Below are 72089 nucleotides of genomic sequence, written 5' to 3' on the forward strand. Positions count from 1 at the left end.
GGGACATATTGGAGTGCCAACAAAAGAAGCTCGTACATGTGTTACTGTACTTTTACATTTAGACATTGGTCCTTTTTGGTGTTAATCAAGATGCTATATCAGGGAAATGCCTTTACCAGAGTGCAGGTGCGTCCTGTGGCAGTCATGCTTGGTTAGCTTTGAACTACTGTGCCCAATGCTCATTTTTATAGACACGACAAATAAAAACACATTCTTAAACATATTCTCCCCAAGACATACTAAAGTATTTAGGGGGAATTTCCCAGGGCAGCTCTGAGAAACCGCATGATTCAATACAATTCTTGAAAAGCGTGTTAAATCTATTACAAACACAAACCATGAATATGGTGTGTCAATAACATTGTTTGTGATGAGTAGCAGTGAATGACTCAAAATATTAAATAATATAATTAATACAACTGCTAACAAGGTCTATCATAAAAATGAAAATACCTGATTCCTTGATCCGAAACGTGATGAACAAAACGGAGCGATTTCTCCTACACAAATAATATTTTTGGAAAAACTGAACATTTGCTAAATAACTGAGAGTCTCCTCATTGAAAACACCCGAAGTTCTTCAAAGGTAAATTATTTTATTTGAATGCTTTTCTTGTTTTTGTGAAAATGTTGCCTGCTGAATGCTAGGCTTAATGCTATGCTAGCTATCAATACTCTTACACAAATGCTTGTGTAGCTATGGTTGAAAAGCATATTTTGAAAATCTGAGATGACAGTGTTGTTAACAAAAGGCTAAGCTTGTGAGTGAATATATTTCTTTCATTTCATTTGCGATTTTCATGAATAGTTAACGTTGCGTTATGGTAATGAGCTTGAGGCGATGATTACGCTCCCGGATATGGGATTGCTCGACGCAAGAAGTTAATAAAGGAGAAGTGTATCTAATGTTCCTTGTATAATAGTTGTATTTTGATCATCATTTATTATGAGTATTTCTGTAAATTCATGTGGCTCTCTGCAATATCACTGCATGTTTTGGAACTACTGAACGTAACACGCCAATGTAAAATAAGATTTTTGGATATAAATATTAACTTTACCGAACAAAACATACATGTATTGTGTAACATGAAGTACTATGAGTGTCATGTGATGAAGATCATCACAGGATAGTGGTTAATTTGATCTCTATTTGTGCTTTTTGTGACTCCTCTCTTTGGAGGAAAAATGGCTGGGTTTTTCTGTTGGTGGTGACCTAACATAATCGTTTGTGGAGCTTTCGCTGTAAAGCATTTTTTAACACTGTGGCTGGATTAACAAGAATTGTATCCTTAAAATGGTAACTAATACTTGTATGTTTGAGAAATTTGATTTATGAGATTTATGAGATTTCTGTTGATTTGTATTTGGCGCCCTGCAATTTCATTGGCTGTTGGCAAGGGATTCCGCAAGCGTTAATCTCTACTCTCCAGGACTCAGAGGGACACACAGACTCTTTATTTATTTTACCTTTATTTAATTAGGCAAGTCAGTTAAGAACAAATTCTTATTTTCAATTACGGCCTAGGAACAGTGGGTTAACCTCACTAGGGTATGTGGGATGCTAGCGTCCCACCTCGTCAACAGTCAACTAATATGCATACATTAGCATCAGGGCCAGAGTAGCAGGAAGTTTACTCTGGGCACGCTTTTCATCCGAACGTGAAAATGGTGCCCCCTATCCCAAACAGGTTTTAAGCTTCATTTTGGTGTATTGCACTTGTGATTGTATGAAAGTTAAATATTTACAGTAATTTAATATAAATTTGGTGGTCTGCAATTTCACCAGATGTGGTCGAGGTGGGACGCTACTGATCTGAAAGAAGTTAACCGAATGACCTCAGAGTGAAGAATGCCAATCTGAAGGGTGATACTTTCGGTCATGGAGCGAATCGGACAGCTATTGAGTAGGTGGTTACTCTCTCCACAATAGAGGCACAGGGTTTCACGTAACCTCCGGTGTCTCTCGGCAGGCGTAAGACGGGCGCGGCCGAGTTGCATGGGCTCTGGACTATTGGACAGTGGTGGACGAGAGAAGGGCATGGAAGACTCACAGGCCATGGGCGACTGTATTGGTCTGCGGTCCACCAGTAGGTTGCCAATGGATATGGACATCTGGATTTATTGGTTTAGGTCCGTTAAGTCTCCTCTGCAGGCCAGTTCGGTCTGTAACTCCCAATTACAACCCCTCCGGTAGACTGTAAGGAGAGTTGGTTCACCCCATCCACTGCCGGCAGCCATGGTACGGAACTCAAGGGCATACTCAGTGGTGGAGCGATGGCCCTGTCGCAGCTCACATAACAGGTACCCGGTTTGACGACCTGAAACTGAATTGTCGAACACCTCCTTGAAGAGCGCATGGAGGACAGATCAGAACTATGAGCAGCCCACAGGGCTGTGACCCAATCCAGGGCTATGCCTGTGAGTAGGGAGATGACAAAGTCCACCTTGTCTTTGTCAGAGGTGAAGTCAGCGCGGTGATGGTCAATGTACAGGTTACACTGCATGAGAAATCCTTGACATTTCCCTGGAGATCCACCGTATTGATTAGGCATGGATATGGGGGAGATGAACGAGAGGAGGCTGTGGAACATGATATTGGTGAAGCAGGAATGGACTGGCGAAGGAGGTCGCAGAGTTCATAGATTCGTTCCTCTTGTCGGGCAAGACATAGCTGTAGCTCCGCTAAATCCATCTGCCGTTTTTAGTGAGGTATTCTGTAATGTACACGAGGGGAGACAGAGAGCTGGTTTCAAGCACTGGGCGCAGCAGGTGTTTATTGCAAAGGGCCTCAGGAGGAAGCAGGTAGCTGGGTCCAGGGGCAGGCAGAAGGTTATACACAGGGGGTCCAAATGGGGAACAGTACAGGCAGGGAAAAGGCTAGTAATGTAGTCCGGGAGATCAGGCAACAAGTAGGTAACAGGAAATCCGATAAAGTACAGGCATGGAATAGGCAAAAGGCGCCGTTAGTGAGGCAGGCAAAAACTATCATACACGGGAGGAGTAAATCACGGGAAAAACAAACCTCCAAAAGAAGTGTCACAAAACAAACAATACCTCACAGTGATGGGGTGCCCAGAACTGAACTAAATAGTGTGTGAACAGGTGATTAGAATTCAGATGATTGGGATCTGGAGAGTGAGCTGCGTTCAGGGGATCTTCGTGTTTGAGGGTCTGAGTTGGAATCAGGCATTACACAACCTCACAAGTTCCAAACTGTGGACCTTCTTATTAAGTCCTTCACTCACCTCTACAGTTCGACCCCTCCTTACATCTCTCTACGTCAATGCTAACCCACCCTCTGGTTCTTTCTCTTTATAAACATTGTCTGTCTGTCCTTAGAGGCCCTCTGAGCCCTGGAGAGTAAAGAAGAGCATTTCCCACCAGTTTAGTTTCATCACAAACCATGGCTCCCTGCATCTCTGCAGCTGCTGCTGGCAGCTGTTGTCTGTGTCTCTGGATTTGTAAAACATTTATGATGAATACATTGGATCAGATGAGCTAAAGGGAAAGCGTTTGAGTGGATTGGTCATATTCATGGTGGTAATATTTACTACTCCCAGTCATAAGAGGATAGATTCACCATCTCCAGAGAAGACTCCAGAAGTAAGCTGTACCTACATATGAAAATCCTGAAGAGTGAGGCCATAGCACCACTTTTCCATTCAGCACACACAGCATCAATACCCTCAGATGAATGTTTTAGAAAGACAATGTTCACACAAATGTCAGTCATGGAAATGCATTTGACAAAATGTACATACATACTGTATAATTGAAAAAAAAACTGCATTTATAGAGTAGACTACTAAAGAATGCAAGCACATATCCATATAATCATGTGTCCCAAAGTGAATGTTTTTCAAATAATTTAAGAGTTCCATCTCTGATAAATGTAGTGTCATTAACTGACAGCTTTAATAAGGACAGTACTCTTGTTTTCAGTGTTATTCCTGATCTCTTCATACATGCACTTCTTTCCCTATGCAAATTTCTGAGTTCCCACCTCTACCCCTACCTCTGTCTTATATAAAGCAACCCGTCTATGCATGTTAGTCCCAGTACGCCCCTCTAAGTACTGGACAATAGAGCAGCTCCCACGAGTTCAGCTTCTAGCCATGATCCCTGCATCTCTGCTGCTGCTGCCTCCTGTGAGTCTCTCTTGATTTGGGGGGGGGGGGGGGGGGGGGGGGGGGGCGCGTGGGGACTCTACACGTATTTGGATAGGCAGAAATATAAATAATTCTAATGTATATTTAAGGTTGTTTGTGAACAATGTTACTATATTGGTGTATTTTATTCTTACAGGTATTTACTGTGATATCACATTAACCCAACCTGGTTCTATGGTTGTAAGTCCAGGAGAGTCTGTCACCATCCCCTGTAAGGTTGCTGGTTATTCTGTTACTAGCACTTGCACCAACTGGATTCGCCATTCTGAAGGAAAAGCTATGGAGTGGATTGGATACCTGTGTAGTAGTAGTAGCAGTGGCACAACAGACTCATTAAAGAGCAAAATCAGCTTCACTGTTGACTCCTCCAGCAGCACAGTGTTTCTACAAGGGAAGAATTTCCAGACTGAAGACACAGCTGTGTATTACTGTGCTCGCTACCCCCACAGTGATACAAACCACCGCCAGAGCTGTGCAAAAACCTATTCTCTGGGGACATACTTTATAGTACATGGAAACTGAAGAGCAGAGATGTGACCTTCAGTTCCAATTTCACACTATAGGGGGCAGGCTTAGTTAATAAGGATTTGCCCTGTATTGAAAAGCTTTCCACAATGTTATTTAAAAATATATATTTTTCAAACGTTGATTCAAAGAACGTGGTTTCTCTCTGGTACTCTTCAGTAACATATAGTACAGAAACATTGATCCACTCACATAACTATTCAACATTTTGACATCGCATATCTTCACCATGTCATTGTTGTAAATGAGAATGTGTTCATCAACTTACCCAGTAAATTAAAGGATAATTATATAGAAAGTATTTAAACGGTGAACTTGGGGTATTTATCAAAGCCTCTTGTGATTGGTCCTCCCAGTGAGGTTGAGCTCATGCAAATTCTCTAGTCCTCCAACTTTATTAACGTCTCTGTTGAAGGTTGTTTCTGCTGAGGACTGTATTAACTAACTTTAGAGAACTACACATATCACCACGTTTCCTTCCACAGTAATACTCTTACTGACAGTATATCTAACAGGTTGAACAATTTGACATAAGGTTTTCATTTCAACGCCGACATCTCTGCTTTCTATTTCCACAGGTGTTCATGGTCAGACACTGACTGAGTCTGGACCAGTAGTTTAAAAGCCTGGGGAATCACACAAACTGACCTGTACAGCATCTGGGTTCACATTCAGTAGCTATGGAATAAACTGAATCATACAGACTTCTGGGGGAGTTGAGTGGATTGCTTATGTAGACACAGCTAGCACGGCAATCAATATTTTACTCCCAATCAGTCCAGGGAAGCCGTACAAAAAAAACATTTGTAGTAGAAAGAATGTACTTACACAAGTACATGCACACACATCATCTGGCTGTGATAAGGAAATGAGACCCACATAGATGTTCATATACAGTATCATCTCACAGTGACACAGAGATAACACACCTGTTAGATATGTTGTTATAGTGTTGTTGATGCACAATAGATATCCCATTATCTTCATTTTACTGATGTCTCAATATTTTAGTTAATTGATGGAGGATCTTCAATGTGTTGAATTAATATGTAATATTGAATCATTCTTCTAGAAGTTTTCTAATAAAAACATGAATGTAGTTGCTGCTTACATTTTTAACCATTTGTCATTCGTCCTTATCTACTTTTTGTTTGCCGATGTATGTACCCGAAGAGTTTTATGACCTGGTGGATTAACTAAATGATTTACTTTCACGTGGTATAAACACAAATATAATCTAAAGAGGGTCTGTGTCACGCCCTGGTCTTAGTATTTTGTGTTTTCTTTATTATTTTGGTCAGGCCAGGGTGTGACATGGGTTTATCCTGTGGTGTGTTTAGTCTTGTTTTTTTTGTAGGTATTGGGATTGTGGTATAGTGGGGTTTTCTAGAAAAGTCTATGGTTGCCTGAAGTGGTTCTCAATCAGAGGCAGGTGTTTATCCTTGTCTCTGATTGGGAACCATATTTAGGCAGCCATATTGTTTGAGTATTTTTTCGTGGGTGATTGTTCCTGTCTCTGTGTTTGTTTTCACCAGATAGGCTGTTTAGGTTTTCGCGGTACGTTTCTTGTATTGTTTGTGTTCTTTCTTTATTAAACATGTATCAAAATTACCACGCTGCATTTTGGTCTGATCCTTGCTACACCTCCTCGTCAGAAGAAAACCGTAACAGTCTGTGAGCTTTCACATTGTAAAGGTTGTGTCCATTAATAGTGGTGATGGTCCTGAAGTGTCTTATATACCCTCCTATATACTGTCTCCCCCACCATCTCCATGTCAATGCAAACCCTCCCTCTGATTATTTCCCTAATTAACAGTGTGTCTGACTTCCTGAAAAAAGCAGCGCCCAACAGTCAACACAAACCTTGTCCCCTCCATATCTGCTCCTAATGCTGCTAGCAGCTGCCTTCTGTGAGAATCTGTTCATACAGAATGGTAATTTCTATGTTTGGATGAAAACTGACAATGATGTTCATTGACGTGTGTTTCTCTATACAGGTGTCTACTGCGATATTGAACTCATCCAGTCTAGTCCAGTGGTCATAAAACCAGGAGTCTTTCAGCATCTCCTGCAAATTCTCTGAGTTTTCCATATCCTCTCACTGTCCTCACTGGATACGACAAGCTGCAAGGAAGAGCAATGCAGGATATATTTTATACATGCAGTACTTCGACTGTAGACTCATGGAAGATCAATTCTAGATATGACAGCTCTAGCAGTACCGTGATTCTACAAGTGAAAAACTTCCAGACTGAAGACACAGCTGTGGATTATTGTGTTCGGTGGACAAAGTGATAAAATCTGAACCTCAGTGATTTATTGTATAATAAGTACTCATTAAATTAAATAGAAAATAGACTTCTCAATATCAAATTGGTAAATTAATATACAGTAAGCCCTACAGTACTTATGACTGGTGGTGCTGGAAATTAATACCTGAATTATTTGCCAATTATACTCATTCTAGCCTGATAAGACTCTAGACCTTGATGGTATTCTAATTGATGTCTATTAAACATTCAATGAACTCCATTCATATAATAACGGTGACCTCACCAGTACAGAACAATAAGGTCTAAGCTCTGTATTATCAAAAGACACAAAGAACAAATAATATGTTATAAAAATATATACAACAAAAAACCTGGAGACCTTTAACATGGTTGTGACTAGATGGTGTACAGCTTCAACCAGAAGTGACTTTTCATAGCAGGTTAGGAGAGCACTTTTCCTAACCGTAACCTAATTCTCCTAACATGTTAGTTCGTTTCCCTAACCTGCTACGAAAAGTAACTTCTAGTTGTAGCTCTATACCACATAAACTCATGAACACTCCTGGGTCATGATACAGAAAATATTGGCACAATGTAAAGTTCATTTTATCACACTCCTGCCTAACATTATCTCCAAGTATAAGTCTGACTTTTGACATGGACAACACAGAGTATATATAGCTTGCACAGTTATTAAATAAATACATTTTAATTTACTAATATTCCCATTGCTTTCATATACTGTATACAGCCTCTCCCTATGCAAATTTCATCTAGCCCCTCTTCCTTTCTCTATCTCTCCCTCCTCCTTATATAAAAACCTCTCTGTATCTGAGCGTCCTAGTACAACCTTCTGAGTCCTGGAGAGTAGAGAAGAGCAGCTCCCACCAGTTCAGCTTCAACACAAACCATGTACCCTGCATCTCTGTTGCTGCTGCTGGCAGCTGCCTCCTGTGAGTTCCTGACTGTCGTTTGATCAGTATAACCTGTGTTGCTGTGATAGGGATGTGACTCATTGATCAATCTGACCTGTCGTTCCTCTCCCTCAGGTGTCCATGGTCAGATCGTACTCACACAGGCTGAGTCAGTCCAGGGGACTCCTGCAGGATCCCTCAAACTCACATGTGCCTGTAGTGGATTCACTCTAAGCAGCACTAATATGTTTTGGATCCGCCAGGCACCTGGAAAAGGACTTGAATGGATCATTTACTATTATTCTGACAGTGACAAGAGCAATGCCCCTGTAGTACAGGGTCGATTCACTGCATCAAAGGACAGCAGTAATTTCTATCTCCACATGAGCCAGTTGAAGCCAGAGGACTCTGCAGTGTATTACTGTGCTAGAGACTCACTATGGTTAAACTAATGAGAATAGCTGTACAAAAACCATCTGGTAGAGAAAGGAAGGACAGACACACAGACACACAGACACATGTATGGTATGACCAGTAGACCATGACAAGGGGAAACATGAGGAACAATTCTAATGATGTATTAAATAATAACACAATGATACACCTGTTAAATACATGGTGCTAGTGTTGTTGATGCACCAACAGGGGCCCCTCTCTCTCCATATGAATAAAATAAAGACCAGTACTGATGAAGGCCCTTGTTATGGGATTTACGAATAATAACTAAATGAGGTATACGTCACTATAACTGGCAACTATTCTACCCTGTCTTTCTTGTAGTGTTAAATAATGTGTGTTCATTAGGAAGGGGTTATATGGCATGTACCGAGGAAGAAAGGAATGTATGTGGGGTGTTACGGATACAGGTATCCTGTGGGTGTGTGTGTGTATGTATCCTGTGTTCTTTTCTCTCCTTCTCCCCTCACAGGTGAAAATCATCACTCCACAATCAATCATCAATCAGAAGACACACCTCCTCCTGTTTTCTACCCAATCACACTTCCTCTCCCTTGGTTTAAAAACCCTGTCAGTTGTTTGCTCTAGAGCTCAATCTCTCTGTAAATACTATATCTCTGTAGATCGCGCTGTTTCACCCTCTACTACTATGTCTCTCTATCGCTCTTTATGTATTGAGCTCTCTGAGCACCTCCATATCACTGTCATCACCTGTGAGTATTGTATTGGTTATGGTGTTTGTTTATTGGTGGGAAAAGGGGGAACCAAGACAAGTCGCCCATGGGCATACACTACCCACAGGTAAACTTTTAACACTAGTTAGAACTGGGCGGACCACCCACTGTATTTTTGGTTAGTTAGCTGTTGAAATAGGCTAGTCTAGGTTAGGGGTGTTTTAGATGCTTGTTTTTTTCCTTGGGTCCAGCTCAGCCCCTTTTCCTGCTCCCCCCCCCATTAACGTGTTTTCTAATAAACCATGTGTTTGACGGTAATTTAGTTATTTAGTTCTCACTTCACTTTAATTTGCATGAGTTATGTTACGGGTCTCGTTACCATCTCCCCTAGACTGTCGGGCCAAAAGGGATTTATAACATGGGGTAGAAAGAGAACGGAGAGGAGCATTAACCTGTTGGAACCGACCTGGATGTAAATCTTTAGAGGACAGGGAGAGCCCCTCCAGAGCTCTAGTATCTGGGGGAGCCTGGAACTATCAGCTGAGTGGTTATAAACTGTGGTGAGACTCATGAGAAAATCCATATGTAGGTGTGTGTGTGCGTAGGTTAGGATGGTATTAAAGGAATGTATGTGAACTTGAGAGCTCTCGCAAATAAAATCGGGATCTGATCAATTGTGAGCTGGGAATTCTGTTTGTCTGTTTTATTGAAGACCAGAACTTTACAACCTCTGGGTATCAGACAGATAAAGATAAATTCCAGTTATGAACATTGATAACAAATTACTTAACAGTTCTGCGAAATTGTATTACAAAAAAGGAAAGTGGATGTTGATTAATACTTTACAGTTTATCAAAATATTTCATTCATCTCAGATATGAACTAATACTTGAATGTAGTGTTTCAAATCTGCCCCTTTACATTCAAAAAGATAACCGATAGAGGGTCTCTGAGTTCTCAGATGGCAAAGGTTGTGTCCAGTTATAGATACAATACATCACCCCCCCCCCCCGTCCTGTTTCTACTTAACCAGTGTTTGTCTGTCAGTCCTTAGAGGCCCTCTGAGTCCTGGAGAGTAGAGAAGAGCACCTCACGCCATTTCAGCTTCAACACAAACCATGTTCCTGTCACGGTCGTCGTATTAGACGAATGAACACTAACAAAAAAGAATCCTGACGCTATATAACCGAGTAGTATAGACAAGAACCCGCAAAATGGCTACCTAAATATGGTCCCCAATCAGAGACAACGATAAACAGCTGCCTCTGATTGGGAACCAATTCAGGCCACCAAAGAATACAATTACCTAGACTTACAAAAACTCCTAGATATACAAAACCCCCTAGACAATACAAAACCCAACATACCCACCCTCGTCACACCCTGGCCTAACTAAAATAATAAAGAAAACAAAGATAACTATGGTCAGGGTGTGACAGTTCCTTGCATCTACAGTGCCTTGCGAAAGTATTTGGCCCCCTTGAACTTTGTGAACTTTTGCCACATTTCAGGCTTCAAACATAAAGATATAAAACTGTATTTTTTTGTGTAGAATCAACAAGTGGGACACAATCATGAAGTGGAATGACATTTATTGGATATTTCAAACTTTTTTAACAAATCAAACTCAATTGGGCGTGCAAAATTATTCAGCCCCCTTAAGTTAATACTTTGTAGCGCCACCTTTTGCTGCGATTACAGCTGTAAGTCGCTTGGGGTATGTCTCTATCAGTTTTGCACATCGAGAGACTGAAATTTTTTCCCATTCCTCCTTGCAAAACAGCTCGAGCTCAGTGAGGTTGGATGGAGAGCATTTGTGAACAGCAGTTTTCAGTTCTTTCTACAGATTCTCGATTGGATTCAGGTCTGGACTTTGACTTGGCCATTCTATTATTTAACCATTCCATTGTAGATTTTGCTTTGTTTTGGATCATTGTCTTGTTGGAAGACAAATCTCCGTCCCAGTCTCAGGTCTTTTGCAGACTCCATCAGGTTTTCTTCCAGAATGGTCCTGTATTTGGCTCCATCCATCTTCCCATCAATTTTAACCATCTTCCCTGTCCCTGCTGAAGAAAAGCAGGCCCAAACCATGATGCTGCCACCACCATGTTTGACAGTGGGGATGGTGCGTTCAGCTGTGTTGCTTTTACGCCAAACATAACGTTTTGCATTGTTGCCAAAAAGTTCAATTTTGGTTTCATCTGACCAGAGCACCTTCTTCCACATGTTTGGTGTGTCTCCCAGGTGGCTTGTGGCAAAATTTAAACGACACTTTTTTATGGATATCTTTAAGAAATGGCTTTCTTCTTGCCACTATTCCATAAAGGCCAGATTTGTGCAATATACGACTGATTGTTGTCCTATGGACAGAGTCTCCCACCTCAGCTGTAGATCTCTGCAGTTCATCCAGAGTGATCATGGGCCTCTTGGCTGCATCTCTGATCAGTCTTCTCCTTGTATGAGCTGAAAGTTTAGAGGGACGGCCAGGTCTTGGTAGATTTGCAGTGGTCTGATACTCCTTCCATTTCAATATTATCGCTTGCACAGTGCTCCTTGGGATGTTTAAAGCTTGGGAAATCTTTTTGTATCCAAATCCGGCTTTAAACTTCTTCACAACAGTATCTCGGACCTGCCTGGTGTGTTCCTTGTTCTTCATGATGCTCTCTGCGCTTTTAACGGACCTCTGAGACTATCACAGTGCAGGTGCATTTATACGGAGACTTGATTACACACAGGTCGATTGTATTTATCATTAGTCATTTAGGTCAACATTGGATCATTCAGAGATCCTCACTGAACTTCTGGAGAGTTTGCTGCACTGAAAGTAAAGGGGCTGAATAATTTTGCACGCCCAATTTTTCAGTTTTTGATTTGTTAAAAAAGTTTGAAATATCCAATAAATGTCGTTCCACTTCATGATTGTGTCCCACTTGTTGATTCTACACAAAAAAATACAGTTTTATATCTTTATGTTTGAAGCCTGAAATGTGGCCAAAGGTCGCAAAGTTCAAGGGGGCCGAATACTTTCGCAAAGGCACTGTATGCTGCAGCTGGCAGCTGTATACTGTGAGTCTGTAGTTGGGGGATAATAACAAAGAAATCTGTCTGTAGTATAAAATTGGCTTCAACGTAACTAGCTACTAGACTGTACAGTGGGGAGAACAAGTATTTGATACACTTCCGATTTTGCAGGTTTTCCAACTTACAAAGCATGTAGAGGTCTGTCATTTTTATCATAGGTACACTTCAACTGTGAGAGACAGAACAAAAATCCAGAAAGTCACATTGTATGATTTTTAAGTAATTAATTTGGATTTTATTCCATGACGTAAGTATTTTGATACATCAGAAAAACCAGGAGAATTTATGGATACTTAGAAAAAAACCAGGAGAACGTATGGAGCAGGGCTTGTGTGGGATATCGCAAGAGAGTCTGTCTTGACGATGGGGAATTGGAAACGGACGGGTGTATAAACCTATAACCCGGGCCCTTTATCTGTAAGAAAGGAATAGTACAATTGTTTAATTATACCATGTTTTAAAAGGTCTGTACTAAACATTCTGAATTAAATAAATGTTTTTAAAATGGTATCTCACCCTTTAACGAACGGGATTCGGTCGTTTTCTGTCTTGCGGGAAAAAGCTTTTCTGAGAAAATGGGTCTGTGCGTTTCAGAACAATGAACAAAGTTTCTTACAATTATATTATACGAATACAGTCCTACAACAGCCTGTTATAAATATTTAAAAGGTTATTAAAGTGCAGTACTGTGTGTGGTAATGATGTACAACTGTAGTCCAACTATGTTTATGCACAAAACATTTGCATGTTTAAATATTGCGCAGAATTTAAAATAATAATAATTATAAACATGTTTTAAAAGGTTAGTACTAAATATTGAATTAAATAAAGGGATTTAAAAGCAGTAGCTCACCTTTTAATGAAAGGAATATGTATTTTCGCTCTATCAACAAAAAAGGCTTTCAGGAAAGACGTGCGTGCTGGCGTGTATGTGTGTGTTCAAAAACAAATGGGTGTGTGTTCAACAATACCATGGCATTTTGCACTTAACACACAAGCCTTTCAAAGCCAATTTTATTGATCCGCAGAAGATGTGGGGGCTCAAATGTCAACCCACAGCCGGAATATAGCATGTCTCGAACGACCCCTGGGGTTAAAAACATTGTTATATCTAATCAGCACCCATGCTAACGGTCCCCCCCACCCCGGTCTGTAAATTTACATTGGACACCCCCCAACCTGTTTCCCCCTGAGGTGCTATGAAGCATAAAGGCTATACAGCCAGACAGAATATTTCGAGACACCCTCCTGTTTTAAATAATTGTTGGTCTCTAAACATTCAGGGTACTACCGGTCTATTTTGCATACAGGATGGTGGACTGAAAAAACGTCACCCCGACCTGTAAACTCATTCCCTACTATCTCTTGTTCATGACAGAGGACCTGGTGAAAAAGACAGTATTCTAGCATTCTGTATGGACGACTTTAACGCAACTCCAAACCACTGCCTAGAACAGAGGAAGAACGAACAGCTAAAAGATAATCTGTGACTCCATCCCAATGGAGCTTTTTGAAGGTCAGTTAGTGATAATAATATATTCAATTTGGATGCTTTAGGTATTTTGTCTGGGAATCGTTTGGATATTACAATTTGATATTGTTCTAATATTAAACAGACGTTATACAGTATGTGTTTTTAAGTATATTTTTTTTACAGATATTCACAATTATTTATTAGTTATGTATTTAGACCCAAAATGCATGTACTTTTTTAAGTTAAAGTGTATATATTTCATATAAATACATGTTAATATTATCTAACGTCTGTAGGATAACCAACATTGCGTTAACTGCTCCCGGGGAAAAATGCTTTGGATCCTCCAACGTCAGCTGTTATAACTATCCCTGATGAGGATTCAGAGGAGCAACTGGAGGACACAGATTTTTACGAGATATCGATAGTGGGGAGAACAAGTATTTGATACACTGCCGATTTTGCAGGTTTTCCTACTTGCAAAGCATGTAGAGGTCTGTAATTTTTATTATATGTACACTTCAACTGTGAGAGACGGAATCTAAAAAAATCCAGAAAATCACATTGTATGATTTTTAAGTAATTAATTTGAATTTTAGTGCATGACATAAGTATTTGATACATCAGAAAAGCAGAACTTAATATTTGGTACAGAACGTTTGTTTGCAATTACAGAGATCACACGTTTCCTGTAGTTCTTGACCAGGTTTGCACACACTGCAGCAGGGATTTTGGCCACTCTTCCATACAAACCTTCTCCAGATCCTTCAGGTTTCGAGGCTGTCGCTAGGAAATACGGACTTTCAGCTTCCTCCAAAGATTTTCTACTGGGTTCAGGTCTGGAGACTGGCTAGGCCACTCCAGGACCTTGAGATGCTTCTTACGGAGCCACTCCTTAGTTGCCATGGCTGTGTGTTTCGGGTCGTTGTCATGCTGGAAGACCCAGCCACGGCCCATCTTCAATGCTCTTACTGAGGGAAGGAGGTTGTTGGCCGAGATCTCGCGATACATGGCCCCATCCATCCTCTCCTCAATACGGTGCAGTCGTCCTGTCCCCTTTGCAGAAAAGCATCCCCAAAGAACACCTCCACCTCCATTCTTCACGGTTGGGATGGTGTTCTTGGGGTTGTACTCATCCTTCTTCCTCCAAACACGGCGAGTGGAGTTTAGAACAAAAAGCTATATTTTTTTTGTCTCATCAGACCACATGACCTTCTCCTATTCCTCCTCTGGATCATCCAGATGGTCATTGGCAAACTTCAGACGGGCCTGGACATGCGCTGGCTTGAGCAGGGGGACCTTGCGTGCGCTGCAGGATTTTAATCCATGACGGCGTAGTGTGTTACTAATGGTTTTCTTTGAGACTGTGGTCCCAGCTCTCTTCAGGTCATTGAACAGGTCCTGCCGTGTAGTTCTAGGCTGATCCCTCACCTTCCTCATGATCATTGATGCCCGACGAGGTGAGATCTTGCATGGAGCCCCAGACCGAGGGTGATTGACCATCTTGAACTTCTTCCATTTTCTAATAATTACGCCAACAGTTGTTGCCTTCTCACCAAGTTGCTTGCCTATTGCCCTGTAACCCATCCCAGCCTTGTGCAGGTCTACAATTGTATCCCTGATGTCCTTACACAGCTCCCTGGTCTTGGCCATTGTGGAGAGGTTGGAGTCTGTTTGAGTGTGTGAACAGGTGTCTTTTATACAGGTAACATGTTCAAACAGGTGCAGTTAATACAGGTAATGAGTGGTGAACAGAAGGACTTCTTAAAGAAAAACTAACAGGTCTGTGAGAGCCGGAATTCTTACTGGTTGGTAGGTGATCAAATACTTATGTCATGCAATAAAATGCAAATGAATTACTTAAAAATCATACAATGTGATTTTCTGGATTTTTGTTTTAGATTCCATCTCTCACAGTTGAAGTGTACCTATGATTAAAAATTACAGACCTCTACATGCTTTGTAAGTCGGAAACACTGCCGATTTTTCAGGTTAATACTTGTTCTCCCCACTGTGTATGTCAACTGTATGTATTTTCTATGATAAAATGTATTACCGACACCAAAGGCCCTACACCACGAGAGGACATGGTTGAGACGGAAGGGGCACCCCGGAACATAATGTGTAAAACCAATTCATTTGGATAATTTTAATTTCGGAGGTCGTTGATTTGCGGTTGTCTGAAAATGGACAGACAACATGATAAGGACAACTCTGAGATAGAAACAATACACAGTCAAGATATTCTAAAACTGGAGGACAACTATTTATTTAATATCTATATGTCAATTGTATGTATTTTTTATTATAAAATGTGTATATATTTTGTATAAATATAGTTGAATACTATTGTAGAAAAGCCCAAGGACATTGGTGGAAACGTCCATTAATTCAAGGCCTCATACTCAGCTGTGCCAGGGGATGCCTTATTTAGGTCGGGTGGAAATGTACAACAGATCTCATCCCATAAAATGAGGAAACAGCCATAGCCAGATCTCGCTGCTTTCTCATCCTTAACTCCGACTAATCCAGAAGTTCTGTGCGTCCATAAATCCACGTAAGTCCATCGCATAGGGTACCCTTCATCTGAACTTTCCGTTGCGATCGGCAGGGGTGGGCAATCAGTTATTGGTTTATAGTTATTACCGCGGAGGGCGACTTGGAGCGCAAGCTTCAAATCTAACGTGTAATGTGATTTGGTCAATGATCAAGACGCTACGGATCATCACAGGCCAATTATACCAAAGTTATATGGTCAATATGTCATGAAATTACATGTACACATGAAGACACCTGAAAGGGTGAAATATGAAACGGCATTGTTTGCGGAACTGACCGATTTTAACATCAAACTAATGGGTATTATAGATGGAATAGCCAACCGATCACTGTATGTATTATTCTTCTTATGATAAATAGTCACAAGCATAAATGACTCAAGGATGCTACCTATTGACTTCTTAATAAACCGGCATGTTGAATTCCCTAAGTATGCTAATAACGATTGTTATGATTTGATCTTTGTTATTATGAATTTGCTTGGATACCTGTTATTCTGTTTCCTTTGTTATGCAGCACAGATTACTCAGTAAATATACCACGTTATGGGTAAAGGAATTCCTGCCTCAGTCTCATCCATTCCTCTGGAACCTGTTCGCCTTTGTCAGTCATACTACCTGTCCAGCTACCAGCACAGATTCCAATAATCTTTAAATTATTTAAAACGTCCATTGGATACTCAGCTGAGACAGGGAATAATTGATATGGGGGCATCCAACATTAACGGGTGTAACTATTGACGATGCAAAAAGGGGGTTTTAAGAAATACATTTGTTTGACAGATTTGTATTATTATAAAAAATAATAATATTATTATCAGAATCTTTAGTACTACTTTCTTACATGCAAGACATACCGAGAACCAGGCAGTGATGAAAACATTTTAAACGAGCTCTAATTCAAACATGCAAAGATATATATTTGATACAATTACCCCGTTAAACGGTTGTTACAATATCACTTCTAATTGTGTACATTTCAAGGTTTCACAAACATACAACAACTATCTAATTCATGTTTCCCGGACTAACACACTGTAGAGTTTCCTATTTACTAAAGAACAATCACTCAGACAAAACACATAAAAGTTGTAATATAATATGTATACATGTCATTCCATACTGAAAACAGATACATTCTGAAAGATTTTTGGGGGTTGATGTGATAACACATGTTTTTATTCATCTCTCAATTTAGGATAATACTGTTTATTTATACTTTACTTAAATTGTATTATTTATCGTGTCTCATACCATGCTAATACACAACCAAGCAATGCAAACAGCTGTGGAATTAACCCACAACCGGTGTGTGTCTTTTTGGGATCAATACTTGATCAAGAATACCAATAGGCTTGATCTGATCCTCTTCCCTATTACGACATCATATAATGGACAGTAATATGCAAAACCATAAAACTCTGACTAGAAAACAATGACACTTGCAATGTATTAATATAAACATGACTACTTGCAACCAGCCAGCAATGACTGGAGCCTTTGGATGCTCGGTGTATGTACACAGTGGGGATTTTGAAAGAGGGAGATTAGAACCCCAAAGTAATAGTGGTAAAAAAGATCATAAAGGTAATTTCATATTCCGCTTTTATGGGGTTAAAAACTTTATGGAAACCACTATTCACACTATGTGGATTGTAAACATGTACAGACATAGAGAGCCATCACATCAAGAGGGATGAATGTACAGCAGTAGTCTTCTGCAACAAGCAATACGTGTTAAATATGTTTACATACAACCATGACTGAATGGTTTCACAAACTAATTTTAAAAGTTTTGTAAGTAAGTTGTAACAGGCCTCATTCAACAGTCTAGAGATTAACCTAGACACCAAAAACAGCAATGTTTAGAGAAGCTTGGAGATTTTCCCCATGTAAGAGGCAAAGAGGTGATTTACCTAACTTTGTACAGACCAAAGGATTTTCCAGAGTTGGCAATCCCTAACTCTGGGTATGATAACTCTGACGCGTAAGTCTAATGATTATTGTAGATGTTAACAGAGGGAGTTTACAGTAGGTAAAAGAGCTGCATAAAGGCAAAGAGTGCAACAAATTGACCTACGTGACCTCAAAGACGGTCAGCCTACTTTATAATAGAGAATGCAGGGATGTGTACTTAACATGTACCCATTATAAAACGAAATGATCTACGGTCAAATGCATCTAAAGTTTTTAATGAAGTGGCAGCTGCATTCATATATATTATTTCAACATAGCTTGAATAATCTGCTTTGTACTATTGAGCAAGAGGCCTGACCTATTTCTATGTAAGAAGCCACATTTTTTTATATAAAGCTTCTTAACCTTTTGCGTGTAGGGGGCAGTATTTTCATTTTTGGCTAAAATACGTACCCATTTGAAACTGCCTATTTCTCAGCCCTAGAAACTAGAATATGCATATCATTGTCAGATTAGGATAGAAAACACTCTAAAGTTTCCAAAACTGTCCAAATATTTACTGTGAGAATAACAGAACTGATATTGCAGGTGAAAACCCGAGGAAAATCCAATCAGGAAGTGCCTCTTATTTTGAAACCTCTCTGTTCCTATGCATGCCTATCCTCCATTTAAAGGGATATCAACCAGATTCATTTTTCTATGGCTTCCCTAAGGTGTCAACAGTCTTTAGACATAGTTTCAGGCTTTTATTTTGAAAAATGAGCGTGAAAGATCACATTGCGTAAGTGGAAAGGTGGGGGCTCTCAGAGTGATTTTAAGCTACAGAGTAAAGCGGCCATTGTTTCTCCCGGAGTTATTGAAAAACCTACACACCCGGTTGATATATTATCGACTATGTATTTTAAAAACAACCTGAGGATTGATTATAAAAAACGTTTGACATGTTTCTGTGGACATTATGGATATTATTTGGAATATACGTCTGCGTTGTCGTGACCGCTGTTTCCTGTGGATTTCTGAACATAACGCGACAAACAAACGTCGGTATTTTGGGAATAAAAATAATCTTTATGGAACAAAAGGAACATTTGTTGTGTAACTGGGAGTCTCGTGAGTGAAAACATCCGAAGATCAAAGGTAAACGATTCATTTGATTGCTTTTCTGATTTTCATGACCTAGCTACTTAATGCTTAGTGTACATTATGTTATGCCATGCTATCGATAAACTTACACAAATGCTTGGATTGCTTTTGCTGTAAAGCATCATTTCAAAACCTGAGATGACAGGTGGATTAACAAACGGCTAAGCTGTGTTTTGCAATGCTGCACTTGTGATTTCATGAATATTAATATTTTTTTGTAATATTATTTGACTCTGGCGCTATGCTATTCAGCGTTTGCTGATGACAATTATCCCGCTGCCGGGATGGGTAGCGACAGCAAGTTAAATAATGAGTTACCATTTCCCGAATTCACTCAATATCAGAATATATCGTTATCATCTCCGTCATCCATTATTTATGATTTCATCATATCTCAGTCTCATTATGAACGTCGTAAAATCCTATAAATCTTCAAGAACCAACCATAGCATAAATAAGGAATCAGCGATATACAAATTGGCTTAATTATTTATTTCCTAACTAACTAAATAATCACACAGAATTACATAAACACACAAACAGGATAGGTTATACATTGATTACTACACAATGCAATGAAATGTCCCTAGTGGACTAACCTGATATGAAGGCTTGGTAGACAATGGAAAGGGGTGGAGAAAGAGCGGGAAAAACAGAGTGGGAGAGACAGAGTGGGCTTATTGTACATACATGTGGAAAATAAGCCCATTGTAAATATGGATATTTAGCACCCTAACAACCGCTCATTCGGATTTGGAAATGCAACATATTTACGATCATATATATTTGTTGTCTCTCTATTGACATCACCGGTCTGTCTGGGAAGAAATTATAAGGAAGCCTCTAGTTTGTCCACCAGAGATCAAAGTATTTCGTAGTTGTAGCTTATTCAGCGGGCTCTGTTCGTTAGAGTAGAGTGGTGAGAGGAAATAATTCTTTGCCTCTCTTCTTCGGTCGAGTTTACTAGACTATTTTACATATACAGCTGCAGACTGTGAATGTGTAGTCTTACAGTTTTAAAACCCTTTATAATGTATTCAGCTGGAACCACTTCACACACTGGCAACACCCTGGCATGTTTTGGTCTAATGTACATTTTCTTAAACATTTGTAACATATTCAGCTGGCGCTGCATGTAACTGGTCTGGTGGAGTCTAACTATTATTGACCTCCGGTTCAACACCGTCTGCCCGCTTGGTTTGATATGTTAATTATTCACAAGGCTTTTAAGCACTTGCCTTGGAGGGCTGTGTTAGGCACTTTGCCACGAGGCCTGTGCTCATGTGGGCATGGTTACTGACTGGGTAAAACTTTACATGAAAAACAATTCTTTAATTTAGAAGGCTAAGATCACATTTCATTTTCTCACAAATAGTTTCATATTTAATCATATAAGTTCCCCAACATTTGGTTGTGAACCTGACGACTGGGAAATATACACATTCAGAGATATGTTATGTTTACAGTTTGGCTCATTCATCCCCCTCTTCTCCCCTGTAACTATTCACCAGGTCGTTGCTGCAAATGAGAAGGTGTTCTCAGTCAACTTACCTGGTAAAATAACGGATAAATAAATACAAATTTAAATACATGTTCTTATAATGTCCTTACTTACCTCACTAATTGGTAACAAATTCAACAGAATTTTTCTTTAACTTCTCTAGGGTATGGGGCAGCATTTTCACGTTTGGATGAAAAGCATACCCAAATTAAACTGCCAGCTACTCATTTGCAGAAAATAAGATATGCATATTATTAGTAGATTTGGATAGAAAACACTCTGAAGTTCATAAAACTGTTTGAATCATGTCTGTGACTATAACAGAACGTATTTAGCAGGCGAAAACCCGAGGACAAACTATTCAGATTTTTTTTTGAGGTCACTCTCTTTTCAATTAGATTTCATTGGTAAACTAGATTTCTAAAAGACTTGCTTGCCATTCCTACGGCTTCCACTGGATGTCAACAGTTCTGAGAAATTGGTTGAGGTTATTCCTTTGTGTAATGAAGAAATACGGCCATCTTGAAGTCGAGTCACTCTAGGTGTCCTGTTTGATCGAAGCGCGTGAGCAGAAGGCATGCTACGGTTGGTTTTAATCCTGTATTGAACACAGATCATCCCGTCTTCAATTGTATTGATTATTAATGTTAAAAATACATAAAGTTGTATTACAAAAGTATTTTGAAATGTTTTGGCAAAGTTTACAGGTAACCTTTGAGATATTTTGTCGTCACTTTTGGGCAAGTTGGAACCTGTGTTTTTCTGGATCAAACGCGCCAAATAAATGGACATTTTGGATATATATCGACGAAATGAATCGAACAAAAGGACCATTTGTGATGTTTATGGGCCATATTGGAGTGGCAACGACAGAAGCCTGTCAAAGGTAAGGCATGAATTATATATTTTATTTCTGCGTTTTGTGTCGTGCCTGCAAGGTTGGAATATGCTTATCTCTCTTGGTTTACAATGGTGCTATCCTCAGAAAATAGCATCGTATGCTTTCGCTGATAAGCCTATTTGAATTCTGACATGTTGGCTGGATTCACAACCAGTGTAGCTTTAATTTGGTATCTTTCATGTGTGATTTAATGAAAGTTTGATTTTATAGTAATTATCATAGTAATTAATTTGAATATGGCGCTCTGCATTTTCTCAGGCTTTTTGCCAGGTGAGACAGTAACGTCCTGCCTAAACTCCGATTTTTTTAATATAAATATGAACTTTAACGAACAAAACATACATATATTGTGTAACATGAAGTCCTATGAGTGTCATCTGATGAAGATCATCAAAGGTTAGTGATTAATTTGATCTCTTTTTCTGCTTTTTGTTACTGCTCTCTTTGGCTGGAATTTTTTTTCTGTGACTTAGCTTAGGGGGGGGGGGGGACGCAGGAAACATGTTTATGTTGAAGTTAGACTGGTGTCACGATCGTCGTAGTGAGGAGACCAAGGCGCAGCATGATGATAATACATCTTCCTTTTAATAATGAAGAATACTGAGCAAACTATACAACAATAACAAAACGACAGTGAACGCTATAAGACACCAGTGCTGACATGCAACATCACATAGACAATAACCCACAAAACCAAAATGGAAATTGGCAACCTAAATAGGATCCCCAATCAGAGACAACGATAAACAACTGTCTCTGATTGGGAACCAATTCAGGCCACCATAGAACTACATTACCTAGACAGTACCAAAACCCCATAGATATACAAAAAATAAGAGACAAGACAAAAACACCCATTCCACCCTCGTCACACTCTGTCCTAACCAAAATAATAAACAAAACAAAGATAACTAAGGTCAGGGTGTGACAGTACCCCCCCCCCCCCCCCCCCCCCATCCTCCAAAGGTGCGGACTCCCGGCCACTAACCTAAACCTATATGGGAGGGTCTGGGTGGGCATCTAACCTCGGTGGTGGCTCCGGTTCTGGACGCCACCCCCCTTCTTTACACCAAGTCCGCTCTTGTAGCACAGACCCGTGGATCATCGGAGGCTCTGGACTGCGGATCCTCGCAGTCTAAAAAAGGTCAGTTTTATTGCTTCTTTAATCAGAACAACAACTAGTGTCTTATAGCGTTCACTGTAATTTTGTTATTTTTGTATAGTTTGTTCAGTATTCTTCATTATAAAAAAGAAGATGTATTATCATCACGCTGCGTCTTGGTCTCCTCACTACGACGATCGTGACACCAGTCTAACTTCAACATGTTTCCTGCGTCGCTACTGCTGCTGCTGGCAAGGGCCTCCAGTGAGTTTCTATGGACCGATACATGGACAAAAAACTGTGGAGGAATATTCTGTCAAATCAATTGGATAACATGATTCACTAAAAGTTCTATACTGTTTTTTTGTTTGGTTTTAGAGGTGTGTTTTTTCAGACTGAACTCACACAGCCAGGCTCTATGACCCTGCAGCCTGGACAGTCCCTAACCCTCTCCTTTAAGGTCTCTGGATATTATTTAACCCCCTAGAGTCGATTGACACACTAGACCCCTGGACTTTTTTCACATTTTATTACATTACAGCGTCATTCAAAAGTTGATAAAATTGCTTTTTTTCCTCAATCTGCACAAAATACCACATAATGACAAAGCAAAACTTATTTTTTTTGCAAATATATGAAATCAAATGGAAATATCACATTTACATAAGTATTGAGACTCATTACTCAGTGCTTTGTTGAAGCACCTTTGGCAGCAATTACAGTTACAGCCTTGAGTGTTCTTGGGTGTGACATTGCTATCTTGGCACACCTGTATTTGGGGAGTTATTCCTATTCTTCTCTGCAGATCTTCTCAAGCTGTCAGGTTGGATGGGGAGTGTTGGTGTACAGCTACTTTCAGGTTTCTCCAGAGATGTTTGATCGGGTTCAAGTCGGGGCTCTGACTGGGCCACTCAAGGTTTTCATCAAGGATCTTTTCCTTGATCCTGACTAGTCTTCCAGTCCCTGCCGCTGAAAAACATCCCCACAGCATGATGCAAATCAAATAGCTAAATTATCCATAGTATGAAGGTCTTAAAACAATTCCATGTGTCTAAATAATTAACCAGTACCAGCTACTGTACAGGTAGGATACGACAACCTGCAGGAAAAGCAGGAATAGCAGTTCAGTATCACCAGAGACTCTGACAGCAGCACAGTGCTCAAAGACCCCACAGTGATACAAACCAGGACCGGACCTGTACAATAACTGAAGACCCATGTGAATCAAACACAAGTGCCACGTATGGCCCTCATTGATTCAATATAATATAATAATATCAATCAAAGAACTGCTCCATAAAAATAAAACTTCTTATTGATACACTGGCACAATAAGTGGCTATGTCACTATTACATGTACACCTTGAGTCTTCACCAAAACTTTTCACAACAGTACCAGTATACATAGTATTTTAGACCACTAGATCTACGGGGAGAAACATGTAACACCATTGAGATGCAAATGTGTTTCTGTTCACATAGACCCAAGGTCTCCTCCCATTTCAATAGTCTGATATAACTGCCCTCCACAGACCATCTCCCTCAGTCACGACGACCCCTCCCAGTCTGTGCTTCAACTTTTATAGAATTTTAGATCCATCCCACAATGAGAGTTCTAGAATGCATGTTCCTCCTGGTTCATCTCAGGTGAATTATGTGTTTTCAGTGTAGGAGACAGGAAAGGAGCTGTTCTAATTGGCTGGTGGGTGATAGTCATCTAAACTCTGTCTGTTTTTCAGTTGTTCAGGGGCAGTCACTCACCTCCTCTGAGCCAGTAGTGAAGAGACCTAGTGAGTCAGTAACACTGTCCTGTACTGTGTCTGGATTCTCCATGGCTAGCTACTGGACGCACTGGATCCGTCAGAAACCAGGGAAAGGTCTAGAGTGGATTGGGCTCATTGACAGTGGCACTGGCACTATATTTGCCCAATCTCTACAGGGTCAGTTCACCATCACCAAAGACAGCTCCAAAAACCAGCTGTACCTCGAGGTAAAAAGCCTGAAGACCAAAGGCTCTGCTGTTTATTATTGTGCCAGAGACACAGTGACAAAGAAGCTTGTATCGCCATACAAAAACGGGCAATTAGCGTATCAGTTCTTTAAGCACACACACACAAACACACACACACCCACATACACACAAACACTACTCAACAGCAGTGGAAAACACAATGTCCACTGATATCAATGTTATCGACATAAAACATCCACACACATTATAAACAGTGAAAACATATTATTTACAATTACTCAGAAGTACCTTTTATGCAACTCAGACTTCATATTAGCTATTATGTTTTGAGCATCTTTATCAGGCAGAATTATATTAATTTGATCATCAAACAGAAATACACTCAAACTAAAAACAGTAATAGATGGATTATAGATCCCTGGAGAACTCCACAACAGATTCCCAAGAGGGGATGAGCAGTAAGAGATACATATATTTCAATACTAATTGTATTGTCCCACATTGGGAAATATTCCTGTTTTTTAGTTCATTCAGCATTGTATAAAAATAAAAAACACACATCTAGTGTGAATACCGCTTATGAAAAATCTGAAAAACAAAGCGAAGAATGAAAGACGGAGGGGAGGGAGGGAACCAAGGAGTAGAGCAGAAGATATCTCTGTCTTAGTCTCCATTTAATCCTCTAGAGGGCGGTCTATGCAAAGTCTCAAAGTTTAGTAGTCATATACAGTAAGTTAAACATTACAATGAGCCCTGCGCTAACTAATACTGAACAATGGAACTGATGAGCCTCTGGAGTTTAGTTGTCATGGTGATGTCCATAGACAGTAAGGTAAAACACTACATGGTGACTGAAGAATGTCTGAGTATCATGGTCAAAGTTTATATTAGTGTAAATGCCACATCTTCAACTGAATATTAAAATGTTTTTGTTTTGCAGGTGTTTGTTGTGATGTCAGACTGGATCAGTCAAGGAGACTGTTAAATTATCATGTAAAACATCTGGATTTACAACGACAGACTATTATATAAACTGGATAAGGCAGCAACCAGGAAAAAGACTAGAGTTGATTGCTACCTGCTCAGACTGCCTGAAAGGCTGGTTCACCCTGACTGAGGATGTCTCCATAAACACACAGTTCTTAGAGGCCAAGATTCTGAGAGCAGAGGACTCTGATGTTTATTATTGTGCTGGACAGACACAATGACTGGAGCTGGTGAAGCAGCTGTACAAAACCCTCAGCTCCAGTCTCTGTTAACATCAATCCCATGGCCCCACCAACACTATAGGATTGAGTAAACACATCATACTGTAAATTATAACCCAAATGTAAAAAATATATGTATAACTTGAAAAGCATAAAATATTCCTGACAACCTGTCAAGATAACTGTATGAATATCCTGATGAAACTTTAACTGAAAACTTTATAGCCATTCAAAGTGAGTTCACAATGTCAAATAAGCCCACAACAGTTTTAGTATATGCAGTCATATATTTATCAATCGCTAGCAGCAAAAACCATTAATTTAGTCATGTCTTTCAATTTGGGGAACTTAATTGCGTGAAACCAGATTTCAAATTTCAGCAAACAGAATTAAGCTATGTGCACAAGAACAGTGTAGTGCCTTTCTTGCAAGCTCCAAACTCAACAATGCAGTAATCAATATCAATGTAGCACAAAAAATAACATATGGTAGAACAAAAACACACAAGATATAAAAATAAGAATTATGAAGATCACAGGAAAGAAGAGAAGCTACTGTATATGCAGTCAGTTCCAAGACCATATTTACAATGTGCAGGGATACTCTAGCCATTCTGTTGGCTATTTAGCAATCTTATGGCTTGCTGGAGACTTCGTGCCATGGATCATCGCTGGAGGCTTCGTGCCATGAATCATCGCTGGAGGCTTCGTGCCATGGATCATCGCTGGAGGCTTCGTGCCATGGATCATCGCTGGAGGCTTCGTGCCATGAATCATCGCTGGAGGCTTTGTGCAATGGATCATCGCTGGAGACTTCGTGCCATGAATCATCGCTGGAGGCTTCATGCCATGGATCATCGCTGGAGTGAGGAGACGTATAGGCAGCCTGGTGTGTGGAGCTGCCACAGGGCTTACCATGCTGGGGAGACATAAAGGAGGCCTGGTTCTGGGAGCAGGCACAGGACTCACCAGGCTGGGGAGAACTTACAGGAGGCCTGGTTCTGGGAGCAGGCACAGGACTCACCAGGCTGGGGAGACATACTGGAGGCTTGGTTCTTGGAGTAGGCACCGGAAACACTGTTCCGTGGAGGTGCACTGGAGGTTTTGAGCGTAGAGCCTGCAAAACCCGTCCTGGCTGGATGGTTACCTTCGCCCGGCAAATGTGGGGTGCTGGCACAGGACGCACTGGGCTGTGCAGACGCACCGGAAACACAGTGCGCAGAGGCGGTGCAGGATATCCTGGGCTGAAGACACGCACTGGAGGCCAGGCACGCTGAGCCGACACCGTCCGTCCTGGCTGGATGCCCACTCTAGCCCGTCCAATGCGGGGAGCTGGAATGTAGCGCACCGGGCTGTGACCGTGCACTGGAGACATCGTGCGCTCCACCACATAACACGGTGCCTGACCAGTACCCCGCTCCCTACGGTAATCATGAGGAGTTGGCTCAGGTCTCCAACCTGACTCAGCCAATCTCCTCGTGTGCACAGCGGAGCAGGCACGAGATGCAGCCCCCCAAATATTTTTTTTGGGGGGCTGCCTCTCGATTTTGCTCCGCTGTGCCAACTCCTCGTATTGTCGCCACTCTGCTTTCGCCACCTCTATCTCCTCCCTTGGACACTGATACTCTCCAGCCTTTGCCCAGGGTCCCTTTCCTTCCAAGATCTCCTCTCATGTCCATTCCTCCAGTAAGGGAAAAAAAAAGTAATTAAAACGCGAACTTTTTTCCAAATTAACTCCATAATATCGACAGAAACATGGCAAACAATGTTTAGAATCAATCCTCAAGGTGTTTTTCACATATCTATCGACGATAAAATCCATCGTGGCAGTTTACTTTCAATTCTGAAGAAATTGAACGCGCATGGACCTACAGATTACGCACACAGGACACCGGGAGGGACACCAGGTAAATGTAGTCTCTTATTGTCAATCTTCCAATGATATGCCTACAAACACGTCACAATGCTGCAGACACCTCGGGGAATAGACAGAAAGCGCAGGCTCATTCCTGGCGCATTCACAGCCATATAAGGAGACATTGGAACACAGCGCCTTTAGAATCCGGGGCATTTCCTGTATGAAACTTCATCTTGGTTTCGCCTGTTGCATTAGTTCTGGGGCACTCACAGATAATATCTTTGCAGTTTTGGAGACGTCAGAGTTGTGTCTTTCCAAGGCTGTCAATTCCATGCATAGTCGAGCATCTTTTCGTGACAAAATATTGCGCTTAAAACGGGCACGTCTTTTTATCCAATAATGACACAGCGCCCCCATAGGTTCAACATGTTTACAGTTTTATAAACCTCAGAGTGTTTTCTAAATGCATATCCTAGCTTCTGGGCCTGAGTAACAAACAGTTTACTTTGGGCATGTCAGTCATCCAAACCTCCGAATACTGCCCCCTATCCCCAAGAAGATATCAATTAAAACACATATACTTTCATCACAATTACTGTATTACTACAGTTCCTTAGCAGTGACATTCCATCCATCAAATCTGCTCAAAGTATTAGTATCACGCTCCACTCCTCGTTTTTATGTATCCGAGCTAGGTTAGGTGAACTAAATGTTTTTTATAGTAAGGTATCATTATACTGAAATCCATTCCCCTTTATTAAAATGTAAATGAACTCAAGTTCATCATAAGTTAAGTTTTCAGGTCAAATGTACCTGTTCCCCATCTCTAAATCTCCATATGATCTCTGTGTGATCTTCCCACCCTGGGAGGAGGAGTCATTGCAAAATTCTGACCTCATCCATTACTACTTATCTCACTGCAGAGTGGAGGAGAGGAACTGAAACGGACTAGTCTGAAGAACAGGGACAAACCATAACTTCTGACAATTCATGATGAATTATTCTATTGATTTACTTCTGATGATTGTAGGGTTTGACAGGTGAACACTTTAAGACTAGTTTTATGTAAACATATTGTTATGTGAGGTTTTTAGTCCAGGTATTATCTCTTTGTTGCTTTATCTCCACAGGTGTTCATGGTCAGACATTGACTCAGTCTGAATCTGTAGTTATAAAACCTGGAGAATCACACAAACTGACCTGCACGTATACTGAATTATGTGGCCACATTTGGAATTGTTGGATCAGCAAGGCTCCTGGGAAAGAACTAGAATGAGTTGCAGCTTTTACCAGCAGTGATGGTGGCAGTCAGTTCAGGGTCGGTTCACCATCTCCAGAGACAATAGCAAGCATCAGGTGTATCTCCAGATGAACAGCCTGAAGAATGAAGACTGCTGTTTATTTTTGTGCCAGAGACTCAGTGTAACAGGAGGCTGCTGCACTGTACAAAAACTGGTTGACACTTGCCAGAACTTGCAACATTCTCACCGGATTACGTAATGAACCAAAGCGTCCGTTGCTATGCTGGGTGCTTGGCTCTATTTTACCTCGTAGCGGCCGTGAAGGAGGGAGGATACCGGGCAGTTCTAGTTCTCTTTCACCGTATGAACGCTTGCTCAGTCTGCACAAAATCATTACCTCAGAATTGCTCTCCAAGGACAGTGTTTTTGACAGGGACAACCTGCTGACTACCTGTTGCTTCAGAGGACCGAAAAGACTGGAAAGAGAATAATTTCTTTACCATATACTTGTCTTTACTTGTCTTTCTTTACCTGTCCATGGGGTGGCAGGGTAGCCTAGTGGTTAGAGTGTTGGACTAGTAACCGAAAGGTTGCAAGTTCAAATCCCTGAGCCGACAAGGTACAAATCTGTCGTTCTGCCCCTGTTCCTAGGCCGTCATTGAAAATTATAATTTGTTCTTAACTGACTTGCCTGTTTAAATAAAGGTAAAATAAATAACCTGGGTGGTTTGATCCCTGAATGCTGACCCGTACACCGTGTATGACTATACATTTTTTACTGCTCTAATTACAGTATGAAAAACAGAGAACCGAATGAAGGACAGGGAGGAAGGGAATCAGGGTAAAGAGCAGATTTCTCCCCTTTCAGTTCCTATTTAAGCCTCTAGATGGCTGTCTATGCAAAGCCTCCTTCCCCTCCATCCCTTAATAATCAGACACTTAGACCTGGTCATTAACAATGTGGACTGTCTGGAGTTTAGTTCTCATGGTGATGTCTGTAATAACTAAATGACAATATTCCGTCCACTAAAATAAATGTCTCATCATTTTCATGAATTCTTTCAAAATCATCTGCTACAACGGTGTCTATCAACCTGTTTAAAGATGTCACTGTTCATGTGTATGAATGTTTCCACTCTAAAGTTTTTGGTATTTTATTTCCACAGGGGTTCATGGTCAGATACTGACGGAGTCTGGAACAGTGGTCAAAACGCCTGGAGAAAAACCAACTGACATGTACATATGATGGGTTTGGATGAAATATTGATGCAGCTTGGATCAGACAGGCTCCTGGAAAAGGACTGGAGTGAGTTTCTTATAATAACAGTGGTAGTTGTTCTGCTACCCCCAGTCAGTTCATGGTCGGTTCACCATCTCCAGAGACAACAGCAAGCAGTAGGTGTACAGTGCATTAAGAAAGTATTCACATTTTAAGATACAGCCTTATTCTAAAATGGATTAAATTCATTTTTTCCTCATCAATCTACACACAATACCCCATAGTGACAAAGCGAAAACAGGTTTATAGAAAATATTGCACATTTATTCAAAATAAAAAACACAAGTATTCAGACCCTTTTCTATGAGACTCGAAATTGAGCTCAGGTGCATCCTGTTTCCATTCATCATCCTTGAGATGTTTCTACATCTTTATTGGAGTCCAACTGTGGTAAATTAAATTGATTGGACATGATTTGGAAAGACACACACCTGTACATATAAGGTCCTACAGTTGACAGTGCATGTCAGAGCAAAAACCAAGCCATGAGGTCAAAGAAATTGTCTGTAGAGCTCCTAACAGGATTGCGTTGAGGCATAGATCTGAGGAAAGGTACAAAAATATTTCTGGAGCATTGAAGATCTCCAAGAACACAGTGGCCTCCATCATTCTTAAATGAAAGAAGTTTGGAACCACCAAGACTCTTCGTTGAGCTGGCCACCCGGCCAAATTGAGCAATCGAGGGAGAAGGGCCTTGGTCAGGGAGGTGACCAAGAACCCGATGGTTACTCTGACAGAGCTCTAGTTCCTCTGTGGAGATGGGAGAACCTTATAGAAAGACAACCATCTATGCAGCACTCCACCTATCAGGGCTTTATGGTAAAGTGGCCAGACTTCTCAGTAAAAGGCACACGACAGCCCACTTGGAGTTTGCCAAAAGGCACCTAAAGACTCTCAGAACATGAGAAACAAGATTCATTGGTTTGATGAAACCAAGATGGAAATATTTGTCCTGAATGATAAGCGTGATGTCTGGAGGAAACCTGGCACTATCCCTACGGTGAAACATGGTGGTGGCAGCATCATGATGTGGGGATGTTTTTCAGCAGCAGACTAGTCAGGATGGAGGCAAAGATGAACGGAGCAAAGTACAGAGAGATCCTTGATGAAAACCTACTCAAGAGCACTCAGGACCTCAGACTAGGGCGAAAGCTCACCTTCCAAAGGGACAACAACCCTAAGCACACAGCCAAGACAATGCAGGAGTGGCTTCGGGACAAGTCTCTGAATGTCCTTGAGTGGCCCAGCCAGATTCCGGACTTGAACCCAATCTAACGTCTCTGGAGAGACCTGGAAATAGCTGTGCAGCAATGCTCCCCATCCAACCTGACAGAGCTTGATAGGTTCTGCAGAGAAGAATCAGAGAAACTCTCCAAATACAGGTTGTCAAGCTTGTAGTGTCATACCCAAGAAGACAGCAGGCTGTAATTGCTGCCAAAGGTGCTTCAACAAAGTACTGACTAAATGTTTTATTTTTCATAAATTAGCAAACATTTCTACAAACCTGTGTTTGCTTATTCATTATGGGGTATTGTCTGTAGATTGATGAGTGAAATTCTTTTTTTTTTCCATTTAGGAATAATTCTCAAAATGTGGAAAAGTCAAGGGGTCTGAATACTGTACATTAATGCAATGTCAATTTTATGCACTTCAAAGGCTATTATGTTTTGAGCATCTTTATCTAAAAAAATTATGCAAAGTCGTATGTAACAACAATGTTGCTATTGTAATAATCACAAAAATACCACACGTATAATAACTTGATGCCAAGTGTTCCCGTATTACCTTATGTCTCATTCCTTATGAAAATATATTTGATAGTCATCTAGAAGCTGCAAAAGTGGTTTACTCTAATGTTGAGGGGATTCCATGTCCCTCACAGGTGCGTCAATCTAAGTAACATAATAAAAAAATCCCCATTGAAATCCGTCAGTTTAAGACCTGTCTTTTTGCATGGGATGCGTCTCAATCCACCACACCCGCCTATGGCGGCCTTCTGCATCTGCGGTAGAAAAGTGGCCGAGCCAAAGCGATGTTGTCAGAACATGAGACGTCCCTAGGATCGTTATTTTCGTGAAAATGTCTGTAGCGTCCAAACGGTTTGGCTAACTAATATGATCAATTTGACCAAAATATGTGTCCAAAATATATATACATATTTCCTGAGGTTTCTTATATCTCCTAGATAAAGGAAAGACACTTCAAAACCTTATTCCTCATGATTCATTTTTTACTGTCTTTTTTTTCCATTAATGGATGTGTTATTCAATGCATTTCTATGGGCTACAGTAGATACCCAAAGGAGTCCTAAAATTCGAAAACAAATAGCTAAATGTTCCATGGTACAACCATCTTAAAACAATTACATATGTCATCTTAGAACCCTTAGAAAATAGTTGCCTTTCATTGAAACATCCGAAATATAACTCTATACAAACTATATTTGACTTTCTTGAGTATTTTAAATGTTGGTATTACCAAATAAACTACAACATACAACTATTGTCTGCACAGGTCTGAACTATTGTCTTCACAGGTCTGTGCGAAGGCAACAGCTACTATTCCTTGAGTCCACACAAAACATGAAACATGACATAACACAGAACATGAATAAACAAGAACAGCTCAAGGACATAACTACACACATTTAAAAAGGCACATAAAGGCACATTTAGCCAAAATATCAGTACATACACACAACATATCTAGGTCAAATAGGGGAGAGGCGTTGTGCCGGCAGGTGTTGCTTTTTTCAAACCAGGTTTGCTTTTGATTTGAGCAATATAAGATGGAAGGGAGTTCCATGCAATAATGGGTCTATACAATACTGTAAGCATTCTTGAATTTGTTCTGGAATTGGGGACTAAGAGATAAATCCAAGTCAATACTAATGGTATTGTCCCACATAAGGAAATATTCTTGTTTTTGTGCTGTTCAGCATTGCATAAAATACTAAACATATCTAGTGTGAACATCCCATATGGAAATATGAACTACAGAGAGCAGAATAAAGGACAGGGAGGAGAGAGAATCAAGGAATAGAGCAGAAGATCTCTCCCTCTCAGTCTCTATTTAAGCCTCTAGAGGGCGGTCTATGCAAAGTATCCCTCCCCTTCATCCCTTTATAATCAGAGACTCAACTCTGGTCTTCTCATTATAGGCAGCTTGGACTGACATTATAACATTACAAGTCCTGTACTAACAAATACTGAACAATGAGGACTGCCTGGACTTTAGTACTCATGGTGGTGTCTGTAAAAAGTAAGTGACAATATTATTTGTCAACTAAAATGAATGTACCATCATTTTCATGTGTGTTTTTATTTTTATGAACTGCTAGAAAGATTAACCGATTATTTGTAATTTAATTTCCAAAGGTGTTCAGGGTCAGACACTGACGGAGTCTGAATCAGTGGTTAAAAAGCCTGGAGAATCCCACAAACTGACCTGTACATATTCTGGGTTTGGTGGCAACAATTGGAATGCTTGGATCAGACAGGCTCCTGGGAAAGGACTGGAGTGGGTTTCAGCTATTACCAGCAGTGATGGTGGTAGCACTTACTACTCCCAGTCTGTTCAGGGTCAGTTCACCATCTCCAGAGACAACAGCAAGCAGCAGGTGTATCTCCAGATGAACAGCTTGAAGACTGAAGACTCTGCTGTTTATTATTGTGCCAGAGACACAGTGACACAGGAGGCTGCAGCGCTGTACAAAAACTTATTAAGCAAGCACTTCTCTTACTGTGAGATTCTGTGAAATATTTCTGAGCTCCAGTCTCTGTCAACATAAATCCCATGGCCCGACCAACACTAGGAGAGAGTAGACACATACTACTCTAAATTATAACCATTATTATTTGAAAAGCATAAAACATACCTGTCATTTTGTAAGATAAAAACATAAATATCTTTACAGCCATTCAATTATAATCTCTAGCAGCTAAAACCATTTACCTCGTAATGTCTATTTGAATGAAACCAAATGTCAAATTTCAGCAAACAGGATTAGTACAATATGTAATACAGAACCATGAAGGTCAATAACGTTAAAGTATAGATGAAACAAGTTTAGATGAAACAAGTTTAGATGAAACAAGCTTAGATGGAACAAGTATAGATGGAACAAGTTTAGATGAAACAAGTTCAACTTTTTATGGCTGCAGGGGCAGTATTGAGTAGCTTGGATGAAAGGTGCCCATATCAAACGGCCTGCTCCTCAGTCATTGTTGCTAATATTTGCATATTATTATTAGTATTAGATAGAAAACACTCTGACATTTATAAAACTGTTTGAATGATGTCTGTGAGTATAACAGTACTCATATTCAAATTAGGAAGTCAGAAATCTGAGCTTGTCCCCAATGAAATCCCCTTGAGGTATGAATGATGTTGCACTGTCTAGGGGTTCCACTAGATGTCAAACATCAATAGAAATTATAATGAGGCTTCTATGTTGTTGTGGGAGTGAATGAGAGCAGAATATATCAGATGTCCATCAAGCAGCCATTTTGTGATCGTGCTTTTTCCTCATGGTAGTTACTTGAGTTTCATTGCTCACGAAGACAAGAAGGAATACTCCGGTTGGAACTTTATTGAAGCTATATGTTAAAATAATGATTGATTCTGTACTTAGTTTGAAATGTTTCTTCGACCGGTAATATCACTTTTTAAAGTTTGTCCGATATAACGCTGACCAGAATTAGCGTTTGGATATGTATACCAAACGCGCTAACAAAAGAAGGTATTTGGACATAAATAACGGACATTTTCGAACAAAACAAACATTTATTGTGGACCTGGGATTCCTGGAGTGCTTTCTGATGTAGATCATCAAAGGTAAGGGAATATTTATCATGTAATTTCTTGTTTATGTTGACGCCATCTTTGCGGCTGTGGTGTTTTTACTTTTGAGCGCAGTCTCAGATTATTGCATGCGTTTCTTTTTCCGTAAAGTTTTTTTGAAATCTGACACAGCAGTTGCATCAAGGAGAGGTATATCTATAATTCCATGTATATAACTTGTCTTATCATCTACATTTATGATGAGTATTTCTGTTGAATGATGTGGCTATGCAAAATCAAAATTTTTGGAACTAGTGAATCTAACGCGCCAATGTAAACTCAGATTTTTTGATATAAATATGAACTTTATCAAACAAAACATGCATGTATTGTGTAACATGATGTAGTATGAGTGTCATCTGATGAAGACAATTCAAGGTCAGTAATTCATTTTATCTTTATTTCTGGTTTTTGTGAATGCTATATTTTGCTGGAAAATGGCTGTGCTTATTGTGGTTTGGTGGAGACCTAACAGAATCGTTTGTAGTGCTTTTGCTGAAAAGCCTATTTGAAATCGGACATTTTGGTGGGATTAGCAACGAGAATAGCTTTAAAATTATATAAAACACATGTTTGTTTTAGGAATTGTAATTATGAGATTTCTGTGGTTTGAATTTGGCGCCCTCTATTTTCACTGGTAGTTGTCATATCGATCCCGGTATCGGGATTGCAGCCATAACAGGCTAACCCCATGGAGATGCAAATATATTCTGTGTACCAAGAGCCAATGTCTCCCCCCATTACAATAGCTCTTCACTTTTTATGATTTTCACTACAACCATCACACTTCAGAACTAAAAAGTTTTATCTAATTGTAGGTCATCAGGATCGAATGATCGGAGGCATGTAGCATTCATCCCATTGGTCGGAATCTGGAATTGGTCCAAACCTCACCATCTGCTGAGTTACCGCATTCTCCAGCGCCTTATTCACCAACTCTCGAACAAAAAAAAACAATTTAATGGTATTTGGCCTAACAACATGAAATTAGGTTTCTATTGTTGGTTGCATAATCTTAATTTACCACTTCATGTCTAAAATGGGAAAGTGTTTGTGTTGTTTCCAGGTGAACCATCCTTGGAGCACCTTCTAGTCCCCAGTGAGGAGCCGTCAGGCTCAGGGACCCAGAAACTCATGTGTTCTGGGTGAGGCTTCAACCCTCAGATCAAGTGGTTCTCTGGGTGTGAACAGAGGTCTGCAGCAGCCTATAAGAGAAGGATGGGGGAAGACGGACATGTGTCAGTACCCAGTCATATCACAGTAACACAGCAGGAGTGGAACCAGGGTATGGTCTTCACCTGTGAGGTCATTGACAAGTATCTTCAGAAAGTCAGGAAGAGCATCAATATATGTGCAGGTAGTTTTTGCTATTATGACATATACTGTCCTGGAGCAGTGATTATAGGCCTAACCATCCTTTAGTAATGTAGGAATTCTTTATCTGAACGTGGCTTAAGACACTCAATTCCCCTTCCTCTCAGTGACTCCAATATCATCTCAGAAAGTGGGGGTTTACTTACAGGAACCCACTCTTCAAGAGCTGAGGACAGACACCGTTCCGGTGCCTGTCACCTGTCTGCTGGTGGGTCTCAGCCTTGGGGACTTTTCTGTCAGCTGGAAGGTCGATGGGGTTGTGGCTTCTCAAGGTGGGGTCACAACGACCCCCAAGGATCATTCAAATGGGACACAGACTGAGCAGATCATGTTTAACGTGTCTGCGAGGGACTGGCATGCACACAAACGTGTGTCTTGTGAGGTGAAGCAGCGCTGCTCCAGCCAAGCCCAGGAGGAGCATATCACCAAATGCAGAGGTGGACAAATTCAACACTCATTTGGTACACATAACCCAGAATGCAGGTTTTTGATTACATACATACATCTTTGTGCCTATCTGTCATATTAATAAACTAAATGTTTCTGTTACATTTGACTGAATAGGCCCAAAATCCAATAACTAATCCGTTTCCTGTTCATTTGCTTTGTCCCTCCAGATCCCAAGCCACCCTCACTAAAGATAGTGAGACCACCAGATTCTGATCTATGGGGGTCAAATGATGCCACACTGCTTTGCTTAGTGTCTGGGTTCTTCCCCTCTGATGTAATAGTGAATTGGGAGAAGGCTGGCATTCGACTACCTTTATCTCGCTACTCCAGTAGCCCTTCAGTTCTTTATGCAGGGAGCAGAACCTACTCCATGAACAGTAGACTCATCGTGCCCAGGTCAGAGTGGAATCAGAACTACAATTACTCCTGTGCTGTCAGACATGAGTCGTCCCGAGAGACCTATCCCCAGCACAATAGAGAATGTATTTGGTGAGTGGACTGTTGATTTGAACAGTAACATGAATTAGATTGTAATAACATGTACTGATGAATAGTAAAACTGTTGGTTGATAATGTTGTCTAATGACTTGAAGAGTTTAGATGAGAACAATACCAGAGATATGTGGTTAGTGTGTCTCCCAATAAAAATGATTTGTAGTGCACAATGCCCATCCCAACTCTGTCTTTCATGCCCTATAGTAGGTCTACGGATAGGCTATTCAACCCTCCAAACCCCTCATTGTGTAAAAGAAATGTCATCATGACAGAAATGTAGGCTAGGTCAGCAGACCACTCTTTGAGTTGAATTTAGAATTGACCTCAGACCATTTTCATTAGTACAATTTCTATAAACACCTCAGAATAACATTTACTCAATATATTGCTAAATTAGTCAAATGATCAGTTCTGTTGGATTTGCTAACTAAAATCTAATTGGCTCGCTGGTTAATGTTTATCTAGCTGGCTAACTCAGCTAGCTAAGCTATATTGTTATGCTATCTAGTGCATTCACTTGCAAATTTTTCTAAGAAGCAAAACAATACAAGTAGATATTTCCACATTTAGCCAATTCATTATAAGTGAAAACATGTAAAAATGTAGCTATTTGATTTGAGTAGTTAAAAGGACGTACTGATTATATCCTTTCTTCTTAGCAAGTTCTCAACTCCAAGGTTCTGAAGTTTTGGTGCCAAAGTCACTTGCGGTCAAGTGCCGCGTGAGTCTGAACGTACCGTCTAGACAGGACAGAACCGATGCAAATGCAAACCCTAGTGTCAATGATACAACACCACCACCACCAATAATAATCTGTGTTGCTAGCTGTCAAGGAGCGGATTCTGGATTTGCAGTCGAAAAGGGTTTTGAAAAAGTAGATATACTGTAGCTACAACATCATAGTTTATGGCTGCAGACTGCAGCGAGACTCTATGAATTATACAAGTCAGTAAGATGCAAACAATGCCCCAAGAATGTATAGCATTTTAGGGTACATGGAGTTTCAGCACCAGGCCTCAAAGTATGTACATCCTTTATTCAGTCATCATCACTCATACATATAGAAACAAATAAAAGTTTATTGTTCACGTACACAGTTTTGTTGATGTTATCGCACGTGATTACCCCCTTTCCATCCACCCATTTTCTCTCCCAGACTCTGTCATGCAGCCCCCTCTGCCCAGTCTCATCCACTCCAGTCTATCTTCCCCGACTCTCACTTTCTCTCTCTCTCCAGGCTCAGTGACGCCCTCCGCACCAACAGCCACCCTGTTCCAGGGTCCCAGTGAGCTCGTCTGCCTGGTACTTGGCTTCAGCCCTTCAGACATCAACAACACCTGGCTGCTGGACAACGTCACAGAGCTGTGGAACAACACTAGCACCCCCTACAGGGCACCAGGAGGAAAGTTCGGCATCAGGAGTCATCTGAGCTTGGCACACCAGGATTGGACACCGGGGGCTGTTTACACCTGCAGGGTGACCCACACCACCCAGACTCTGGCCCTGAACATATCCAAACCAGGTGTCTCTCTGTTCACTCAATTCTGATGCAAGAACATTTTCCTGGTGCTAGCCTGTTTCTAGCCTCATATGCTCTGTTTCACCATTGTTACAGAGCATTTCAGTATGGATTCCAGGCTAGCCTGTTTCTGCAACTCTTTCTCACTGAAAATCTCCTCTTTTTCATTTTGAGTAGAGCTCCTTGAGCTGGAGGGTGTGTTCTTTGACGAGAACAGGTCTGATCCAATCCTGGCGGACACTGCAGAGGAGAACTGGAACATGGCCTGCATCTTTCTGGTCCTCTTCCTCATCTCCCTCCTCTACAGCTTCACAGTCACTCTGGTCAAGGTGAGAGGGAGGATATAACCACCTCACAGGTTTTCACTGCCTGGCTTTGAAGTGCAAATATATATTTGTGCGGTTTGCCTTTTTTTAAGAAGAAGAATGCATTATTTTATCCCAGTGTGTCTTCACTACTTTAATTACCTGTTGAAGCACCTGTTGAGTTTCAGACATCAAATGTCATCCCACACAGAGGGGATTCAGATTATCTACATGTTCAATATTATTCAAATTGGTCTCCCCAAAGGCTATATGTTTGTTTCTTTGCATTATGTATCTGTCACTGCAATCTCATTTTGACACTTACTCTCATTGTATTGCTGGCTAAGCCACAGCTACACTTGGTGTTCTCACATCCTGTTCAGCATTTTGAATGTAAAACAAACATTCCAAGGTTTTCACATCAACTTAAACTTACTTCCTTTTTCTTTATTTTTTCAGACAAAATGATGACTTCAGGACACTTCCATATGATGGATCCCTAGGAGTTCAACTGGAAATGAGACCTTTATTTATAAAATCACAACACGTTTCTTTAGAACATTACATAGATTTAATTTCTTACAGTTTACTGTAGCTGGTTTGATTACAGGGAAGTGTTCTTGTTTTTATTCCCCACAAAAACAGACAATGTGGTGCTGCGCTTACTTGCTCTCATCTCTTGTTAATGCGTTATAGAATTTGAGCAGAGATGATAGATTTTATTTAACCACTACTAAATAAAGCACACCATAGTAGTTATTGCTGAATTATCTTCTGGTAATAAAAAATGATTTCAAACTACATACTTCTCCCTCTTGTGTGTTATATGTAGTTAATCGTTTTTAAATCGTTTTATATACCTTTAGTAAGAATATAAATATGGTTGCATATGTGATTTGACATAAATACATATAGACAACAACATTAAAAAGCATATAAGTAGGACCATGCTTTTTGGTTGTTGTTTTTCTGGCAATTTCTACTGATATTTCCAGCATGATAAGCTACGTTTGCTGCTGCTAGAAAACCTAGGAAATTTAATTAAATTGACACAAGCTTTCTCCAATCAATCAATCAATCAATGAAAGTCTTGTTTTATTTGTTTGATGGGGGGGATTTGTTGAAGCCAGGGGAGGCGTAGATCTTTGAATCTTAATCACACAAAGCCTATTATTTGGCAGGGAATAGTATTTGTAGATCAGCCTCCACTGGCTTAGGCGATACTGCCACCAAACCACACGCACAACCAGACATTAATTGATTGGAGACAGCTTGTGTCAATTAAATATAATTTATTAGGATTTTCTACCCACAGCAAACCCACCCATTTGCTGTCATGCACCTCGTTTCATCACTGTAACACCATTGTTGTCCACTAGTGGACGCCACAAGACTGTGGTGCATCTGACTGTGGGCTGGTACGTTTCCCATGTGAAAGGCCAATCATGTGTCGCAGTGGTCACTGGTCTGTATGCAGATGCTCACAGTTCAGAAAACTGAAAATATTATCTGGCTGCATTTAGGGAAGGTCCCCATGAATACAGAGGAAGAGACCGTTGCATTCTCACAATGTGTGCATATGTCTGCAAGAAAAAATGAAAGTGTGAGCGTGAATATCTGTGTGTGTGTGTATATCTGGAGGGTTCGAAGGAATTCACGTGAGAGGGAAGAGACTGAGTTCACCCAGCTTCCCAATTGGCTGGCTCTTGTGTAATCTGGCATCGTCAGTGCTCTGATTGGCTCAGACCGCCGAGGCTGAAGACCAACGCTGTGACACTGTTGCCGGGACGGAGTCATAGCATTTTGACAACCGACGTGCCAAGGGGCACTGACGACAGGGGAGAGGAGGGCACAATGCCCAGCAGGCTGTCCATCTAGCAGCATCTCCCTGTCTGACCACCTCTTTCTCCATCTGACCCTCTCCCCAGTCTCCATCACCAACCATGGAGAAATAACCAGTGAACATCCTCACTCAATAGGGCACAGACAAATGACAGCCGTTTAGCCGCATAGTCACCATTTTATCATCAGCAGGTCCTTTGTCACCACCGTGATCACCAACATAACTAAATCAACATCAACACTGTTGTCAGCTCCACCATCATCATCATAACTATCCTCTAGCCAGATGCTGCGCTACTCTGCCACAGTGTATTGTTTATTTCAGTGCGCTGGTTAGTGGTTTGTGTACTGGATCTTTAACTCTGTATGGATCAGTAGAGGGAGATGTAATCCCTGCCAGGATGTGTCCCAATAGACTGAAGTGGCTTCCACTCCTTTTCTCCTTCCTTCCTCTCCACAGATGTGAAATGCACAGAGATGAACCTTCAGAAATAAGTTTCCACCATATTGTTTCCACATATCCCGTGTGCTCAGATTTGTACAGGTTAAGGGAAGGAGACAAGGAGAGGAATCCAATCTAGGATATTGGGCTGCACCCCCATCTCAACATGCCTTGTTGATGGGTGGTGATTCCCTGGATTAAAGGCTGGTAGCACTTCAGTTTACAGTGCTGAAATAACAGGGTAACGTCAATAGGAAACTACAGGTAAATAAGACTGCAATGACCAGGTAAGAAAACTGTAAAAACCTGTTATTACTTTGTATGTTACTGCTAAATTCAGATATCAAGTCATATGAATTCACCTGGTTGTTATTTAGAAGAAATTATTTGTTAATGAAGAACTGTCAATAAGAGGCTAATAAGCATAAGTATTTAAAAAGTATTTAAAGACCCAGTGCAGTCAAAAGCATGATTTTTCTGTGTTTTATATATATTTCCAGACTACGAGGTTAGAGGAATACTGTGAGATTGTGAACATGATGATAATGCACTTTTAGTGTAAGAGCTGTTTGAAAAGGTTTCTTGAAATTTCAACCTGTTTTGGTGGGTTTTTTCGTGCTGATTGATATTCTTTGCCCTCCTCCAGAGACTATGGTTAGGAGGGGCAGGATGGGACCAAAAATCTCCTCCTGGATTAGAACATCAGACTCCTGCACGTACACCAACACTGTGTGAGCTAGAAACACCATAGAAACAGCAGACTCCTGCACATCCACCAACATTGGGAACTAGAAACACCATTGATGTTTCTAGCTCCTGCACGTCCACCAACATTGGGAGCTACAAATTTTTTTTTTTTAATTCTCAAACCAACACTTAGACTCTGGAATGGATGTACTAATAGTTACTTTTCAAACAGTTATTATGCTTTAAGACATGCAAATATACAGAAAGGACAAAAATGCAGATGTTTTCAGCTACAATTGTGGTCTGTAGCACCACCAAGGATCATGCTGAACCATGAGAACTTTACCTAATCTGGCCAGAATCTGATCTTCTGGGCCTGAGATATTGAAACTTTAGTCATTTTAAAGAGGTAAAATGTAGAAGTAGCCAAAGCGTCACAGATTCTGACCAAATTTAATTAACATATCAATATCAACTAACTATTTAATTGTACATACTTAGAGTATGGAACAAACACATTTATAGTTACTTGTGTCATAATTATTATGCTTTAAGTCACAGAGAAACACCATATTTTCCATCATAAAAAAAAAAAAACATATTTTATTTTCTATTTCACCTTTATTTAACCAGGTAAGCTAGTTGAGAACAAGTTCTCATTTACAACTGCGACCTGGCCAAGATAAAGCAAAGCAGTGCGACACATACAACAGAGTTACACATGGAATAAACAAACAGTCAATAATACAATAGAAAAAGTATATATACAGTGTGTGCAAATGAGGTAATATGAGGCAATAAAATGGGCCATAGTGGCGAGGTAATTACAATATAGCAATTAAACACTGGAGTGATACATGTGCAGAAGCTGAATGCGCAAGTAGAGATACAGGGGTGCAAAGGAAAAAAATAAAAAAATAAATAAATACAGTATGGGGATGAGGTAGTTGGATGGGATATTTACAGATGGGCTATTTACAGGTGCAATGATCTGTGAGCAACACTGACAGCTGGTGCTTGAAGTTAGTGAGGGAGACAAGAGTCTCCATTTTGGTCAAACTGTATGAAAAGTAACTACTAATGCATCCGTTCCACAGTCTAAGGGCTTATGTTTGATAATCCACTCTGTTCCACGCAGGCCCTGCTCTCCTTTTCACAATGTTGTCTGTTTCTCACACACCCCATCCATCTCTCTTCCCCTTTGTGACCCTCACAGCTGTGTGGCACCACGCTTGGTGAACTCCAGTCTGTCACCTGGGTGTTTCAGGGTCCCAGTTTAGCATCTCTGATGATTCAGATAGACAGTTAAAGTAGTTAAGTAGCCCAGGAACTGTTGGGACTGTTCCTATACACTTTCATGATCTAATTCTCACTACATTGTTTCAGCTGAGGACAAACGGCCTTTTACATAAATCACCTGGTGGCTGGTAACCATACAATGTTTCAACCATGTGAACACAATTTGCATTTGGTTTGAATAAATGGGGAGATGGTTCAAATAATGAGACAATTGAATCACAACTTCATTTATATTAGAAGCCGTTGTCAACAACTGTATTCATTTTATTATTGAATATTTTCAGTCATTCACTGCTACTCATCACACACAATGTTATTGACAGACCATATTCATGGTTTGTGTTTGTAATACATATAACTCACTTTTCAAGAATTGCATTGAACAATGAGTCCTTAACTAAAATAACAAATGTCCATATTTATTTAGTTATTTTTATTTCACCTTTATTTAACCAGGTAGGTGAGTTGAGATCCATTTCTCTTTTGCAACTGTGACCTGGCCAAGATAAAGCAAAGCAGTGCGACAAAAAACAACAACATGTGGTTTCTCATATCTGTCCTGGGCACCTCCACCTAAATGCATTAATATGTCTTGATTGTAATTATTTATAGGGGAGAGAGTTAAAAATGTGTTTTTATCAGGTGTGTATCAAAATGAGTGTTGGGTGGAGTAATTCAAAGCTACCCAAGCTTGACTTCTACCCAGGATGCACCTGCACTCTGATAAAGACATTTCCCTGATATAGCATCTTGATTAACCCTAAAAAGGGCCGATGTATCATTGTGAAAGTGCAGTAACACATGTAAAAACACACAACAGTGATGTATTGCAGATGTGGGAGAAAATGTCAAATTATGATTTGAAAAGTAATTGAGTGTCGTTTAGCCATGTATTGGTTTTGTGACAGTTGCTGATCAATTAAAACTTATTGAGACTAGGGGCAGTATTTTGATGTTTGGATGAAAAACATGCCCAAACGAAACTGCCTATTTCTCAGGCCCAGAAGCTAGAATATGCATATAATTAGATTAGGATAGAAAACACACTATAGTTTCCAAAACTGTCAAAATATTGTCTGAGTATAACAGAACTGATATTGCAGGCGAAAACCTGAGGAAAATCCAACCAGGAAGTGCTGTTATTTTGAAACCTCTGTTCCATTGTATGCTAACCCTCCATTTAAAGGGATATCAACCAGATTCCTTTCCCTAAGTCTTCCACAAGGTGTGAACAGTCTTTAGACAGTTTCAGGCTTTTATTCTGAAAAATGAGCGAGAATGATCACATCACGTTAGTGGATAGTTGGGTGTCCCCAGACTTGTGCATGCGTGAGCCACTGGAGCGAGATCTTTTCTCTCTCTCTTCTATTGAAAACGCTACCGTCCGGTTGAAATATTATCGATTATTTATTGTAAAAACAACCTGAGGATTGATTATAAAAAACGTTTGAAATGTTTCTACGATCTTTACGGATACTATTTGGAATTTACATCTGCCCGTCGTGACCTGCACGAGTCTGTGGATTACTCAACAAAATGCGCCAACCAAATGGAGGTTTTTGGATATAAAAATAATCTTTATCGAACAAAAAACCCAAAACATTTATTGTGTAACTGGGAGTCTCGGGAGTGCAAACATCCAAAGATCAAAGGTAAGCGATTAATTTTATTTATTTTCTTACTTTCGTGACCAACCTACTTTGCTGCTAGCTGTTTGTAATGTTTTTTCGGCTGAGAGAGATGTCCTCATATAAACGCTTGGTTTGCATTCACTGTAAAGCTTTTTTGAAGTCTGACACGCCAGGTGGATTAAGGTCAAACGTTTTCTGTAAGTCTTCAAAGTTTTCACACACTGTTGCTGGTATTTTGGCCCATTCCTCCATGCAGATCTCCTCTAGAGCAGTGATGTTTTGGGGCTGTTGCTGGGCAACACGGACTTTCAACTCCCTCCAAAGATTTTCTATGGGGTTGAGATCTGGAGATTGGCTAGGCCACTCCAGGACCTTGAAATGTTTCTTACGAAGCCACTCCTTCGTTGCCTGGGCGGTATGTTTGGGATCATTGTCATGCTGAAAAAACCCAGCCACGTTTCATCTTCAATGCCCTTGCTGATGGAAGGAGGTTTTCACTCAAAATCTCACGATACATGGCCCCATTCATTCTTTCCTTTACACGGATCAGTCGTCCTGGTCCCTTTGCAGAAAAACAGCCCCAAAGCATGGTGTTTCCACCCCCATGCTTCACAGTAGGTATGGTGTTCTTTGGATGCAACTCAGCATTCTTTGTCCTCCAAACACGACGAGTTGAGTTTTTACCAAAAGGTTCTATTTTGGTTTCATCTGACCATATGACATTCTCCCAATCTTCTTCTGGATCATCCAAATGCTCTCTAGCAAACTTCAGACGGGCCTGGACACGTACTGGCTTAAGCAGGGGGACACGTCTGGCACTGCAGGATTTGAGTCCCTGGTGGCGTAGTGTGTTACTGATGGTAGGCTTTGTTACTTTGGTCCCAGCTCTCTGCAGGTCATTCACTAGGTCCCCCACGTGTGGTTCTGGGATTTTTGCTCACCGTTCTTGTGATCATTTTGACCCCACGGGGTGAGATCTTGCGTGGAGCCCGAGATCGAGGGAGATTATCAGTGGTCTTGTATGTCTTCCATTTCCTAATAATTGCTCCCACAGTTGATTTCTTCAAACCAAGCTGCTTACCTATTGCAGATTCAGTCTTCACAGCCTGGTGCAGGTATACAATTTTGTTTCTGGTGTCCATTGACAGTTCTTTGGTCTTGGCCATAGTGGAATTTGGAGTGTGACTGTTTGAGGTTTTGAACAGGTGTCTTTTATACTGATAACAAGTTAAAGAGGTGCCATTAATACAGGTAACGAGTGGAGGACAGAGGAGCCTCTTACAGAATAAGTTACAGGTCTGTTAGAGCCAGAAATCTTGCTTGTTTGTAGGTGTCATGGGGGAGGGGCTGATTGTGATTGGTCCTCCCAGTAAGGAGGAGCTCATGCAACAACATTCTAGTCCTCCATCTTTATTAATGTCTCTGTTGAAAGAAGATTTTGCTGTAGACTCTCAATTACCATTAGAGAACTACACAGACCACTATCTTTCCTACCACAGGAATATTCTTACTGACAGTATATCTAACAGGTGTTTATACTGTCTATCAAATAAATAAGTTGACATCAGGTTTTAGTTTCAACTTCAACAACATCTCTGCTTTCTGTTTCCGCAGGTGTTCATGGTCAGACACTGACTGAGTCTGGACCAGTAGTTAAAAAGCCTGGAGAATCACACAAACTGACCTGTACAGCATCTGGGTTCACATTCAGTAGCTATAGGATGGGTTAGATCAGACAGGCTCCTTGGAAAGGACTGGGGTGGGTTGCTTATATAGGCACATCTAGTAGTCCAATCTCTTCCTCCCAGTCAGTCCAGGGTAGATTCACTATCTCCAGAGATGACTCCAGCAGTAAGCTGTACTGACAGATGAACAGTCTGAAGAGTGAGGACACAGCAGTGTATTACTGTGCTAGAGAGTCACAGTGGTAAAACTAATGGGAGAAGCTGTACAAAAAACATCTGGAATAGAAAGGATGTACTTGCCCAAGTGTATGCACAAACATTAGCTGGCCAATGTTCAGATACCGTATCATCACACAGTGACACAGAGATAACACACCTGTTAGATATGTTGGTATAGTGTTGTTGATACACCAAGAGATATCCCATTATCTTCATTTTACTGATGTCTCAATACTTTAGTTAATTGATGGAGGATCTGCAATGTTTTGAAGTGTCATGTAATGTTTCAGTTCATAAGGATCATTCTTCTATAAGTTTTATTTTAGAATAAAAACATGAATGTAGCTGCTGCTTAATTTCTTTTGACCATTTGTCATTCTTCCTTATCTACTTTTTGTTGCCGATGTATGTATCCCGCATAGTTTTATGACTAAGCTATTTAGTTGTATGTGGCACAATCACAAATATAATCCAAAGAGGGTCTGTGAGTTTTCACATTGTAAAGGTTGTATTCAAATCAAATTAAATCAAATGTATTTGTCACATACACATGGTTAGCAGATGTTAATGCGAGAAGTAGCGAAATGCTTGTGCTTCTAGTTCCGACAATGCAGTAATAACCAACGAGTAATCTAACCTAACAATTCCACAACTACTACCTTATACACACAAGTGTAAAGGGATAAAGAATATGTACATAAAGATATATGAATGAGTGATGGTACAGAGAGGCATAGGCAAGATGCAGTAGATGGTATCGAGTACAGTATATACATATGAGATGAGTATGCAAACAAAGTGGCATAGTTTAAAGTGGCTAGTGGTACATGTATTACATAAAGATGCAGTAGATGATATAGAGTACAGTATATACGTATACATATGAGATGAATAATGTAGGGTATGTAAACATTATATTAAGTAGCATTGTTTAAAGTGGCTAGTGATATATTTTACATCAATTCCCATCAATTCCCATTATTGAAGTGGCTGGAGTTGAGTCAGTGTATTGGCAGCAGCCACTCAATGTTAGTGGTGGCTGTTTAACAGTCTGATGGCCTTGAGATAGAAGCTGTTTTTCAGTCTCTCGGTCCCAGCTTTGATGCACCTGTACTGACCTCGCCTTCTGGATGATAGCGGGCTGAACAGGCAGTGGCTCGGGTGGTTGTTGTCCTTGATGATCTTTATGGCCTTCCTGTACTATCAGTAATAGTGGTGGAGGTCCTGAAGTGTCTCTTATATACTGTATCTCCCACCATCTCTCCATGTCAATGCAAACCCTCCCTCTGATTCCCTACTTAAACTGTGTCTGTCTGTCCTTAGAGGCCTCTATGAGAACTGGAGCGAAGAGCAGCTCCCACTAGCTCAGCATCAACACAAGCCATGTTCCCTGCATCTCTGCTGCTGCTGCTGGCAGCTGTATCCTGTGAGTTTCTCTGTTCATACAAATTTATATTTATTACAACTCTGAATTGATAATTTCTCATTTCTGATGAAAACTGACAATGCTGTGTATTGATGTGTGTTTCTCCTTCCAGGTGTCTGCTGTGGTATTGAACTCATCCATTCTGGTCCAGTGGTTATAAAACGAGTCTTTCAGCATCTCCTGTAAATTCTCTGAGTTTTGTTAATATTCTTACTGTCCTCGCTGGATATGACAAGCTGAAGGCAAAGCTTTGGAGTATGTTGGTCATACATGTATTAGTAGTACTTCTACTGTAGACTCACTGAAGATCCCTTCTAGTTATGGCAGCTCTAGCAGTACAGTGTTTGATTGTATAATAGGACTCCTTAAATTAAATACAACAGAGATGCTTCACCACATCAAATTTGTAAATGAATACAAGCCCATCATTGGTGGGGCTGGAAATGTTTGTCAATTATACTCCTGAAATGACTTGATGGTATTCTAATTGATGTCTATCAAACGTTGAATGAACTCATTCATGATCCAACACTTTAATGTTTTAATCATTCACATGATGAAGGTGGCCAGTACCGAACAAGAAGATCTAAGCTCTATAGTATCAACAAGACACGTAATGAAGTGTTATGATATAAATACAAATATATGCACCAATATAAAGACTGGGGACAATTCACACTATTGAGTTGTGATACAAAAAATATTAGCAGAGTGTAAAGCTCATTGTATCACAGTCCTGTCTAACATTATCCTCCAGTATAAGTCTTATTACATGGAGAACACACTAGAGTATTTATAGCTTGCACAGTTATTACATATTGTTTCCCTACTGATATTTCCATTAATAATATATATCCTCTCCTTATGCAAATTTCACTGAGCCCCTCTTCCTTTCTCTCCCTCTCCCTCCTCCTTATATAAAAACCTCTGTATCTGAGAGTCCTAGTACGTCCTTCTGAGTCCTGGAGAGTAGAGAATAGCAGCTCCCACCAGTTCAGCTTCAACACAAACCATGTACCCTGCATCTCTACTGCTGATGCTGGCAGCTGTATCCTGTGAGTTCCTGATTGTATTCTGATCAGTGTAACTTGTGTTGCTGTGATACTGATGTGACTCCTTGATTGATCTGACCTGTCATTCCTCTCCCTCCTCAGGTGTCCACTGTCAGGTCGTACTCACACAGGCTGAACAGTCAGTCCAGGGGACTCCTGCAGGATCCCTCAAACTCACATGTGCCTGTAGTGGATTCACTCTAAGCAGCACTAATATGCACTGGATCCGCCAAGCACCTGGAAAAGGACTTGAATGGATCATTTACTATTATTCTGACAGTTACAAGAGCAATGCCCAGGTAGTACAGGGCCGATTTACTGCATCAAAGGACAGCAGTAATTTATATCTGCACATGAGCCAGTTGAAGCCAGAGGACTCTGCAGTGTATTACTGTGCTAGAGACTCACTATGGTTAAACTAATGAGAATAGCTGTACAAAAACCATCTGGTAGAGAAAGGAAGGACGTGTACAAACACATGACAAGGGGATACATGAGGAACAATTCTAATGATGTATCAAATAATAACACAATGATACACCTGTTAAATACATGGTGCTAGTGTTGTTGATGCACCAACAGGGGGCACTCTCTCTCCATATGATTAAAATAAAGACCAGTACTGATGAAGAATCTGATAATTAATTTTATTGCAAGAAAAAAGTATAATTTGTTGATTCTAAATAGTTTAGTTTGTCAAAACAAAAGTAGTGTCTTAAATATGTTTCATCCACAACAAGTATGAAATAATGCTGTAAATGTAGTGTTTCATATTTACCCCCCCCCCCCCATTCAAAAAGATAACAGAGAGGGTCTCTGAGTTATCAGAATGTAAAGGTTGTGTCCAGTAATAGTGGAGATGGTCCTGCAGTGTTTCTAACCATCTTATACATCCCCTCCCCTTTTATGTCAATGCAAACCTGGTTCTCTCCCTACTTAAACTGTATCTGTCTGTCCTAGTTCATCCCACCAAGTCCTGGAGAGTAGAGAAGAGCAGCTCCCACCAGTTCAGCTTCAACACACACAATGTTCCCTACATCTCTGCTGCTGCTGGCAGCTGCCTCCTGTGAGTCTCTAGGGATTTTGGAGGAAAGACAAAACAAAGAAAATTGCCTGTAGTATAAAACTGGCTGCAACACAACTACAAGACTTGATATAGTTTAAGTGTAACATGTTGCTATTTTGTGTATTTGACATTGTTCATTATTTTCTTTCTCAGGTGTACAGAGTTATTTTTAACTCACTCAGCCAATCTCTATGACTGTCCAGCCAGGTCAACCACTGACCATCTCCTGTAAGGTCTCATATTCAGTTACTACTGTTACTACATTCTGGATTCGACAGCCTGCTGGGAAAACATTGTAGTGGATTGGATATATAAATAATGCTGGAGACACAGCTTATAAAGATTCACTGAAAAACAGCATCACATTATTTTCAAAAGGAGTCTGCAGACTGAAGATACAGCTGTGTATTATTGTGCTCCCCTCCACAGTGATACAAATCAACACCAGACCTGTACAAAAACCCACCTTCTGGGAAGATGATGTGAAATGACTCATAAACACAGAGATTTAGTTAATTATCAGTTGCAGTTCAATGTTTCTGAAAGTATACTGTACATAGGAAATATGTAAAACAGGTGTATCATCTGTTTCCTTCCATTATGAGCAAAACGTTCACGTACTGTATGAAACTCATCCTCATCACTGGTGACATACAAGATCATCTATTAACGACCAGGAAATTAATATCTGACTACTAATGTAATTAAAAACTGGAGACCACTATCACTTCTGTCTTGTGGTGAAATCATATTGGCAATAGGTTTTGCTAGTATCAAGAGTCATCCCACTGGACACAAACTGTCTGAATCAACGTGGTTTCCACGTCACTTCGTTTAAAACAATATTATTTTTTTTCCATCTGTTGACATTTAACAAGGTGGATAACTGATTGGATTTGCAAGAAGCCATCAATGTAAAGGAATGTCTGCAATGTGTATTTTCTTCCAACTTTTAACCAAAATCCAAAAACGGTGTTATTTTTTTGTTTGTGTTTGAATTCACGTTAGATGACAACTGAATCTAATGTTAATAAAACGAGACATTATTAAACTGACATCTGTGCCCAGTGGTTAACTATTACTCATCAGTAACAATCTAGCTTAGTACAATAGAAAGTGAATATAAAAATATGGCATAGTTGTCAAAGAAAGGTTTTGATATAGTTTTGAAAGAAAGGTTTACTGCTATTCCCATTCCTCCCACACCTGCCTCTTCTCCCTATACAGATTGTACCACACTCCTCTCTTCCTCCCCACCTCTCCCTTATATAAACAATCTCTGTGTGTGTCCCTCTGAGTCCTGAGTTCCCATCAGTTCAGCTTCAAAATGAACTGTGTTCCCTGCATGTCTGCTGCTGCTGCATCCAGTGAGTCTCTCTGGATTTGGGAGGAACTCGACACATTTTTGGATTGGCAGAAATATAAACAATTCTAATGTATCTTTAAGGTTGTTTGTGAACAATGTTAATATATTTAAGTGTTTTATCCATACAGGTATTTACTGTGATATCACACTAACACAGCTAACACAGCCTGGTTCAATTGTTGTAAGTCCAGGAGAATCCTTTTGTAAGGTTCTGTATTTATTTTCTTAGTCAACCTTGTGTTCTTGAACGTAACCCTGTTTCTTTGTGTTCTTGAACATAGCCCTGTTTCTTTGTGTTCTTGCGCGTAGCCCTGTCTTTCATTTTTGTTCATTGATTTCACCTGTGTTAGTTACTCACCTGGTCTCATCAGCTCCTTATTTAGCTCAGTTCATTCTGTTTGTGCCTTTGTGAGGTATTGTTCTTTTTGACTCTACTAAGCCTTTTCCTGGCGCGTTTGTAAAAAACAGTTATAGCCTTCAGTCCTAGTTTTGGTTCACCTGCCTGTTTGCCTTCCTGTGTATGACCATTGCCTGCCTGTGACCATGATTCCTGCCTTCTGCGAAGGTGAAATAAACACCTCTCTGTGCGTTAATCACCTTTTTCTCCCTGAGTATTCATTACACCTTTACCATCTCCTGTAAGACCTATGGTTATACTCTTGCTAGCTATTGTACTACTGGATATGACATTATGAGGGCAAAACCATGGAGTGGATTGGTTATGGGGTTTGCGGAACTGGCAGTGGGAGCACCAGCATAATAGACCCACTGAAGAGCAAAATCGGCTACACAATTGACACTTCCAGTAGCACAGTGTTTCCACAAGGGAAGAACTTTCAGACTGAAGACACAGCTGTGCATTACTGTGCTCTCAATTCCCACAATGATACAAACCATGGCCAGAGCAGTACAAACCCATTATCTGGGGACACATGGAACATGAAGAGCAGAGATGTGACCTTTAGTTCCAATTTCACACTCTAGGAGGCACTTATGGATTTCCCCTGTATTGAAAAGCTTTCCACAATGTTATTCAATAAAGATATTCTTCAAGGGTTGATTCAGAGAACATGGTTTCTCTCTGGTACATTTCAGTGACAGATGGTAAAGAAACATTGATCCACTTTCATAATTTGACATTGCATCCCTTCCACATATTGTTGTTGTAAGAGAGAGTGTTTTTCAACTTACCCAGTAAAATAAAGATACATCAAAAAATATCAAAGGTGAACTATGGGTGTATATCAAAGCCTCTTGTGATTGGTCCTCCCAGTAAGGAGGAGCTCATGCAAATACTCTAGTCCTGCCTCTTTATTAATGTCTCTGTTGAAGGTTGTTTCTGCTGAGGACTGTCTCAACTACCTTTAGAGAACAACACAGATCACCATGTTTCCTACCACAGGAATACTCTTACTGACAGTCTATCTAACAGGTGAGGATATGCAGCCTAATTATAAGCGTATCACGGAAATAAATCGACACATTAGCTTTTAGCTTCAAAACCCTCTTCAACATTCTATGTATTTCAACAGGTGTTCAGGGTCAGACACTGACTGAGTCTGGACCAGTGGTTAAACATCCTGGAGAATCACACAAACTGACCTGTACAGGCTCTGGGTTCACATTCAGTAGCTATGGGATGAACTGGATCAGACAGGCTCCTGGGAAAGGACTGGAGTGGATTGCTTATAGTTATAGTACTACTGCTGACTACTCCCAGTCATTTCAGGGTAGATTCACCATCTCCAGAGATGGCTCCAGCAGTAAGCTGTACCTACAGATGAACAGTCTGAGGAGTGAGGACACAGCAGTATATTACTGTGCCCGGTACACACAGTGAGAGATAGTGGTGAGAGAGCTGTACAAAAACCACTTCCCCATGGAACACAGACAACCAAATGTATTTATGATGAATGGTTTAATAGCAGAAGCTCAGCCATACTTTAAACACATACATACATACATACATACATACATACATACATACATACATACATACATACATACATACATACATACATACATACAGTATATAATTGATAAATATAATGGTTAGGTGGGTACTTATATTTGTCATGCTGTATTGGAAATGTGTTTTTTCCCTTCATATTCCATTCCCCCGAGAGCCTCAGAGAGAGGGGACACGGACAGGATTACCAATAAAAAGCACCCATGTCATTTGAGTCCCATAAAGAATGTTTAACCATTCTAAGGAGTTACTACATATCATATCAGTTTCATCCCCAATAAGTCTAGTGTTAAAAACTGACACGTTATCACATAATATCCCCCCATTTTGCATTGATATTCCCAGTCCTTGTATACCTGACTGTCTTCGCTCTATATGTGTGTCATAATACGTCCCTATAAAACCTCTCTGTATCTGAGAGTCCTCGTGCTTCCCTCTGTGTCCTGGGGAGTAGAGAAGAGCAGCTCACACCAGTTCAGCTTCAACACAAACCATGTTACCTGCATCTCTGCTGCAGCTTTCTCCTGTGAGTCTCTCTGGATTTGGGGGAAAGATAGAACAATAAGCAATGGCTTTGCTTTTGTTAAAACTTTAATATGATTTCATTTGTTGTGAGTTACATTTTAAATTCTTTGTCCACAAGTATTTACTATGAAGAACTCACTCAGTCAGGCTCTATGACGGTCCAGCCAGGTCAACCACTGACCATCTCCTGTAAGGTCTCACATATGGAATAAACATATAGTTACTTGTGTCATAATTATTAAGCTTTAAGTCACACAGAAACCGCATATTTTCCATAATATTGGTCAAACTGTATAAGAAGTAACTATTAATGCATCCATTCCATAGTCTAAGGGTTTATGTTTGATAATCTATTCTGTTCCACACAGGCCCTGCTCTCCTTTTCTCAGTAGTGTCTGTTTCTCTCACACACCCCACCCATCTCTTCCCCCCTGTGACCCTCACAGCTGTGTGAACTCCAGTCTGTCACCTGGGTGTTTCAGGGTCCCAGTTTAACATCTCTGATGATTCAGATAGACAGTTAAAGCAGTTAAGTAGTCCAGAGACTGCAGGGACTGTTCCTATACACTTTCATGATCTAATTCTCACTACATTGTTTCAGCTGAGGATAAACTGCCTTTTTGCATCAGCCAGCTGGTGGCTGGTAACCATACAATGTTTCAACCACATGAACACAATTTCCATTTGGTTTGAATAAATGGTGAGATGGATCAAAGAATCAGATAATTGAATCACCATTAAATACATATTATAGACCTTGTTAGCAGTTGTATTCATTACATGATTTAATATTTTCAGTCATTCACTGCTACTCATCACACACCATGTTATTGACACACCATATTCATGGTTTGTGTTTGTAATAGATATAACACACTTTTCAAGAATTGCATTGAACAATGTGGTTTCTCAAAGCTGCCCTGGGAAATTCCCCCTAAATACTTTAGTATGTCTTGGGGAGAATATGTTCAAGAATGCGTTTTTATTTGTCGTGTCTATCAAAACAGAGCATTGGGCACAGTAGTTCAAAGCTACCCAAGCATGACTTCTAACCCAGGATGCACCTGCACTCTGGTAAAGGCATTTCCCTGATATAGCATCTTGATTAACCCTAAAAAGGACCAATGTATGAATGTAAAAGTACAGTAACACATTTAAAAACAACACACAACAGTGATGTATTGCAGATGTGGGAGAAAATGAAAAATTATTAATTGAAAAAGTCATTGAGTGAAGTTTAGCCATCTAAGTGAAGTAGTTTGGTGAAAGTTGTTGACCATGTGACATTGAAACAAGGAGAATACATTTTAGGGTACATTACTTGTTGTTCGTTCTTGTTTTTTTAAATATTGTGCTGTTGTAATATGATTTGATATCAACTATTTCATGACTCTTCTTAATACATGAAACATAATGTTCGAATTTGAGACCTGAAGAAGAAAAAAACATTTAATTTATTGTTTAAACAGTACAGAAAATGTTTGCTGATTGACAGTGATCACTGATGTCTGACTTTGTTTTAAAATGTATTTATTGCCTTGAAACCCCTTATATATGCATGTGACATGCTACTATCCAACCATGGTTGTCATGCAAATACTGTTTTACAAGTTTGTGTACTTATGTGATGTTTCCTCTCAAATATGAATTGTCTTCCATACTGATAAGATGACAGGAAAACTATACCTCCTCCTGGTCTTGCTGGGCCTCTGCAGTATGTTCTCAATCTAGCAATTTATTGGACCAAAGTATTTTACGAATAGAGATAATTCTTATATCCATTGAGTTAACATATTTGTGATTTATTGTCTTCATTCTCTTTTCTCTATTAGGGGTGTATAGTCAGAGTCTGGAGGCCATTCCCTCCAGTCCAGTCTTGAAAAAGCCTGCAGAACCTCTCAGCCTCTCCTGTAAGGGATCTGGCTTTACCTTTAGTAGCTACAACATGGCCTGGATACGTCAACCTGAAGGAAGAGCACTTGAATGGATAGGCATTATATGAAGTGATGCTGGTGGAACTGTATATACAAAAAGTGTTGAAGGACGGATAGAAGTCACAAGAGACAATTCTAACAGCATGGTGTATCTGAAGCTGTCTGGTCTGAGAGCAGAGGACTCTGCTGTGTATTACTATGCAAAAGAGACACAGTGGTGTGAGTGGAGGATCTGTACAAAAACCCCTCAGAGAATCTAACAAGCAGCAGAGTCAACAGAGGGCAGTAGAGCATCAGTACAGCAGAGTCAACAGAGGGCAGTAAAGCATCAGTACAGCAGAGTAAAAACTGCACACATTCCACTGAGAACCAAATCAACCAGTAAACCATAAACTGAACTGCTGTTAACATGAGCATTGTCCTACAGGCAAAAGTAGAGAGTTAGAAACATGGATGAAAGTGTCACTCCACAGTACATTCATTGACAATACAAAATGCAGAACCACATTATGGACCACTCAGAGTTTTGAGACATTGTAGGCAATCATATGCAAACATAGTACAGTATGTAATTTGGTATCAGCTATAATACATTATAAAACGGGTTGTTTGGATCCTGAATGCTCATTGGACGAGCAGCGTTCCAAGCCGTGCTGTGTTGGCCGTCACAGACATACCAATGCCCATCTGAAAATGTTCCATCTGAAAATGATCACTGCACCTCCATAACAATATCATGTTCATGTTGCTGTGCGAATCATCTCTTATATTTATCTCACCTCGCACTTTATTTCCCATTGCTTCTAGCCCAACATTTAGTTTGTTATAGCGGGGGTTAAAATAAGCCTTGCTGTCTGCCTATCAGACCTCAGAAGATTTGTTTAACTTTTGAAATTTAAATTCCCCTGTAGAGAGAAAGGTCACGTCCCCCTTTCAGATGTTGCATACATCAACCAATGGTTGCATGCCACGTCATCGGCTGTGTCATCGACTGACAGATTTCCATAGAGATCCTATTAAATGACTAATTCCTAATTCTATGCAGATTTCTATAACATACAATGTGGTTAGCTGATAGGTATTTTACCTATCAGGGCGTTGTAAGATTTGAAAGCCTCAGCAACACCTGGGCTAACGCTTTGGGTCGAACAACGCCAAATACCTGTCACTGTACTGAGCACATAGCACGCCCTCTTGTGCCTTATTGATTAATTACATCATCTATATACATGTATGCATAAACAAAAAAAGTACAGGGTATGTGAGGTGTTGAATCTCATTAAGCTGTGTTCATTCATGACAGAAAGTATAATCGTAAAATGGCCTTGTTGTTAAATTATTGATTTTGCTTAACTGCCCCATTGGAAACAGGTCCTGTGAATACTAATGTACTGTTTTTGTCACCCATGCCCTTTACGTATTGTTCTTAACTGACTTGCCTAGTTAAATAAAGGTAAAAAATAATATATATATATATATGCCATACGAGTCCACAATTAAATGAAATCATGAAGGTTATCAACATTTTGAAAATCATCATGTTCCCCACTGTTCCTCCAGTCATTGAGTCAGTTGCATATGTGTGTGATGAGTAGGCCCTGGAGGTTTTTCTGACTAAGTGAACTGACCAACTTTTTTCTGGTCAGGTCATGTGATAAAGGACAACTCCTGGCCCTAATTATGAGCCATAAATTGACCTCTGACCTCAGAGTCATCAGTCCCTCCCCCATGACATCATGATGTAAATCCAGATCCCTCAAGAGTTCATATATACACTTATGTTCTGCTGTTGACTTGTTGTCTTGTGTGGAGCAGCTGAGTTCATATCTCCACCCTCAGTATGACGGGAAAACTCTACCTTCTGCTGCTCTCTCTCTGTCTGACCTGTGAGTTCTGCTTGATTTTACTCCTTATCAACTTGTCTTAATGAGGAATGACGGAACTTTGACGTTAGTTTGTTACAACCTAATTTTTTTTACCCTCCTCTTCTACTGTATCTTTAACTTTCCATCAGCTTTAAATGGTCAGAGTATGGAGTCCATTCCCTCTGGTCCAGTCCTGAAAAAGCCTGGAGATACTCTCAGCCTCTCCTGTAAGGGAGATGGCTTTACATTTAGTAGCTATGGCATGCACTGGATACGACAACCTGCAGGAAAAGCACTGGACTGGATGGGATTAATCTACTCTGATGCCAGCAAAACGATCTATTCAAAAAATATTGAAGGACGTATAGAAGTCACCAGAGATAATTCTAACAGCGTGGTGTATCTGAAGCTCTCTGGTCTAAGAGCAGAGGACTCTGCTGTGTATTACTGTGCAAGAGAGGCACAGTGGTGTGAGTGAGTGGAGGATCTGTACAAAAAACCCCTCAGAGAATCTAACTGGCAGCAGAGTCAACAGAGGGCAGTAGAGCATCAGTACCGCAGAGTCAACAGAGGGCAGTAGAGCATCAGTACCGCAGAGTCAACAGAGGGCAGTAGAGCATCAGTACAACAGGGTCAACAGAGGGCAGTAGAGCATCAGTACAACAGAGTCAACAGAGGGCAGTAGAGCATCAGTACAACAGAGTCAACAGAGGGCAGTAGAGCATCAGTACAACAGAGTCAACAGAGGGCAGTAGAGCATCAGTACAACAGAGTCAACAGAGGGCAGTAGAGCATCAGTACAACAGAGTCAACAGAGGGCAGTAGAGCATCAGTACCGCAGAGTCAACAGAGGGCAGTAGAGCATCAGTACAATATAGTCACATCTACTGAAGTATAATATTCCCCTGAAAGACAAAACAACATAACTGCCTGTACATCAACACAAGGCACATACACTACATGACCAAAAGTATGTGGACACCTGCTCATCGAACATCTCATTCTGAAATCATGGGCATTAATGTGGAGTCGGTCCCCCCTTTACTGCTATAACAGCCTCCACTCTTCTGGGAAGGCTTTCCACTAGATGTTGGAACATTGCTGCAGGGTAATGCTTCCATTCAACAACAAGAGCATTGGTGTTGTTGGGCCCTGATGTTGGCCTGGCTCGCAGTCGACCTTCCAATTCATCCCAAAGGTGGGGCTAAGGTCAGGGCTCAGTGCAGGCCAGTCAATTTCTTCCACACTGATCTCAACAAACCATTTCTGTATGGACCTTGCTTTGTGTATGGGGGCATTGTCATGCTGAAACAGGAAAGGACCTTCCCCAAACTTTTGCCACAAAGTTGGAAGCACAGAATTGTCTAGAATGCCATTGTATGTTGTAGAGTTTTGATTTCCCTGCACTGGAACTAAGGGGCCTAGACCGACCATGAAAAACAGCCCCAGACAATTATTCTTCCTCCACCAAACTTTACAGTTGGCACCATGCATTGGGGCAGGTAGTGTTCTCCTGGCCTCCGCCGAGACCAGATTCGTCCGTCGGACTGCCAGATGGTGAAGTGTTATTCATCAACCAAGAGAACATGTTTCCACTGCTCCAGAGTTCAATGGCTGTGAGCATTTAACCACTCCAGTCGGTGCTTGGCATTGCGCATGGTGATCTTAAGCTCCAGGCGGACAGTTCTTGCGCTGACATTGCTTCCAGAGGCAGTTTATAACTAGGTAGTGAATGTTTTAACCGAGGAAAGACGATCGGTGGTACCTTTCTCTGAGCTTGTGTGGCCTACCACTTTACGGCTGAGCCGTTGTTGCTCCTAGATGTTTCCACTTAACAATACAATAACAGCACTTACAGTTGACAGTGGGCAGCTCTAGCAGGGCAGAAATATGAGGAACTGACTTGTTGGAAAGGAGGCATCTTATGACAGTGCCACATTGAAAGTCACTGAGCTCTTCATTAAGGCCTTTCTACTGCCACTGTTTGTCTATGGAGTCTGCTCCTCTGTGTTGTTCCCTGTAGTAGCATTCTTTGACGTGTCGTGTTTATCTCCAGATGCTGTCCCTGTTCCATTGTGTGTCCATCTGTATTAACTGGTTCACTCCCTGTACCTGCTTTTCATCTCCTGTGTTGGGCCTTACAGAATGCTACTCCCATCACAAGAAGCATCAGGGAGTATTTTAGGGTTTTGTTTTTTGGTGAAGTTGGACCTGGGGGCTGCCACCGATGGAACTGGGGATGCCTAAGCTGGCTCGTTGGGCTGTCATGCCCTAGCTGACTGGAGAGGTTTCCTTGTCCCGGTTGACTCGGCAGGATCCCATTCCACGTCATGCTTCAGCCGGCTCGTTTGGCTCCTATGCCTCAGCCGGCCCATGAGTTTTCTTGTTTTGTTGGTGACGTCGGGCTTGGATTCCGCCTCCGATGGAACCGGGGGTGTCTAAGCTGGCTCGTCGAGCTGTCACGCCTGTTCCCGCATCCCCTCCCTGCTCGAGGGCGCCAGGCTACCCGTCATTATATGCACCTATTACCATAATTGATCGCAGCTGCGGTCATTGGACTCACCTGGACTCCCTTACTTTGTTCATTTCTCCTGCATTTATGTCTGCTCCTCTGTGTTGCTCCCTGTAGTAGCATTGTTTGTTGTGTTGTGTTTATGTCCAGACGCTGTTCTTGGTCCGTTGCATGTCCGTCTACAAGGCTCCTTTTTCTCCAATTCCTATCTGAATGACGTGCCCAAAGTAAACTGCCTGTTACTCAGGCCCTGAAGCCAGGATATGCATATAGTTGGTACCATTCGACAGAAAACACTTTGAAGTTTGTAGAAATGTTAAAATGATGTAGGAGAGTATAAAACAATAGACATGGTAGGAGAAAATCCAAAGAAAAACCAACCAGAAATGTATTTTTGAGAGAGACTATGCCCTTCCAATGGCCAGTATAAGGTGAATACTCAATTCTACTTCCCAGGATGCGGGACACCTAGGCTTAAAATAAGTTAAGGGCTAGGCGTCCCGTTAGCGGGACAACGTCCGGTGAAACTGGAGGGTGCGCAATTCAAATAAATAATTACAAAAATTATGGAAATTAAACATTTAGGTACATACAAGTGTTTTATATCGGTTGAAAGATTACAATTGTGCTAATCTAACTGCACTGTCCGATTTACAGTAGCCATTACAGTGAAAGCATGCCATGCGATTGTGTGAGGACGGCGCCCCACATCAAAATATTTTTCCACAGGTTTCATAAATTCACAAATAGCGATTAAATATTAACTTACTTTTTGAAAATCTTCCTGATTTGTCATCCAAAGGGTCCCAGCTATAACATATAGTGTTGTTTCGTTTTGTTAGATGAAATCCTTCTTTATATCCCAAAAAGTCAGTTTAGTTGGCACCATCGATTTGGTAAACCACTCGTTCAACTTTCAGAGAAAGGAATCTGAAAATCTAACGCTAAACTTTGTTAAAACAAGTCAAAATACTTTTCTATTGACTCCTCAGATATCCTAAAATGTAATCAAACTATAATATTTCTTACCGAAGGAGCTAACGCTAGCAGGGGCTACACAAAACGCTGAAATAAAATATAAAATATGCATTACCTTTGACGAGCTTCTTTTGTTGGCACTCCAATAGGTCCCATAAACATCACAATTGGTCCTTTTGTACGATTAATTCCGTCAATATATATCGAAAATGTCAATTTATAAAGTGTGTTTGATCCGTAAAAAAACAGTTTAGAAAAACGCAACGTCAGTACAAAATATTTCAAAAGTTGCCTATAAACTTTGCCAAAATATTTCAAACTACTTTGTAATACAACGTTAGGTATTTTTAAAAGTTAATAATCGATCAAATTGTAGACGGGGCAATCTGTATTCAATACATGAACGAAAAGAAAAAAGCTCTGCTCTTCACGTCTTGCGCAACTCACAAAAGTGTCCCCTGTTCCGAGGTGGCCTACTTCCTGATAAGACAAAGGAATAACCTCAGCCATATTCCAAACACTGGCGACATCGTGTGGAAGCGGTAGGAACTGAAAATAGGTTCCTATTAAATATTCAATGGCAAAGACAATAAAGGGAAGGGAGATGGGAAAAGAAAAACAATTCTAAACAGTTAGTCCTCTGGGTTTTGCCTGCTACATAAGTGGTGTTATACTCACAGACATGATTCAAACAGTTTTAGAAACTTCAGGGTGTTTTCTATCCAAATCTATGAATAATATGCATATCTTATATTCTTAGCATGAGTAGCAGGAAGTTGAAATTGGGCACGCTATTTATCCAAAAGTGAAAATTCTGCCCCCTAGCATAACACAACGTTAACTATTCATGGAAATCGCAAATGAAATGAAATAAATATATTGGCTCACAAGCTTAGCCTTTTGTTAACAACACTGTCATCTCAGATTTTCAAAAAATGCTTTTCAACCATAGCTACACAAGCATTTGTGTAAGATTATTGACAGCTAGCATAGCATTAAGCCTAGCATTCAGCAGGCAACATTTTCACAAAAACAAGAAAAGCATTCAAATAAAATAATTTACCTTTGAAGAACTTCGGATGTTTTCAATGAGGAGACTCTCAGTTAGATGGCAAATGTTCAGTTTTTCCAAAAAGATTATTTGTGTAGGAGAAATCGCTCCGTTTTGTTCATCACGTTTGGCTAAGAAAAAAACCCGAAAATTCAGTCATTACAACGGCAAACTTTTTTCCAAATTAACTCCATAATATCGACAGAAACATGGCAAACGTTGTTTAGAATCAATCCTCAAGGTGTTTTTCACATATCTATTCGATGATAAATCACTCGTGGCAGTTTGGTTTCTCCTCTGTTCAAAATGGAAAAATGCGCGCACCTGGAGATTACGCAATAGTTTCGACGGAGGACACCGAGCGGACACCAACTCAATATTCCAATGATATGCCTACAAATACGTCACAATGCTGCAAACACCTTGGGGAAACGACAGAAAGTGTAGGCTCATTCCTGGTGCATTCACAGCCATATAAGGAGACATTGGAACACAGCGCATTCAAAATCTGGCTCACTTCCTGTATGAAATTTCATCTTGGTTTCGCCTGTAGCATTAGTTCTGTGGCACTCACAGACAATATCTTTGCAGTTTTGGAAACGTCAGTGTTTTCTTTCCAAAGCTGTCAATTATATGCATAGTCGAGCATCTTTTACGAAAAGAGCATACCATGCAATAATCTGAGACGGCGCTAAGACGTAACAATATTTCTCCGCCATGTTGGAGTCAACAGAAATACGAAATTACAAAATACGTTTCTATTGATTTCTCAGATACCCTAAAATGTAATCAAGCTGTAATATTTCTTAACCTGTTACGGCTGCAGTCCCGATACCGGGATTGATATGACAACTACCAGTGATGCAATTGCAACAAATAATCTGCTCAGACCCCAACCAAGAACATCAAAAGTCGTGCTATAAATTCACAGACAACACAAAGATTCCTTGATGTCCTTCCAGATTCCCTCTGTCTACCCAAGGACGCCAGAAGACAAAAATCAGTTAACCACCTAACTGAGGAACTCAATTTAACCTTGCGCAATACCCTAGATGCAGTTGCACCTTTAAAAACTAAAAACATTTCTCATAAGAAACTAGCTCCCTGGTACACAGAAAATACCCGAGCTCTGAAGCAAGCTTCCAGAAAATTGGAATGGAAATGGCGCCACACCAAACTGGAAGTCTTCTGACTAGCTTGGAAAGACAGTACTGTGCAGTACCGAAGAGCCCTTACTGCTGCTCGAGCATCCTATTTTTCTAACTTAATTGAGGAAAATAAGAACAATCCGAAATTCCTTTTTGATACTGTCGCAAAGCTAACTAAAAAGCAGCATTCCCCAAGAGAGGATGACTTTCACTTTAGCAGTGATAAATTCATGAACTTCTTTGAGGAAAAGATTATGATTATTAGAAAGCAAATTACGGACTCCTCTATAAATCTGCGTATTCCTTCAAAGCTCAGTTGTCCTGAGTCTGCACAACTCTGCCAGGACCTAGGATCAAGAGAGACGCTCAAGTGTTTTAGTACTATATCTCTTGACACAATGATGAAAATAATCATGGCCTCTAAACCTTCAAGCTGCATACTGGACCCTATTCCAACTAAACTACTGAAAGAGCTGCTTCCTGTGCTTGGCCCTCCTATGTTGAACATAATAAACGGCTCTCTATCCACCGGATTTGTACCAAACTCACATAAAGTGGCAGTAATAAAGCCTCTCTTGAAAAAGCCAAACCTTGACCCAGAAAATATAAAAAAAACTATCGGCCTATATCGAATCTTCCATTCCTCTCAAATTTTTTTGAAAAGGCTGTTGCGCAGCTACTCACTGCCTTCCTGAAGACAAACAATGTATACGAAATGCTTCAGTCTGGTTTTAGACCCCATCATAGCACTGAGACGGCACTTGTGAAGGTGGTAAATTACATTTTAATGGCATCGGACCGAGGCTCTGCATCTGTCCTCGTGCTCCTAGACCTTAGTGCTGCTTTTGATACCATCGATCACCACATTCTTTTGGAGAGATTGGAAACCCAAATTGGTCTACACGGACAAGTTCTGGCCTGGTTTAGATCTTATCTGTCGGAAAGATATCAGTTTGTCTCTGTGAATGGTTTGTCCTCTGACAAATCAACTGTAAATTTCAGTGTTCCTCAAGGTTCCGTTTTAGGACCACTATTGTTTTCACTATATATTTTTACCTCTTGGGGATGTTATTCGAAAACATAATGTTAACTTTCACTGCTATGCGGATGACACACAGCTGTACATTTCAATGAAACATGGTGAAGCCCCAAAATTGCCCTTGCTAGAAGCATGTGTTTCAGACATAAGGAAGTGGATGGCTGCAAACTTTCTACTTTTAAACTCGGACAAAACAGAGATGCTTGTTCTAGGTCCCAAGAAACAAAGAGATCTTCTGTTGAATCTGACAATTAATCTTAATGGTTGTACAGTCGTCTCAAATAAAACTGTGAAGGACCTCGGCGTTACTCTGGACCCTGATCTCTCTTTTGAAGAACATATCAAGACCATTTCAAGGACAGCTTTTTTCCATCTACGTAACATTGCAAAAATCAGAAACTTTGTCCAAAAATGATGCAGAAAAATGTATCCATGCTTTTGTCACTTCTAGGTTAGACTACTGCAATGCTCTACTTTCCGGCTACCCGGATAAAGCACTAAATAAACTTCAGTTAGTGCTAAATACGGCTGCTAGAATCCTGACTAGAACCAAAAAATGTGATCATATTACTCCAGTGCTAGCCTCTCTACACTGGCTTCCTGTCAAAGCAAGGGCTGATTTCAAGGTTTTACTGCTAACCTACAAAGCATTACATGGGCTTGCTCCTAACTATCTCTCTGATTTGGTCCTGCCGTACATAACTACACATACGCTACGGTCACAAGACGCAGGCCTCCTAATTGTCCCTAGAATTTCTAAGCAAACAGCTGGAGGCAGGGCTTTCTCCTATAGAGCTCCATTTTTATGGAACGGTCTGCCTACCCATGTTAGAGACGCAAACTCGGTCTCAACCTTTAAGTCTTTACTGAAGACTCATCTCTTCAGTGGGTCATAGGATTGAGTGTAGTCTGGCCCAGGAGTGGGAGGGTGAACGGAAAGGCTCTGGAGCAACGAACCGCCCTTGCTGTCTCTGCCTGGCCGGTTCCCCTCTTTCCACTGGGATTCTCTGCCTCTAACCCTATTACAGGGGCTGAGTCACTGGCTTACTGGGGCTCTCTCATGCCGTCCCTGGAGGGGGTGCGTCACCTGAGTGGGTTGATTCACTGATGTGCCCCCCCCCCCCCGTGGGTTGTGCCGTGGCGGAGGTCTTTGTGGGCTATACTCAGCCTTGTCTCAGGATGGTAAGTTGGTGGTTGAAGATATCCCTCTAGTGGTGTTGGGGCTGTGCTTTGGCAAAGTGGGTGGGGTTATATCCTTCCTGTTTGGCCCTGTCCGGGGGTGTCTCCTGACCCCTCCTGTCTCAGCCTCCAGTCTTTATGCTGCAGTAGTTTATGTGTCGGGGGGCTAGGGTCAGTTTGTTATATCTGGAGTACTTCTCCTGTCCTATTCGGTGTCCTGTGTGAATCTAAGTGTGCGTTCTCTAATGCTCTCCTTCTCTCTTTCTTTCTCTCTCTCGGAAGACCTGAGCCCTAGGACCATGCCCCAGGACTACCTGACATGATGACCCCTTGCTGTCCCCAGTTCACCTGGCCGTGCTGCTGCTCCAGTTTCAACTGTTCTGCCTTATTATTATTCGACCATGCTGGTCATTTATGAACATTTGAACATCTTGGCCATGTTCTGTTATAATCTCCACCCGGCACAGCCAGAAGAGGACTGGCTACCCCACATAGCCTGGTTCCTCTCTAGGTTTCTTCCTAGGTTTTGGCCTTTCTAAGGAGTTTTTCCTAGCCACCGTGCTTCTACACCTGCATTGCTTGCTGTTTGGGGTTTTAGGCTGGGTTTCTGTACAGCACTTTGAGATATCAGCTGATGTACAAAGGGCTATATAAATAAATTTGATTTGATTTGATTTGATTTAACCAGGTATGCTAGTTGAGAACAAGTTCTCATTTACAACTGCGACCTGGCCAAGATAAAGCATAGCAGTGTGAACAGACAACAACACAGAGTTACACAGGGAGTAAACAATAAACAAGTCAATAACACAGTAGAAAGAGTCTATATACACTGTGTGCAAACGGCATGAGGAGGTAGGCGAATAATTACAATTTAGCAGATTAACACTGGAGTGATAAATGATCAGATGGTCATGTGCAGGTAGAGATACTGGTGTGCAAAAGAGCAGAAAAGTAAATAAATAAAAACATTATAGGGATGAGGTAGGTAAATTGGGTGGGCTATTTACCGATGGACTATGTACAGCTGCAGCGATCGGTTAGCTGCTCAGATAGCAGATGTTTAAAGTTGATGAGGGAGATAAAAGTCTCCAACTTCAGCGATTTTTGCAATTTGTTCCAGTCACAGGCAGCAGAGAACTGGAAGGAAAGGCGGCCAAATGAGGTGTTGGCTTTAGGGATGATCAGTGAGATACAATTGCTGGAGAGCGTGCCATCTTGACCAGTGAACTGAGATAAGGCGGAGCTTTACCTAGCATGGACTTGTAGATGACCTGGAGCCAGTGGGTCTGGCGCCGAATATGTAGCGAGGGCCAGCCGATTAGAGCATACAGGTCGCAGTGGTGAGTGGTATAAGGTGCTTTAGTAACAAAACAGATGGCACTGTGATAAACTGCATCCAGTTTGCTGAGTAGAGTTTTGGAATCTATTTTGTAGATGACTTTGCCGAAGTCGTTTTACTAGGGTAAGTTTGGCAGCGTGAGTGAAGGAGGCTTTGTTGCGAAAAGAAAGCCGACTCTAGATTTGATTTTAGATTGGAGATGTTTGATATGAGTCTGGAAGGAGAGTTTACAGTCTAGCCAGCCACCTAGGTACTTATAGATGTCCACATATTCTAGGTCGGAACCATCCAGGGTAGTGATGCTAGTCGGGCGTGCGGGTGCAGGCAGCGAACGGTTGAAAAGCATGCATTTGGTTTTACTAGCGTTTAAGAGCAGTTGGAGGCCATGGAAGGAGTGTTGTATGGCATTGAAGGTCGTTTGGAGGTTAGATAGCACAGTGTCCAAGGAAGGGCCAGAAATATACAGAATGGTGTCGTCTGCGTAGAGGTGGATCAGGGAATCGCCCGCAGCAAGAGCAACATCATTGATATACACAGAGAAAAGAGTCGGCCCGAGAATTGAACCCTGTGGCACCCCCATAGAGACTGCCAGAGGTCCGGTCAACATGCCCTCCGATTTGACACACTGAACTCTGTCTGCAAAGTAGTTGGTGAACCAGGCAAGGCAGTCATTAGAAAAACTGAGTCTACTGAGTCTGCCGATAAGAATATGGTGATTGACAGAGTCGAAAGCCTTGGCCAGGTCTTAAAATGAATGCACTTACTGTCACTCTGGATAAGAGCGTCTGCTAAATTACTAAAATGTAAATGTTTTACATACAGGTCTCATATTACTGTATGTAATATTTAATTTTAAATATTAATGTCTAAATGTATCATTTTAACAGTTCTTTATAAAAAATGTAGTCTGTTACATTTGACTGTGTAAAAACTAGCAGTACTACTTATTTACATTCCTGAAATAAAGTTGGTAAGTGGTACTGTAGACTCACTGAAGATCCCTTCTAGTTATGGCAGCTCTAGCAGTACAGTGTTTGATTGTATGATAGGACTCCTTAAATTAAATACAACAGAGATGCTTCACCACATCAAATTTGTAAATGAATACAAGCCCGTCGTTGGTGGGGCTGGAAATGTATATCTGAGTTGATTGTCAATTACACTCCTGATATGACTTGATGGTATTCTAATTGATGTCTATCAAAGGTTCAATGAACTCATTCATGATCCAACACTTTAATGTTTTAATCATTCACATGATGAAGGTGGCCAGTACCGAACAAGAAGATCTAAGCTCTATAGTGTCAACAAGACACGTAAGTGTTATGATATAAATACACATATATGCACCAATATAAAGACTGGGGACAATTCACACTATTGAGTTGTGATACAAAAAATATTAGCAGAGTGTAAAGCTCATTGTATCACAGTCCTGTCTAACATTATCCTCCAGTATAAGTCTTATTACATGGAGAACACACTAGAGTATTTATAGCTTGCACAGTTATTACATATTGTTTCCCTACTGATATTTCCATTAATAATATATATCCTCTCCTTATGCAAATTTCACTGAGCCCCTCTTCCTTTCTCTCCCTCTCCCTCCTCCTTATATAAAAACCTCTGTATCTGTGAGTCCTAGTACGTCCTTCTGAGTCCTGGAGAGTAGAGAAGAGCAGCTCCCACCTGTTGAACTTCAACACAAACCATGTTCCCTGCATCTCTACTGCTGATGCTGGCAGCTGCCTCCTGTGAGTTCCTGATTGTATTCTGATCACTGTAACTTGTGTTGCTGTGATACTGATGTGACTCCTTGATTGATCTGACCTGTCATTCCACTTCCTCCTCAGGTGTCCACTGTCAGGTCGTACTCACACAGGCTGAACAGTCAGTCCAGGGGACTCCTGCAGGATCCCTCAAACTCACATGTGCCTGTAGTGGATTCACTCTAAGCAGCACTAATATGCACTGGATCCGCCAAGCACCTGGAAAAGGACTTGAATGGATCATTTACTATTATTCTGACAGTTACAAGAGCAATGCCCCTGTAGTACAGGGCCGATTCACTGCATCAAAGGACAGCAGTAATTTATATCTGCACATGAGCCAGTTGAAGCCAGAGGACTCTGCAGTGTATTACTGTGCTAGAGACTCACTATGGTTAAACTAATGAGAATAGCTGTACAAAAACAATCTGGTAGAGAAAGGAAGGATGTGTACAAACACACGACAAGGGGATACATGAGGAACAATTCTAATGATGTATCAAATAATAACACAATGATACACCTGTTAAATACATGGTGCAAGTGTTGTTGATGCACCAACAGGGGGCACTCTCTCTCCATATGATTAAAATAAAGACCAGTACTGATGTAGACTCTGATAATTAATTTTATTGGAAGAAAAAAGTATAATTTGGATGTTGATTCTAAATAGTTTAGTTTGTCAAAACAAAAGTAGTGTCTTAAATATGTTTCATCCACCACAAGTATGAAATAATGCTGTAAATGTAGTGTTTCATATTTACCCCTCCCCCACCTCCCCCCATTCAAAAAGATGACAGAGAGGGTCTCTGAGTTATCAGAATGTAAAGGTTGTGTCCAGTAATAGTGGAGATGGTCCTGCAGTGTTTCTAAGCCTCTTATACATCCCCTCCCCTTTTATGTCAATGCAAACCTGGTTCTCTCCCTACTTAAACTGTATCTGTCTGTCCTAGTTCATCCCACTAAGTCCTGGAAAGTAGAGAAGAGCAGCTCCCACCAGTTCAGCTTCAACACACACAATGTCCCCTGCATCTCTGCTGCTGCTGGCAGCTGCCTCCTGTGAGTCTCTAGGGATTTTGGAGGAAAGACAAAACAAAGAAAATTGCCTGTAGTATAAAACTGGCTGCAACACAACTACAAGACTTGATATAGTTTAAGTGTAACATGTTGCTATTTTGTGTATTTGACATTGTTCATTATTTTCTTTCTCAGGTGTACAGAGTTATTTTTAACTCACTCAGCCAATCTCTATGACTGTCCAGCCAGGTCAACCACTGACCATCTCCTGTAAGGTCTCATATTCAGTTACTACTGTTACTACATTCTGGATTCGACAGCCTGCTGGGAAAACATTGTAGTGGATTGGATATATAAATAATGCTGGAGACACAGCTTATAAAGATTCACTGAAAAACAGCATCACATTATTTTCAAAAGGAGTCTGCAGACTGAAGATACAGCTGTGTATTATTGTGCTCCCCTCCACAGTGATACAAATCAACACCAGACCTGTACAAAAACCCACCTTCTGGGAAGATGATGTGAAGGGACTCATAAACACAGAGATTTAGTTAATTATCAGTTGCAGTTCAATGTTCCTGAAAGTATACTGTACATAGGAAATATGTAAAACAGGTGTATCATCTGTTTCCTTCCATTATGAGCAAAACGTTCACGCACTGTATGAAACTCATCCTCATCACTGGTGACATACAAGATCATCTATTAACGACCAGGAAATTAATATCTGACTACTAATGTAATTAAAAACTGGAGACCACTATCACTTCTGTCTTGTGGTGAAATCATATTGGCAATAGGTTTTGCTAGTATCAAGAGTCATCCCACTGGACACAAACTGTCTGAATCAACGTGGTTTCCACGTCACTTCGTTTAAAACAATATTATTTTTTTTCCATCTGTTGACATTTAACAAGGTGGATAACTGATTGGATTTGCAAGAAGCCATCAATGTAAAGGAATGTCTGCAATGTGTATTTTCTTCCAACTTTTAACCAAAATCCAAAAACGGTGTTATTTTTTTGTTTGTGTTTGAATTCACGTTAGATGACAACTGAATCTAATGTTAATAAAACGAGACATTATTAAACTGACATCTGTGCCCAGTGGTTAACTATTACTCATCAGTAACAATCTAGCTTAGTACAATAGAAAGTGAATATAAAAATATGGCATAGTTGTCAAAGAAAGGTTTTGATATAGTTTTGAAAGAAAGGTTTACTGCTATTCCCATTCCTCCCACACCTGCCTCTTCTCCCTATACAGATTGTACCACACTCCTCTCTTCCTCCCCACCTCTCCCTTATATAAACAATCTCTGTGTGTGTCCCTCTGAGTCCTGAGTTCCCATCAGTTCAGCTTCAAAATGAACTGTGTTCCCTGCATGTCTGCTGCTGCTGCATCCAGTGAGTCTCTCTGGATTTGGGAGGAACTCAACACATTTTTGGATTGGCAGAAATATAAACAATTCTAATGTATCTTTAAGGTTGTTTGTGAACAATGTTAATATATTTGTGTGTTATAGCCATACAGGTATTTACTGTGATATCACACTAACACAGCTAACACAGCCTGGTTCAATTGTTGTAAGTCCAGGAGAATCCTTTTGTAAGGTTCTGTATTTATTTTCTTAGTCAACCTTGTGTTCTTGATTGTAACCCTGTTTCTTTGTGTTCTTGAACATAGCCCTGTTTCTTTGTGTTCTTGCGCATAGCCCTGTCTTTCATTTTTGTTCATTGATTTCACCTGTGTTAGTTACTCACCTGGTCTCATCAGCTCCTTATTCAGTTCAGTTCATTCTGTTTGTGCC

General features: G+C 40.6%; 5 gene segments (V, D, J or C); all 5 read left to right on the top strand.

Annotated features, from left to right (window-relative positions):
• The first annotated feature begins 7807 nt into the window (after positions 1-7807).
• LOC110486759 lies at positions 7808-8374 on the top strand. The segment is given in 2 exon segments: positions 7808-7923; positions 8020-8374. Coding segments are annotated over 2 exon segments (360 nt in total).
• Positions 8375-33331: 24957 nt separating this feature from the next.
• Positions 33332-34494, top strand: LOC118938319. The segment is given in 2 exon segments: positions 33332-33509; positions 33626-34494. Coding segments are annotated over 2 exon segments (426 nt in total).
• Positions 34495-36128: 1634 nt separating this feature from the next.
• On the top strand, positions 36129-40026 carry LOC110486750 (the record flags this gene model as incomplete). The annotated part of the segment is given in 6 exon segments: positions 36129-36447; positions 36572-36901; positions 37082-37403; positions 38647-38931; positions 39106-39257; positions 39693-40026. Coding segments are annotated over 6 exon segments (1417 nt in total), but the record flags the coding sequence as incomplete, so codon positions are not given.
• Positions 40027-48419: 8393 nt separating this feature from the next.
• On the top strand, positions 48420-50315 carry LOC118938322. The segment is given in 2 exon segments: positions 48420-48464; positions 49619-50315. Coding segments are annotated over 2 exon segments (363 nt in total).
• Positions 50316-69051: 18736 nt separating this feature from the next.
• Positions 69052-69678, top strand: LOC110486752. The segment is given in 2 exon segments: positions 69052-69244; positions 69344-69678. Coding segments are annotated over 2 exon segments (363 nt in total).
• Positions 69679-72089: the final 2411 nt, after the last annotated feature.

The sequence above is a fragment of the Oncorhynchus mykiss genome, chromosome 13, assembly GCF_013265735.2.
Source record: "Oncorhynchus mykiss isolate Arlee chromosome 13, USDA_OmykA_1.1, whole genome shotgun sequence".
NCBI lineage: Eukaryota > Metazoa > Chordata > Actinopteri > Salmoniformes > Salmonidae > Oncorhynchus > Oncorhynchus mykiss.